At 40.3% G+C, this 72089-nt stretch overlaps 2 protein-coding genes, 2 long non-coding RNA genes and 1 pseudogene across 4 annotated transcripts; 2 read left to right on the top strand and 3 right to left on the bottom strand.

Annotated features, from left to right (window-relative positions):
• Window positions 1-21559: 21559 nt before the first annotated feature.
• LOC110916583 lies at window positions 21560-22129 on the bottom strand. Its single transcript, XR_002579857.2, has 2 exons — window positions 21987-22129; window positions 21560-21840 (listed from the first exon to the last, which is right to left on the bottom strand). It is a non-coding gene; the product is annotated as an uncharacterized LOC110916583 (long non-coding RNA).
• A 1414-nt stretch (window positions 22130-23543) lies between these two features.
• On the top strand, window positions 23544-25229 carry LOC110917751. The gene is made up of 2 exons (XR_004883951.1): window positions 23544-23657; window positions 24606-25229. It is a non-coding gene; the product is annotated as an uncharacterized LOC110917751 (long non-coding RNA).
• A 507-nt stretch (window positions 25230-25736) lies between these two features.
• LOC110919761 (ervatamin-B) lies at window positions 25737-26948 on the bottom strand. The gene is made up of 2 exons (XM_022164020.1): window positions 26516-26948; window positions 25737-26323 (listed from the first exon to the last, which is right to left on the bottom strand). Exons 1-2 carry the CDS (start codon window positions 26946-26948, stop codon window positions 25737-25739), a joined length of 1020 nt encoding a protein of 339 aa, XP_022019712.1.
• An 18122-nt stretch (window positions 26949-45070) lies between these two features.
• LOC110919760 lies at window positions 45071-45676 on the top strand. Its single transcript, XM_022164019.1, has one exon. It carries the CDS (start codon window positions 45071-45073, stop codon window positions 45674-45676), a length of 606 nt encoding a protein of 201 aa, XP_022019711.1.
• Window positions 45677-49954: 4278 nt separating this feature from the next.
• On the bottom strand, window positions 49955-63470 carry LOC110916442 (annotated as a pseudogene).
• Between the last annotated feature and the right edge of the window lie 8619 nt (window positions 63471-72089).

Here is a 72089-nt window from a genome sequence, read left to right as displayed (position 1 = left end):
CACCACAATATAGATCATGAAAGTTCCGGAAGAGTCACACTCTTAAAACACGTAACATGGGTTGGTAACATAGAAGTTCATACTGCAGTGCTAAGTGTGCATTCACGTGTGGTGTTATTCATAAGCAAACACTAGATATACTATGCAATAGTAAACGAGAAACGAACCTTGCAGTCTGGAGCTGAGTGTCATGGTCGATTTCGGTACTGTTCGGTTATAGTCTGGTTTTATAAAAAAAAAAACGCTTTAAAACCAAGTTCACTATAACCAATGGCTCTGATACCAAACTGTCACACCCCCAAAATACCACATGCGGAAACCCCCGCAAGGCGTGTGACGAACTAAGATCCAAGCCACCAATCACATTGAACTCATAAATGTATTTAAATAAAACTTTCATTCATTAACATAAATTGTTACAAATGTTACATGTCATTCATTGTATACAGCGGAAGCATAATTCATTTGTTAAGTATTTCGCAAACCATGTGTACAAAAACCATTAAGCTTGTATGGAGATTCTTTGTTTCTCGACCCATGACCACTCCAGCCTTCCAAACAGCAAGTTCCACAAGATATAACCCTATAGACCTGCAAGCATGCAGACAAGTGTGTCAGACGACGCTGGTGAGTTCAAAGTTTTGTTAACGCGTTTAGTTACCAGATTTGTGTTTAAAATAGTTCAACATTTTGTTTTGATGTTGTTATTACTCGATTACCGTATGTGGCGACTAGATGTGAATGCCCAACCCCAATGCCTCCATTTAGGCATTGGTCATGAGGTCAAGGTATCAAACAACCTTGAATAGATGTAAGGGGTCTTATATGTACACGATGAGAATGCCCAACCCCAATGCCTCTAACTAGGCATTGGTCATGAAGTCCAGGTAATTAGTTCACGCCCGTCCTTTCGGCCCGGTGTGAGGGTGCCAAACCTAATAGCGCTATCAACTAAATACCTCGTTGCTTCTTCAGCAACACGGTAGATGTATGGGGTCTTACATGATTTATACTGTGTTCAATAACCAACATCCCAAATAAACAGTTTACCCAGTATTCCCTTTAGAAATGTTTACCAGATGTCCCAAACCACCGGGACGCATGCTTAGAAAAGAGCAGTGAACTCACCTTGGTTTTGCTCGGTAAGACTAGTTACGTGTTCAAGTTGCTCAAAACGATCCTAACATGGATACCATTAACAATCAGTCGTGTATCGCTTAATCTTATATTCTATACACACATTACACAAGTAGCACCGTATAATATCATGCAAGTCATCGGATTATGCAACTTAATAATTTGCAACAAACACCATGCTTTCATGTAATAAGTGTTCTGAATCCCCATTATATTGATGATTCACCGGGTTCCACTTTAAATATCAATTTACAACACTAAACGTCTATTATGCAAACAACCACTTGTGCTAGATCAAACCCCAAACCCGAGTGCACAACTTGTAACGCGAAGCCCAACATCTACGGCCCCACTTGAATGCACAATAGAGCCCGTGTTCGTTTGATGTTTACTGTGCGGCCCATTAGCGTATCACGACCCAACCCAAGTTGTATGGCCTATTTTCAACTGTGAAACCAGTTGGGCTCGTGACCCAATTGTTTTAAGGTGCGACCCAAATATAGACAATTTCCACGGCTCCCCACATTTTCTAATTAACATTTACACCCATATTTTCTAATTAACATTCACAGCAGTTAAAGTGTTCATCACCATTGTATTACAAACAATCATTTTAATCATCCTACTATGCACGACTCATAATTGGTGTAGCCCACATATCATTTAAAGTCCACTAACCAAACATGTGATCCACTCAAAGACTTATGACATGCACATGCAACTTACTGTGTATTTAATGTAAATGATGTGTATATTACTTGTGTGTGAGGGTATTGAAGGTTCATGTGATGTGGGTAATCATGCAATCCAGTTTCGTGTGAGAGGTCCAATAATCAATAGTAATTCAACTCATCTAAGGCCCAATCAGCTCGAATTACTTATCAAAACAATTTGCCCAAACCCTATCATCATCTAATTATTTATTTCACATAATATTGAAAACATTGCTAAGATATCACATAATCGATTGGATCAAAACTACTGCACATGGCCGCCACTTTTTATTCAAGATTATCAACCTACATCAACCCATTTACCTTCAAAACCATTGGACCGTTACAGCCTATCTATATATCAGAATTGATTATAATCCCACATTAATTACATGCACACATCGAACATGCAGCACATATACTTATTCCATCATATCAGTTCCTTGTCTATACCCATTCATGTGTCACGGTTTCTACAGAATACATACGTATACACATATCTATGGCCATAAATAATATATTCAGATTTGCACATATGTCTAGCCATACGAACAAATGCTTATATGAGCTTTTATACATAACATCATCTACATAATTTTCACATCTTTTATGTCCACTGCTATATATGTGCGTGTGTATATACATCCATATTCTATTATCATAAGAAAACAATCAAACCCTATGCACTAAAACCATTAACCAAAAAAGGTTACAATATCATGCGATTCATGTTTATCAAAGAATGAGATCTAATAACATAAATCGTACACTAACCGAGAGCTTAACTGGATTAGGTTGTTGACTGAACAGGATGTTGCGTTGAAGAGGGGGGGCCTGCTGCTGAAGTCGTACGATCAGGGAAGAGGGGGTATAGGGTTTGTTTTGAGTTTGGAGTTTTTTTTTATCCAATCACATAACACATTACGTAATTATACAATATGAGGATTTGGGCGGTTATCTTTAATAGCCGAAGTGGGCTCAAGCCCACCCACTTGGGCCGTCCCACAAACAGGAAGGGAATAGGACATAGGTCATGTTTAACTAAGTGGGCTTATAATCAGTTGGGCCGAGTTCAATATGAGGTCACACCTCCTTTGGGCCGAAAATAACCAAAACACACAAAATGCAAGTCGGGCTCAGGTAGATTGATCCGCAGTGTGGGTTGTTTAGAACGTGATTAAGTAGCCCACTTCATGTGCGGCCCAAGATTTACGGAGTCGTCTTACGATACTTAACCGAGTCATTCTACGTCAGATTAACGGAGTTATCACAGAACAAAACATTAGAGCGGGATAACGAGAAGTAAATATCGTACAATAGAACGTTACTGACCTTAAAACTTCGGGTTGTCACAACCACCCTACCCAACCCTTCCGTAACCACCAACAAATAACATAAAAATGTCACCCGGATGTGGTCACACAATAGGCCATCTATTGGGAAGGCGTCTTTAGAGTGCCATTTCGTCCGTTCGTGGATTCACGGACACATGTCGGTGGTGGTCTTAACAATTTGTTTTGTTGCACCATGCATTAAGTTGTTTTAATATTCGTGGAGACAATAATTACAACCAATAATCATATTCATCAATTAACTTACATTGGGGCTACGTTTAAAGGGTCGTAGTATTTCTAATTCTACATATTATAAGAGACTCATGTTTTCCTCAAGAATTATGTTTCCCTCTTAAAATGTGATAAGACATTTAATCTTTTAACACAATGGAAAAATCCATAATATCATCTAATAAACCACATTTTTATACATCAAAATTTACAATTTTTTTAAGAAATCACATTTTCTTCTTGGTCAGCGATAATTTGGAGGGTTCAACTCATATTCTTTTCTAAAAAATACGACAACTTTACCATACAAATTCTTCAACAACTTTCAGAGGGTTAATGGGTCCTCTTGAATCCTATAATTGATTAATTACCATTTTGTATGGTAATAAAAAAGAAGTCTGTACTTCTATCCTTTCCTAAAAGAATAATTTCTACTAAAAAGCCATCGTCCATCAACATGGAATTAATCTTGTTACATAAGGATGGATTTAATGATGTCTAGTTCTATGTCAACATCTATGATGTATCGTAGTCATTGTTGTATTCCTGGTTTTTGCGCTATTGAGTTGATTGCACAAGAATACAAGTACTAAGATATACCTACGCGTCGCGTGTATAAAGAAATTTTGTTAGTTTGGTTTTAGTTAGGTTTATCCGGTCTGGACAGGACAAAACAAAAATACTCATATCTTAAAACCAACAAATCGATTTCGAATGCTTTAAAATAAACTTTTATAAGTACAAAAATAAACTTTAAAATAACAACAACAAATCGATTTCGAATGCTTTGGCAGTTTGGCTACCATTTTAAAGACAAAATGCATGATCTAAGCCATCTTACTTTTATATCCTTTTTCGTTATATAATACTAGGTTATAACCCCGTGTGTTACACTATAACCCCGTGTATTACACGAGTCGAATAAATGAATTTTATATACTAAATAATAAAACAATATATCTTTAAAAACCTCTTTTATTGCACAGGTTGAATAAATATAATTTTATATATTAAATAATAAAAAGTTATGTCTATAAGAACCACATTGTACGGGTTGAATAAATATAATTTTATATACCAAATAAAAAAGTTATATCTTTAAAACCGCTTGTTTTATACGAGTTGAATAAATGTAATATTGTTTACTAAATAATAAAATAATACATCTTTAAGAAACCTCATTTATTACACGGATTGAATAAACGTAATTTTATATACCAAATAATAAAAAAAAAGTTACATTTTAAAAATAGGTGTATTACACGGGTTGAATAAATGTAATTTCCGTTACTAAATAATAAAATATATATATCCTTAAAAAAACCCCGTGTATTGTACGAATTGAATAAATCTAATTTTATATATCAAATATAAAAAGTTATATCTTAAAAAACCTTATCTATTACACGGGTCGAATAAATGTAATTTTGTATAGTAACTAATAAAAAAGGTATATCTATAAAAAACCACGTGTATTACACGGGTTTAATAAATCTAATTTTATATACCAATAATAAAAAAAGTCATATCTTTCAATATAATATACTAATGGATAATACTAGATACGCGATGGATATGATGATTGTGAAGATGGTTCTTGAAAAGAAGATATGTTATTCAAGAAGCAAATCAACATCTATTCGAGTAATAAAATGTTGGTACCAATTCCGACAAATTGATTTATAAATTATGTAATAAAATTGATATAATAATTTTTTTAGTAATGAAAATAAATATAGAGTAAACTGCCATTTTGGTCCCTGTGGTTTGGCCAGTTTTGCCACTTTAGTCCAAATCTCAAACTTATTACATCTGGGTCCCTGTGGTTTGCATTTTGTTGCTATTTTAGTCCAAAATTCAAAAACCCCATTTTTTTACTGTTACAACATCCTATTTTGTCCTTTAGTGCAGGGGCATTTTGGTCCATGTTAATTTATTATAACATTTCAATAATTAATAAATTCATCTTCAAGAACATCATCAAACTTCATCATCAAAACCCAGAAAATCCAGAAATCAAGAACATCATCTTCAAGAAAATCAAGAACCCAGAACAAAACCAGAAACCATCACAAAAATCAAAATACAGACAACAACAAATCAAAACAAAAACCGATTTTTAAAAAGAAACGAGGCTCAGATCTGTATCTTCAAGAACATCATCATCAAAACCTAGAAAATCCAGAAAATCCAGAAAATCAAGAACATCATCTTCAAGAAAATCAAAAACCGATTTGTAAAAAGAAACGAGGCTCAGATCTGTATCTTCAAGAACATCATCAAACATCATCATCAAAACCCAGAAAATCAAGAACATCATCTTCAAGAAAATCAAAAACCGATTTATAAAAAGAAACGAGGTTCCAACAACAAATCAAAACCGCCATGGCTGCAAACAGAGGTTGCAAGCGCACTTGCCCTCCTCCGATTCTGCCATGCCAAGCTGCGGAAAATCTCAAATGTTGACCCAGTTTTGACTCGGATTAGGTGAAATCATCACAGCCTCGTGGTGAATAAAAGGAACTAACAAAATCAGAGATCATCATCCATCACAAAAACTACAAAATCACAGATCATCTCGATGTGAATAAAAGGAACTAACATATCATCATCCATCATCTCGATCCCTTAAAACTAACAAAATCACAGATCATCATCCATCACAAAATCACAGATCGTCATCCGTCTCCCCTCCACCACCGTACACCCTCCACCACCGTCTCCCCTCCACCACCGTCACCGTAAACCCTCCACCACCACCGTCTCTGACCACACTGTAAAAGCAGATTATTTACCTGGTTTTCAACAATACTTTTGCTACACCATCGTAGATCGAACATAGAAGGTTCCAGATCTGCTAAACTTCCGGCGGTTTAGGGTTTCAGTATCGGCTTTAATGGTGACAGCGGTGGTGGCGCTTTAGGGTTTCAGTGGTGGAGTTCACGGTGGTGGTGGTGGGAAGGGGGTGGAGGTGGCGGTGGTGGTGGTGCTATAGAGAGAGAGAAGAAAGAGAGAGGGAGGAGGTGGCGGTTGTGGTGCTATAGAGAGAGAGAGAGGGGGGTGGAGAAGAGAGAGAGAACTGATTATGATAATCATCATCCCCAACATCATCATCCTCAATATATATTAAAAAAACTAAAACAAATGAAATTTAAAAAATGACCAAAATGCCCCTACACTAAAGGACAAAATAGGAGGTTGTAACAGTAAAAAAAATGGGGTTTTTGAATTTTGGACTAAAATGGCAACAAAATGCAAACCACAGGGACCCAGATGTAATAAGTTTGAGATTTGGACTAAAGTGGCAAAACTGGCCAAACCACAGGGACCAAAATGACAGTTTACTCATAAATATATTTCATATATTAATACAAAGTTTGGTTTTCGTGATAAATAATTTGTTTTCTTTAAAAACATCTTAAATTAACAATTTAAATTTTAGAATCATATTTTATTAGAAAAATAGAAGAATGGTATTCAAAATTTAAAGTAAGATGAAATTTAATATTAGCTCATTATTCATTTATTTATTTAATTAATATAAGATAAGTTTGGAAGTGAGGCGAGAAAATCATAAAATAAATGCTTACAATGAATGATAGGTGTTACACATTAATGTTTTATTATATAGTATAGTATAAAAATATATTTATATTGATATAAATTGATTATTATATTGTAGTAAAATTTGTTAACCAAGTCTCAATAAATTTAACCATTTATTTAAAACTTGTAAATGTAGAAATGATAAATAATATTAGTTAATTTTATTTTAAGTTTCGTAAAATTTATTTGATACCAAACTAAACAAAACGTTCAAATATATAGTTAATATATCAAGAGTAAATTATGATTTTGGCCCCTATGGTGATATTACTTTTACTCTTTTAGCCAAAAAACGAATTTTGTAACATCTGAGCCCACAACATCTTTTTTTCTAACCCTTTTGGCCCCTACCAAAAGGTTAGAAAAAAGACGTTGGGGTCCAAAAGGCAAAAGGATTAGAAAAAAAGACGTTGGGGTCCAAAAATGTGAGAAAAAAAGACGTTGAGAACTCAAATGTTAAAAAATTCTCTTTTGGTCTAAAAGGTAAAAGTGATATAACTACATGGGCCAAAATCGTAATTTACTCTAATATCAAATTAGATAACTAAGTTTGAATTTGAAGTAAATAGATAAATATAAAAGTAATAATTAAACTAAATAATATTTAGTAGGATGATTATCTGTAATTAATTAGAAGAAATTAAATTAAAATTATAATTATCCATAACACATGGCCTAATATGACGACAAGTGTCATCAAAGTAGTTTATAGATATAGATTGCATGGTTTTCATTTATAATCAAATTAACAAGTTGTGTGTTTGCGGATTATCAAGGTTTATATTTTATTTAATAATATTAATAATTAATAATTAGTATACTTATTAATTTCATATATAATAATCAAAATGATTATTATTTCTTTCATGACATCTTTTGAAAATTTAATTTGTCGATTTACCTCATCATATTCTTATTCTTTGTTCAAATATTTTTAGTTACTTGGTGTACTTTAAAATTAAACCAATTAATTTAGAACTAGGATTTTTCTACCGCGCCTTGTGGCGGGGTATCCGCGTACGATCTAAACGATAAAACCCGATATGAAGATGCAAAATATAAATGCGTAAAAACTAAAATTGAAATAAAATGTAACAAATGGAAGAAAGAATTGTGATATGGTACCTATGACGTTGTGTTGCGACCCGAACAAACGAATGGAAAAAATGGTGGTGGCAACGTGGTGTTGAGCCGTTTCTAAAAAAAATTATATCGTGTATTTAGTTTTTGTAAAAAAAAAAAACTAACGAATGAAAGTTATAAAAGGAAAATGAACAAGGAAGAAAAAGAAGGACATGTTCAGTGAGATATTGGTGGGATACCGGTAATTTATAATATCATGCATATATATATATATACGTATATATATAAAGTGTAAAATACATTACGGCTTAACGTACATCACGTACGACAACGTGCATGATTATAGGTATAACATGCGTGATTAATGTTTGCAACATGCATGATTAATGTTTTTCAACATGTGGGTTTTTTTAGTTTATAACGAGCGTGATTTTGAAATGAACGTGCGTAATTACCTATCGTACTGGTCGTACATTAAGCCGTAATATACGTTAACTGGCCTCTCTCTCTCTCTCTCTATATATATATATATATATATAGGTAAAGAGTACTGTACAGTATTGCTTATCGTACATTACGTACGCATGAATCTCAGCCGTCAGATGATCTTCCTGCATTTTAAAATCGCATGTTGTTTTTTTATAACAATTTCGCATGTGATAATTTTTGATGAAATAGCATGTTGTTTTTTTATAACAATTTCGCATGTGATAATTTTTGATAAATTCGCATGTTGTTTTTTGTACCAATTTCGCATGTGGTAATTTTGATGAAATAGTATGTTTTTTTTTAACAATTTCGCATGTGGTAATTTTGATGAAATCGCATGTTAAAAAACCAACATGCAAATTTGTTACAAAAAAACAATCTTTGAATTCAATGCGGGAAGATGATCGGACGACTGAGATTGTAGCGTACGCAATGTACGATAAGAGCATTTGTACGATAACCGGCCTATATATATATATATATATATATATATATATATATATATAGGGGAAGGTTCAAATGAAAACCACTAGTTATTGTGAAAACTAGAAAACTAACTAAAACCCACTAAAAAGGAGGGGGAGAAGACTTTTAATGAAGGAGGGGTAAAATTGGAACAAAAAATATATAACTTTTCAAACATTTCCCATTTCTCCATACGTTATCATTTTAAAACAAAAATGGCACCATAAGATCACAAATTTTCTTATCTTTCATTCAAGTATATTCGAGCATATTTTTTATGACATAAAAAAAGATTTATAGTGTTGTCTTGTTTTCAATACTATTATTATAGTAGTACACATGTGCAATATAACATGTACTACAATGTGCATTACATGCTTAAAATTAGCTTTTTGATTCTAGTTTAGCTTTTAGGGTTAGTTTTTTTGGAGGTTTAGGATTAGGATTAAGTTTTTGGGTGTTGGGGGAGGGGGGTTTAGGTTTGTGGGGGGTGGGGGTGGGGGGGGGGTTAGGTTTTTTTCGGGTTTATGTTTAGGGTTTAGTTTTAGGTTTTTCGGGAGGGTGGGGGGTGGGGGGTTTAGGTTTTTTTTTGGGGGGGGGGGGTTAGGCTTTTGGTGGGAGGGTGAATTTAGGTTTTTTTTTTTTTGGGGGGGGGGGTGGGGGGTTTAGGTTTTTGGGGGGTATCGGTGAGGGGTGGGTTAAGTGGTTTAGGCTTTCCGTATTAGTGCACATGTGCAGTACAACCAAATTTTTTTTTTTTTTGAAATTTTTTTCCAAATATAAAAAGTAGCGATTTTTCTAAAAAAATTGTAAAAAAAAAAAAAAATTGTATGTTTTTTAGGTTTTTTTTTAAGCTTTTTTAGTTAGTTTTCAAGTTTTCACAATAAAAGTGGTTTTCATTTGAACCATCCCCATATATATATATATATATATATATATATATATATATATATATAGTAGAAGGATCCGTTAGGAACCACCCTTTATTGCGAGAACCACGAGAACCAGTGTGAACACAAACAGTAATACCTAAAAAAATCTAAAAAACACCCAAAATTTTTTTTCTTTTTACTATTTTTTTTGTAAAAATCGCTATATTTCGTTAATAAAAAAAAATTTCAATTTTTTTTTTCGAGTAACAGTTTTCCATGCACATGTACATATGTATCATTTCTTTGACAAATTTCGTAATTCATTACAAATATTAGTCAATTGCACTTTCATTTACACTACACGTGTAATACACTACTTTTTATGTTAACAATATTAGAAATACACATGTGCATTTGTATGTATCAACATGAAATAAGGTGTTTTTGTAAACTACTTTCTCTTTCATCTATCATTCCATCCATAATACACAAACATGCACATGTGCATTTTTGTCATTTCTTTGAGAAATTCCGTAATTCATTACAAATATTAAACAATTGCACTTTCATTTACACTACCATATGTAATACGCTACTTTTTACATTACCAATATTAGAAATGCACATGTGCATCTATATGTATCAACATGAAATAATGTGTTTTGGTACACTACTTTGAATACACTTTCCCTTTCATCTATCATACCATCCATAATACACTACCATTACCTTCTTCCATCCATAATACAATACCAATACCTCCTATCATCCATAATACAATACCATTACCAATATTTTCACTTTATTACATGTATATCAACATCATTTATACCATCCAATCAACATATTACATCATAAATTGACAACTATAACCAAACCATCAACCACTAGATATAACTAACAAAAAAACATGTATATGGGCCTACTTCTCCATTCAAAATCACAAACTTTTTATACCAAAACACGTTATATCATGGTTATACATAATGATTGTAATAACTGTCACTAAAATCAATAATTAGGACGATAATTAGTCAATAAGAAAACCCTAGTTGAGACACCCAAGTAATTCTGCATTAGCCCTAAAATTTTCAGAACAATCGGAATCAGGATCAGGGCCCCTAAAACTCAAGGGGGGCAAACCCTAGTTGGACGTTTATCTAAATAAAACGTTGGTACAATCTGATTTGTTAAATTAGTTGATTCAGCAAGCCTAGTCCCGAGCCTAGGCAGCCTTATAATTAGACTGCTTAGCTTACGGACCGTAAGGGATCAGGCATACGGTCCGTAAGCGAGTCCCAAAAATTAGTATAAATAGCCGACCTTGGGACTTGCACAGAGGAGTTGAAACGACGTTTATACCTTCTGTGTACGTCGAATTATCATAGTTAAAGTACAATAAACACACACACGAATCACGAGGTGCTGCCGCAATCAGGGTAATAACTCGATCGCTATTACGATTCGACGTCCGATCGATTATAACTATCCAACGATTGTCCAAGTGCTGCTCAAATTGAGCTTATACTTTGTTATTCATTGTGATTTCGACTTGAATGTTTGAGTGCTGTTCGAATTCGGACTATGCTCTGTCATTCGTTGTGAATCCATTGAATTATTAAGTATCGCACTTGATAATAGTTGTGAGGGTTTAATCTCGTGAATTGACGTAACTGCTGAATTAGTTACTAATCCCGTTTGTGTGTGCATTGTTATTTAAATTAGGTTAGAAGGCTAATCAGTAAAGCTTATACTCTGCTCGTAAATCTGCAATGTGAGTCATTCTCTTTTTATCAACTGTTTTACAAAACTCCAAGTTATTTTCAAAGTTATAATTACAGGGATTAAGTCTTTGTAATCACCATATTACAGCCGGTATGTGGGGTTTTGTATACATTACTTGATAATCTTCAACATTGGGGCAGCCAATGGGTGATATGACCATAATCACAGACACCACTGGACAGGTGGGCCAGTGGGTCGAGTGGTAAAGTACCGTGGGTAGTTGGTTTGATATCAGAAACATTGTAATCGCTCTTAATACTGTGAATTATAACTAATGTGTCGTTTTAGTAAAATGAATGATTCACTCAGTATTTCCCCGCTGACAAAACCTTTTTCAAACATGTTTCAGGTGATATGTTGTGAGCAAAGAAAGAGAAGTGCCGTGAAGCACTCCCAGCTTAGAAAAGTGGCTCAGTGTAAATAAATAAAAGAAACATGTTTTGAAAATAAAGATTTCCTGGAGAAATCACATTATTGTAAATTATGGGATTTTATCCCTCAGTTATAAAACGGGCAGTTTAAATTATTGAAAGATCCTGTTTTTCAAAAGACTTCCGCTGTCGCCTAAAATTTAAGTACCGCAGGATTTCTGTCCCGCGGCTCCTGAAACGGGTCAAACCGGGTCGGGGCCGTGATAGAAATAAGGTGGTATCAGAGCCACTGTTTTAAGCTTACTGATTAAGCTCACTGTTTTAAATGATATAAGCCTATTACAATTAGGAAAATTTTATTTGTCATTCTGTGACTATATGTGCATTAACTTATTAATTGTTGAAATTACAGTATGGGTAAACAAAAGATTTCTGCTATCTACCGCAAATTAGATAGTACACCTAAAGAACAGGGAACCTCTTCCTCCAAATCTCCCATCGAGTTAGAGGAAGGAATCTTTGTTCGTAAGGCAAATTATGAAAATCCACTTACACCGGAGAAAAGGAATTTGATTATTAGGAAGAGTCAAGAGAAAAAGAAACCCCAAACTAAGAGAGTGAGGTTTAACCCAGAGATTCAGGAAATTAGCAATAACCTAAATGAAAAATGGGCAAATCTGTATCTGCTCGCTACCGTAGCAGAAAATGCAAATCTTTAAACTTTAAATTTAGAAATAAGTACTTCCCAGTAAATAAATAAATAAATCTGAGTGTGTTCTGTTTACTGTTATGTTGTACAAATTAGTGTGCAATAAAAATGTTTATTTGTTAAACTTTGTTCCAAAGTTTTAACTTAACATTTTGTGCATTTTGCATATATGCTACACAGCATGAGTGAGCTATCCGAGACGTTTCAGAACCTCAACCTCTATCCTGTGCCAATTGAAGTCTCCCACAACTTCACTGGTTACATTGCTGACATAGAGGAACCTCTGGAATTCCAAGCTCCACCGCTGGAAAAAGCAAAACCTAAAAAGAGGAGAAGATATGTAGGGTGGCGAAAAGTGCGCAGAAGGAAACCTAGGAGACTCCCTAAAATAGAAAATCCTGTAAGTGTGAGCAAGGGAAAGGAAATAGAAACCGGAGAAAGTTCCAAACCAGTAGGGACAGAAATAGGGATAGACCTAAAGCAAAAGGGAATAGAGATCGGAGAAAGCTCTAAACAGCCAGAGGAGATCACATTCCAGGACGAAATAGACCGTCTACTGGCCAATTGTGATGTCATAGAGCCTGCCAACAATAATCTCTTCTCTTATCCTGCTACAGCCCAATTCCCAATAAACCTAGAACCAATGATTCCAGACCCACTAGTACACACACGACCATTAGGCCAAATGGAAGAATGGTGGACCAACGACTGGCAATTCCAGAATATAGTTAATAGTCCCTATAGTTTTCTCCCACAGTTTAATCCAGAACCTATCCCTAATCCGCCAATGAGCTATGAAAATTTAGTTGAACTGCATCAGTTTGGTGAAGAACTGATAGGCACTGGGAATAGGATCAGGGAAATTGGGGAGCAGATTTCCTGGAAGTATGACGAAAGGGAACGTCACTACTGAACTGCCAGTTAATCCAAGAATAGTGGGGAGGGTTTGGAAAAGTTTGTTTGTATTATAACTAATACAGTAAAACTAACTCTGTAAAATGGGCAATAAAACAATTTAAGATAAAAGGTGTGTATTGAAACAGATATAATATATAAAACAAAACAAAAGTCGAGGTATCGACAATTTTGGTTATATTTGTATGTTGTAATAATCTATGTGTTTATCTGTGCTGACTACCAATAATTAGATACTAATAATTCCTATCAATATAAATTAGCAGATGGAAAACGCTAGTAATGAACCAGTTAATGAAGAGAATCAATCTGAGCAAAATCAGGAAAACCAATACATGACTAGACAAGATATTGAAAATATCATCCCACAAGGGATAGCCAATGCTATTCCAGAAATCATGGCTGCTGCTAGGAAACCTGTTGAATCCCAACGAATCATTCCTAGTAAACGTACTCAGGAAGATAATTTTAGCCATAGTGTAAATGGAGGCGGCAATCATGATAATCATGATAACAATCCGCAAGAGGCCCCACTCCCTAAGAAAATGAAAGCTGCAACGCCTGGTTGCACTTACAAGGAATTTCTTGCCTGTAAACCAGCAGAATTTGCAGGTAATGAAGGGGCAACTGCAACACTGCGTTGTTTAGAGAAAACCGAAGCAGTAATTGCAATAAGTAAATGTGCTGAAGAAGATCAAGTTATGTATGCGTCAAACTTGTTCAAAGAAGGGGCGTTAGAATGGTGGAACACAGTGCTACAAGCAAAAGGAAGAAGAGTGGCATATGCGATGAATTGGGACGAAATTAAGAGTCTTGTCAAAAGAAAATTCGGTCCCGAATACGAAAAGGAACAAATGGCAAACAAGTTCCTGAGTCATCGTATGGTAGGCGTAGATTGTCGAGGATATACTTCGACATTCTTCGAATATGCGAGAGTGGTACCTACCCTGGCTTCGCCAGAACCGGTACTCATTTCCCGTTATATTTGGGGATTAATCGGAGAAATCCGTAACATCGTTAAAGCTGCAAGACCACGCACTATTGACGATGCTGTAGAGTTAGCCAACACCTTGACCGATGAACTGGTGCGCACAAGAGAAGAAGATTGAAAGAAGGAATTGGCTCAGAAGATTACCCAGGGATTTCGTATGGGTAAGAATAACCGTTTTAAAAGAAGAGGAACAGGGCAATCCTCAACCCCACCATTCTGCAGAAATTGCAAGAGAAAGCATTTTGGAAGATGCTATATAACCTGCAATTTTTGCAAATCAGTAGGACATAGTGAAGATAACTGCAAAAAGAAAGCCATAGTTTGCTATAACTGTGGAGAAACCGGACATTACAAAACAGAATGCCCTAAATTTGTTAAAGCCGTAGATAATAAAGGCAAACAAGCTGAAGGGGCAACTAAGAAGAATGCTCGCGCATTCCAGCTGACCACTCAAGAAGCCAAACTCATTCCAGACGTGATAGCGGGTACGTTCTTAGTGCATAACGTCTATGCAAAAGTATTATTTGACTCTGGTGCAAACCAAAGTTTCATTAATACTTCATTCTGCCAAGCTCTTAACTTACCTTTAACTATCCTTAGGCAGATTTTTACAGTCGAAACGCAGATGGAAATTCTGTCAACATAGATAAGATATTGCAAGAAGGAAAAATAGAACTATTAGGCCATAAGTTTTCTGTAAACCTATTACCTATGAATTTAGCCGGATTCGATGTAGTATTAGGAATGGATTGGTTAGTTTCCAACCATGCTCGAATCCTGTGTGATAAGAATTCCGTAGAAATCCGTACGCCCACAAGAGAAGTAATCTTAATTACAGGAGATAGACCTCGGAAGCCATTAAAATTCATTTCAGTAATGAAATTGGCTAGTTATTCAAGGAAATAAGAAATGGTGTATATGATTTCTGTAATCATTAACACTAAAAGTAAGGAACTCCAGGACATCCCTATAGTTTCAGAATACCCAGATATCTTTCCAGAAGAATTACCTGGGTTACCACCGGATAGGGAAGTAGAGTTTAGAATTCATCTAATTCCAGGTACTACACCAATAGCTAAGGCACCTTATCGATTAGCACCTACTGAAATGCTAGAATTGAAAAAGCAGTTAGATGAATTACTAAGCAAAGGATTTATACAACCTAGTTCATCCCCTTGGGGTGCACCAGTGTTGTTTGTGAAAAAGAAAGATGGGTCGATGAGAATGTGTATCGATTATAGGGAATTGAACAAGGTTACAATTAAAAATCGATACCCACTACCTAGGATTGATGATCTTTTTGATCAATTACAAGGAGCTAGGTATTTCTCTAAGATAGACTTAAGATCTGGATATCACCAGCTGAAAGTGCAAGAGGAGGACATACCTAAAACTGCTTTCAGAACTAGGTATGGTCATTATGAGTTTACAGTCATGCCCTTCGGATTAACAAATGCTCCAGCCGCATTCATGGACATGATGAATCGAATCTGTAAACCATACTTGGATAAATTTGTAATCGTGTTCATTGACGATATACTAATTTATTCCAAAAGTCAGGAAGAACATTGTGGGCACCTGCATGCACTCTTAACCTTGTTAAGAAAGGAAAAACTTTATGCCAAATTCTCGAAGTGTGAATTCTGGCTGCAGGAAGTACAATTTTTAGGTCATATGGTGAATCACGAAGGAATTCACGTAGATCCTGCTAAAATAGAAGCAATCACCAATTGGAAGGTTCCACGAACGGCTATGGAAGTTAGAAGTTTTCTAGGATTAGCTGGATATTATAGATTTATTAAAGATTTCTCTAAAATAGCTGTACCTTTGACTAAGCTAACCTGTAAGGCAGTTAAGTTTGAATGGGGACCTCGACAAGAGGAAGCTTTTAGGATTCTAAAGCACAAATTGACGAATGCTCCAATCTTAGCTTTACCCGAAGGAACCGAAGATTTTGAAGTATACTGTGATGCTTCAAAATTAGGATATGGGTGTGTATTGATGCAACGCAAGAAGGTAATTGCGTATGCCTCTAGGCAATTGAAAAAGCACGAGGAAAATTATACAACTCATGACCTAGAGTTAGGAGCCATAATTTTTGCCCTTAAGATTTGGAGACATTATCTGTACGGAAGTAAGTTTACTATCTATACAGATCATAAAAGTTTAAGGTATATATTTGGGCAAAAAGAGTTAAACATGAGACAAAGAAGGTGGATGGAAATCCTAAGTGATTACGACTGTGATATTCAATATCACGAAGGAAAGGCAAACGTAGTAGCAGATGCCTTAAGTCGTAAGTATCATGAAAAGCAAAAACGAGTCCGTACTCTTAGGTTAAATCTACAATTAGATTTAATGGAACAATTAAAGAAAGTTCAGGGAACGGCAATCAAGGACGATGCCGAAGGAATGAAAGGTTACCTAAAGAAACTAGAACAAGGAAAGGATGGAATATGGAGATTCCACGAGAAACGAATTTGGGTACGTCTAGGTATACTGTACATCCAGGAAACAATAAGATGTACCAAGATTTAAGAAATAATTTCTGGTGGATAGGAATGAAAAAGGACATAGCTGAATACGTAACCAAGTGTCTTACTTGTTCGCAAGTTAAGGCCGAACACCAGAAACCTTCAGGACTACTACAACAGTTAGAAATGCCTGTATGGAAATGGGAACTCATAACAATGGACTTTGTTACTAAGTTACCCAAAACCAGAAAAGGTAAAGCTCATTTTCTACCAATGAAGGAAACTTTTAGCATGGAAAAGTTAGCCAAGTTGTATGTAGATGAAGTAGTATCCTTACATGGAGTCCCACTCTCCATTGTATCGGATAGAGATAGTTGTTTCACTTCCCGTTTCTGGACAAGTTTCCAGGAGGCAATGGGAACTCGACTTAATTTAAGTACTGCATATCATCCTCAAACGGACGGACAAAGTGAAAGGACAATACAAACAATAGAAGACATGCTCCGAGCATGTGTAATTGATTTTGGTGGTAATTGGGATAGCCATTTACCATTAATTGAATTCTCCTATAACAATAGTTATCATTCAAGCATCGAAGCTGCTCCATTCGAAGCACTATATGGATGCAAGTGCAGAACTCCAGTATGTTGGGCAGAAATAGGAGAAAGTCAATTATCAGGTCCAGAAATCGTACAAGAAACTACTGACAAGATATCACAAATCAAGGAACGACTGAAAACGGCTAGAGATCGTCAGAAGAGCTATGCAGACAATCGCCGCAAGCCACTAGAATTTCAGGTGGGAGACAAAGTACTCTTGAAAGTTTCTCCTTGGAAAGGAGTTGTACGATTGGGTAAGAAAGGAAAACTGAGTCCAAGATATGTTGGACCATTCCCAGTGATCCAACGAATAGGACCAGTAGCTTATCATTTACAACTACCAGAAGAATTAGCTGGAGTACATGATGTGTTTCATGTATCCAATCTCAAGAAATGTCTATCAGACGAATCCCTGGTAGTACCTCTTCAAGATATAGAGGTAAATGAAAAGCTGAAATTTATAGAAAAACCCCTACAAATAGAAGACCGGAAGATCAAGTTTCTCAAACACAAGCGACTCGTACTAGTGAAAGTCAAATGGGAATCCAGGAGAGGACCAGAGTCACTTGGGAACTGCAATCAGAAATGAAGCGAAAGTACCCTCATCTATTTCAGTAAATCTCGAGGACGAGATTTTTCTTAAGGTGGGGAGGATGTAACAACTGTCACTAAAATCAATAATTAGGACGATAATTAGTCAATAAGAAAACCCTAGTTGAGACACCCAAGTAATTCTGCATTAGCCCTAAAATTTTCAGAACAATCGGAATCAGGATCAGGGCCTCTAAAACTCAAGGGGGGCAAACCCTAGTTGGACGTTTATCTAAATAAAACGTTGGTACAATCTGATTTGTTAAATTAGTTGATTCAGCAAGCCTAGTCCCGAGCCTAGGCAGCCTATAATTAGACTGCTTAGCTTACGGACCGTAAGGGATCAGGCATACGGTCCGTAAGCGAGTCCCAAAAATTAGTATAAATAGCCGACCTTGGGACTTGCAAAGAGGAGTTGAAACGACGTTTATACCTTCTGTGTACGTCGAATTATCATAGTTACAATACAATAAACACACAATAAACTGAAGCTTCTAAAAGCCTGCTTGTAAGAGTATAACAATGAAATTGAAGAAATAACGAAGATTATATTTATACCTTTCCACACGCTGATACTGAGAGGCTTTTTAGTGAGTCCATGAACATAGTTTCCGAGATACCTCTGCAACAGAGTTATTTTCAAATCATTAGCCAAGTTCAACATCAAAAAGAGGCAAGTATAGCATGATGGTGTCTCATGCAAATCCGGCGTCCGACAAGAACAACAATAATTATTGAAACAAACTGCTGCAATTTGGTACAAGTTATGCTAATTTACCATCTGCCCCTTACTAAATAAGAACCAACATGCAGCAGCCCTTAACTCGTTACCTTCAATATTGGATCCCAAGAACACTTAAAATCCTGGCAAAGCTTAAGCATAAGTGCATAACCTAACCAAACCTAACCACTTACCATTGATTACGAGTCAATTCCTCCACCAAAACAACCCAAATCAAGGGCTTGCAAACTTGATATCATAGCAGCCCCAAACTGGTTCAAACACGCTCACAAATTGCAAAAAAGGCGCTCAGGCGCAGCGAGGCGAGGCTATAGCGCCTGGTGGTAGCTTAGACGCAAACTTGGCTTTTTTTTTTTTTTTGTAAAAACGGTGCTCGAGCGAGCGCCCGGAACCACGCGCAGCAAGAGAAAAACGTGAGCTTAATTCTGTCAGGAGCTCCTTTCTTTTTTTATGCTTTTTTTAACGCTTTTTACAGTTTTTTCACAGCTGTAAACCATTATTTCAACTGACTTGAAAAGTCAACCTTTTAACCATTGGATAAAGATGTGTCTTCTTGTCCTTTTTATTCTAATCAGCCACCACCAGACCATACTCATCTTTTTTTAAAATTAAAACCCCAAAACTAATGGCTTTTATAATAGTTTCTTTATTTTATATGTGGAATTGTGTTAATTTTCAAAGCATAAAATATCTTTTAATTTTTTTCCTCTATAGGCGCCTTTCTTGAAAAAGCCCTCGCTTTTTTTGCGCCATGCGCCTAGACTCCAGGCGAGGCCTATGCGCCTCGCCTGCGCCTTGCGTCTTTGACAACATAGGTCTAAGGCTTAACATGTTGTCATTTTTTTCTTTAAAGGCTGTAATACAACTATTAGCATCAGATCCGTTTTGCTCTAAATAAAATAAAGATTAAAAAAATAGAAAAATTATAAAAGACATTACCGAGCCTACCCATTTCCACCCATAACTATATGTATACACAAGTTGAAATTAAAACCTGCATACAATGGAGACTCACGAGACTTTTAGTACCTAAAACCCCACCACCTGAACGTGTAGAAAACAACTTAAAAACAACCCTAGCAACAAATGACCCAGTGCTGCAACACATCTGACCCGTTTGACCCATTCATCCGTATATGAAGCTCCAGCTTAACCTCATGGCATAACAGTTTAGTATGTCATTATCAGTCAAGTCCTCACAAGGATCGACTTCCTGCAAGGGTAACTCAATCAATATCAGAATGAAACATGAGAAATAGTCGAAAGCTGCAAATTTACCATGTGCGGGCTGAACTTCAGTCTAAGATGCATACGGTTACTCTGCACTAAATGCCCCCGGCTCTTCTCTGCAATTTTTCATCCTGCAAAAAATGGCATTCATTGATTTCTTTAGCTTTAATAATAACTATAGGATTCTACTAAATTTTCTAAAAAAAAAAACAAAAACTTCATTAAGCTTATGGTCCTCCCCAAGTGACCCATGATATCAAATATTACTTGTGGTGGCCCATGATATCTACATATATAATGTGGGTTTTATCAATTAAAAGTATATTCAAATAAAAAAGTACCCAACATGTTTGATGGTTTGATCAGACCGTGACTGGCCTGGTTAACCAACTTGACCCGCTCACCAAACAGCCCCCCAATCGCATCCAGGCTTTGGTGACTTAATTTAGTAAACCACCAAATTTTCAGTAGACTAAAATTGGTGTTTCAATCTGGTTGAATGCATACAAGTATGATATTGGTTATTGGTGTACCAACATATATATGCAATTTATACTATTAAATATAAAGTCGAATGCAGTTAACGGCTAATATGACATTACATGTTCATATAGCAGTATAAGCATACATGTGGATTCAAACTATCTCCATCAACAGTAGAGGATTCTGCATCTCTTAGCATGCAGACATCAATAACACAAGCTGCATTTGCGGTCACATCATGAACATAAAAAATCAGTGACTCTTGTTCAGCAGGATCCTTGTTCTCAAAGTAAGTCCGACTTGGTAAAATATCATCAAACTCCGGAGCGCCTAACACTTTTTATAACAAAATCCAAGAATAAACATGCATGAAAGACCAGGAATATATCAAAAGAAAAATAATTATAATCACATTTAAGTTGTTCCTGGCAATAAGAACCCCTAATGGCTCCATGGCTATTATAAATAAGAACCCCTAATGCCTCCATGGCGATAAGGACGGGAAAGTGGATCTCCTTGTGGGACTCTTTTCTTAATAACAAAAGGTGTACCGTTTTGACAGGACCCAAATATTTACCTTTGAGCTATCTCTTCAAAACCCCATTAAACCCAAAACCCCCCATTTCAAAAACTAAAACCCCATTAAACCCAAAACCCCCCATTTCAAAAACTAAAACCCCATCATCTCTAATGAATTTTTTATGAACCTTAGCTAAAATTAAAACCTCATCTTTTGCTATAACTTAAAAATTTTTAAAAATGGTGAAATGAGAGATACAGTACCACACAACACGAAATTCGTTTTCATTCCCTTACTGACCAGATCTACAACTTTCACCGGATTAGGGTTATGGTCAGAACCCAAGATAGGGCTACCAGAAGAATCTGGTCGAAACTCTAAACCCTAGGTTGGGTCACCAGTTGACGCTAACCATTACCACCACAAGCCGCAGACCACCACCATCTCTATCGTTGCTAACCACCACCAATTAAAACAACAGCTTGCATCATCTTCAACTCCTGTAACAAAACAAATGGTACGGATTTCATATTACAGATCCAAACAATAATTACCTCAACGAAATCGGTTCATATCAAAAGTTTGAAACCTAGATCTACAATATAAAATTCTAATGAATTTGGACAAAATCTAGAAAAGCACTTACTCCGTGAATTTCAAAACCTAGACTTGAGTTTGATTCCAATGATTTCCATGAGCAATTGGAGTAGTAGAAACATGATGGAGAAAAACCCTAGATCCAGATCCAGATATGGAATCGCCGGGGGGAGAGAGAGAGAGAGAGGAGCAGGGAAGCGGGCATTTTGAAATGTTTTGAAATGAGGGTGCCCTGATGTATCCGTGTTTTTTTAGTTGAAGGGTATAAGTGGAAATGGATGTTTTCTAATGCTTAAAACACTTGTACATCATGCTTTAAGGGTGTTTTAAGGAAATTTTAATAACTTTAAGAAGTCCTTTGGATATGTATATTATATATAGTATAGATATAGATATAGATAGTATAGATATATATATATATATATATATATATATACAAACACATTTTTATATGTAGTTTTTAATAGTAGTCATGTCTTAACCCCTCGTTGACCCATTTTTAAAAGTAATTTGCAAGAATTTATATGGTTTGGTTGAAATTTGATCAGGATTTGCCCAAAATTTGGCGAAAATAAGACCATCATTGACCGCTTAGCGATTAATCGGCCATTAATCGATGAACCTCCGATTACCGATTAATCGGCGACTAATCGGAGACTAGTCGAGATTTTTACAACCATGCATATAGGTCAAAGTTGATCAAAACTAAGATCTGTCAGTGACTGATAAATAAAACAAGCAAAGGGATAACTTATTAGGAATGCGTTGCTTTCATGAAGCGCGCGCCTTGCTCTTTTTAAAACCAAGATTACCACATAGTGTGTATGATATTGAAGAACCAGAAATCAGGTACTTACTTTGACTTGGGGTGACCAATGATCAAGTGCAGTGAGTGCACAGGGAATAATCAAGGAACACAGTTTTCCCAGCATCTAGCATCTGAAGATCAATTTGTGTGACATAATATAAATTTAATATAATCTTAAACCCTACCCTAGTTTTTTATTTAAATTAGGGCAAGAGACAAGACCTGTGTAACAAACCATTTAAACTGATAAGCAGCAACAACAACATAAGCAACCGGAACCCGAGCCGAAGCCTCATCACCGTCATTATCAATTGAACTCTCCTTAATACTCGATTTCAGCAAAGGCAAAACTATGGGCATCAACTCCACCAACAAATCCTTATTTTGATAATCATAAATAAGCTTTTTGTAAGTCTTGAAAAGCAGACTCTGCAGAAGTTGAAAGAGAAACTAGAATCCAAGAGAGTTGATCGTATGTGGAGGTTTGGTAAGCAGCCAGAGCGGCACAGAGTAAGCTGAAGTTGGTCAACAGGGGTTGAAAATGAAGTAGTGGTGGGTGGGTCCCACAAATAAATAAAAAGATTATTGTTTTTCTTGAGTAAGGGCATTTTAGTAATTTTATATAGACTTAACGGTGAAAACTAACGGCCATCCACTCTAGGAATATCCGAGTAACAACTTGACAAACCATAGAGAATACGGGTGTAATTTTCAAAAGTTGAGGGGCAAAGGTGAAATTTTACAAAACAACTAGCACTATGCGGGCATTAATGTATCAAGTAAAATAATTCCATTCCATGGGTAGGGAACAACGAGAAAGGTGATTATGTGTGGCTTTACCGTCTTCTTCTCCCTGGCTCCGGCGTAACCGAAACCCTAGCTGTTTCTGTCTATCCCCTTTCATCGTATCATGTACGTTTAATCATTTCCCCCTAATTTCATATATCAACTGATCTTCCTTATGGTGTCTACTTGTATCTAATCGGGTTCAAGTTTTGTTTCCATTTATCTCTACTTTTTACTTTCAAATTGCCCTTTTATTTCTACTCTCCAATCCAATTTGTTATGGTATTATTATTATTATTATGAGTTTACTTATGTTGATGTAGCAGATTCATATGCTCTTTTGAGTAATAAAGTTGCTAACTTTGTTAAACTTAATCACAATTAACCTCAAAAATAGATAATGTTGCTCTGTTTTGAAAAGGGTTAGGGTTGATATTAAAGTTGTGGTGTCCCTTTTTGAGACCATTACATGATTGCACTAGTTAGTTAGTACGGCTGCAAATGAGCCGAACGAACACTGTTCGTGTTCGTTTGTTAAGACAATATATGTGTTCATCAAGTGTTCATGAACACTTACAGAATGAGAATTTATGTTCGTTTGTTAATTTTAGGTAACGGACGCAAACAAATGTTCATGAACACAAATGAAAACAAACCAACACAAACAAACAAATGTTCATGAACAAAATATATAATACACTAAAACTTATTAAATGTTTTATTTGTGGGAATATTGAAGTATTTAAAATTTTAACTAAAATATTAATAACGCTAATGAACTATCGAACACAAATGAACACGTTACCGAATGTTCACAAAACACTAATGAACCATCGAACACAAATGAACATGTTCGTTCATTTAACTAAACGAACGAAATTTCTTGTTCGTGTTCGTTCATTTATTAAACGAATGAACACAAACGAACTTCCCGTCGGTTCACGAATTGTTCGTTTTACGTTCGGTTCGTTTGCATCCCTACTAGTTAGTCAATTCTTGAATTTGTTTTTTAGAGTTACATTACGGACATAATAATAAATCATAATCCAGGCCTGTAATTTTAACGTAGTGCAGGATTTTGTGCGCCATGGAGAGCTCCGATGACGAAAAGGATCATGTTAACGAGAAATCCACAGGCAACGAATCGACTCCTACCTCTGCTAACGGTACAAAGTTTGTAGATGAAGTTCTCAACGGTTCTAACGAGCGTTTTCTAGAGAATTTCCGGATGGAAAAACATGTGTTCTATAAACTGTGTGACAAGTTAAAAGCTAAAGGTCTCTTACGCCACACTAGCCGAATAAAAGTCGAGGAACAATTAGCCATATTTTTGTTCATTATCGGCCATAACCTACGTACTCGTGCAGTACAAGAGCTGTTTAGATACTCGGGTGAAACCATTAGTCGTCATTTCAACAATGTACTAAACGCAATTATTGACTTTTTCAACCTCCAGGCTCCGAGATTCCTCCAGAAATCCAAGACGATCCGAGATTTTACCCTTATTTCATGGTAATTTTAGTATTTTACTGAATTAGCGTCTATAAGTTACTTATTGGTTGAAAATTAGTAACGCACTTCTGATCATATTTGTTGTCTGTAATGTAATAGGATTGTGTGCGAGCTGTTAACGGCACACATTTTCCAGTAATAGTGGGTTTAATATGAACAAAGCGTTCTTGCTGCTTGTTCGTTTAATATGAAGTTTCATTATGTTTTAGCCGGTTGGGAGGGGTCAGCACCGGATATAAAAGTTCTAAATTCGGCTCTTACAAGAAAAACAACCTTAAAAGTCCCTGAAGGTCGTTACAATTTTTATTCTACATGTATATAAAATACTAATACAAAACATATCTTAAATGTATTAGTGAAGTACACTAATATTTTATGCACACATCGAAAACATTTGCGATGTTACTTCTAACTGGGCTCATTTCTTACACGCGAAGATGTTAGTTAGATAACACGTTTTTATGTGTAATTTTAAAGTGTTTTGTAACTTGTGTGTGTTAAAAGAAACTTAAAAGTTATAAAAGTTTTTTTTGTACAAATGACCATATAAAAGGATTAATAATTGCTTCAATTCATCAAAGATTCGCATAACTATGAAATTAATTTCAAGTACTTAGGTAAACATTCAAAAGTTAAACAAATACAACTCTACCAAATTAATATTCAACACTAATCAGCATAATTAACGAACGATTAAGCTGTTGGAAACGACGCTTGCTTTGTGATTCCACACAGTCCTTCAACGGCTTTCACATCGCGTTGCATCATCATATATCCATCAATACCCCAATCTTTGCTCCATGAATTCTTCACTAACCAATACTTGATACCATCATATGTTCCATACCCAACCAATGTAACATCATGGGTTAAATTTGTACCACAAGGACCTGTAAAAACACCACTCGAGTAGTACTTGAATTCATCAGCATTTGCATCTATGGAAACTGATACAGGCTGTTGGGACACAGCATTCAACAATAATGTTTCATTGTTAGCTGGTACAATTTCATAACCAGTAATGTTGGCTACCCGGGATGCCTCATTGGCCGAGATGCAAGTTTCATCTGCCGCATGATAAGGGTAACCAGTTTCATTGTTTATGCCATTTTTCACAATATATGCAAAGCTATTTTCCTTATTTCCTCCTTTACATCCGCCAGTTGCATCATTTCGGTTACAATCTATAAGCTGCTGCTCAGAAAGTGACATCAATTTGCCGGTTGTAAGTTGAGTAATTCCTTCCACCGCAGCGATTGTTGAAAATGCCCAACAACTTCCTATTAAAAATTGAAAACCGAATACAAAATTATAATAAAAAAGTATCACCATATGGCCAATAAATAGTTGGTTTTGAGAAAATAATCACTTTCCTAATTAAATTAAACGGTCAGCTTGACCAAATTTTAATTCTCATAACATTAACATGTGTTTCAAAAAAATGTAGAATTAGGTTTTGAATATTGATTTACCACATGTGCCTTGATTCTTGACTTCAGTAACAGCTCCTTTCTCCCTCCAGTCCATGCTATCTGGTACTTCACTCACACTTTCATACTTAAACGATGTTTCTACATGTGATTTCAAATCAACTGGATCCTTGTGCCCAGTAGCATAGGCTTTTAACTCATCCTTCGTTCGGTCAGCAAAATGGTTGATAGCCAGCTTGTATGACCGATCTCCGAATGAGTTAAACGATTCGACAAACTCCACATTATTCTTAAAAATGTTGCTGCGCATTTCCTTCTCAGCATTATTTTTGTACACACGACCGTATCGAGCCATCCATAGATCATGTTTTTGTGATATGTGTGTATCACTTGGAGTTCTTGATGTGATTTGACACAAACACATGCCAAGAACTACAAGAGAAAGAATTAGTGTTCTTTCACGTGGCAAACCCATGGATTACTCTTGCTTTGAGTGATGGTAAAATGTTTATTTATACAAATGATGGGTGTGCATATATTAACCTATGTGAGGTATTTATACAAGTGAGGGGTGTGCATATATTAATCTATGTGAGGTAAGCTTCATATTAGAGGAAATGCGTAAATTTTGCCCCCATAATCTTGGTGATGATTGATAAAATGAGTTGGCAGTAATCAGCCTAGTCATTTTAAGGAAAGATTATGTGATATTACAGCTTTGTTTTAGGCCTAGAATGTATACTTTTTGAATCTTAGTTAATATTTGATGGACACTATATATGATTGAGAATATGTTGATATTTAACTGAATTAGTTTCATCATATACGCTTACTACACTATTGTAGACTAGAGAATATGTTGATAGTATTTAAATGAAATTGTTTCATTTTTATATACCCTTAATTATTGGAAAGATTTAGTAACGTGAAATTTAATTAACCTTGTACACAAATTGATTGTATGTAATATGTTAATATTATAGTGGAGAATTCGTGTGTTATATCGGGGAGTTGACAATTTACCTCGAATGTTTAAAATCTCAACTAACTATAGAACTTAAACATAAACTCAGACAAAATTAACTCAATTTAACTTATTATGTTGATATGTTCATATAACACATTCACAATTCACAATTATTTAATACTTGTTTTCATGAGTATCAAAGCATTTGACGGTTATTTAATATATACTTGTTTTCATGAGAAACATGATAAGTATATATGGTTAAAACTATCCAACACATATACAGTAATATTCATTCTATAGAAATATAAAAAATAAATAAATAAAATCGTTGTTGTATATGCTTTTTCAGTTATTAGCAATCCTATTTGAGATATTAACCTATATCGAACCTGTTGCTAAGCAAAAAAAAAAAAAAAAAAAAAAAAAGATGCAATTTAAGATGTTGGAATTGAAATTTGCTACCACCGACCACGATCCCCTCCTCTTCTTTTGCATGTCAAAGCTTCCTTTGCCGCCAGCGTTTTGTGTGAATCAGCAAACGGTAACCACACTTTTTGTTTGGGGACATTTTATTTGCGAAGTTTCATGGTGGTGGTGGTGGTGATGCCAAGAAAAGATTAAGCCTAGAGAAGAATGATCAAGGAAAAGGTACGATGGTCGATTCCAATGTCGTTGCTGGTGTGAAGAAGTTTCTTAACCAGAACTACAACACATGATCCACCTATATGAGTTCGTATCTACAAGGTCAGTATATGTGGGAGGTTGGTCACTTGGTTGTTCAAGGCAGAGACGACATGGTACTACCAAGAAACCAACTACATGAGTGTGGCTATTAAGAAGTGGAGAATAAAGGCTGGTAGGTCCAAGTTTGTGTTAAAGACGACAATTGATATAGAATTGCTCGAACATATTCGAGCACAAGGCAAAACTAAAACAAGCTTGAGACACTTTGGCAGCCCCCTTCCCAAGAAGAACGATGCGGAACTTCAGTTGTTGCAGAACAAATTACTCTCCATAAGTCAGAAAGATCTCACGATTGTGCAATACTTCCATAAGGTGAAAATCCTTTGTCGTGAGATTTAAGAGTAGATCTGGAAACCTGATGCAAGAATAAAGAGGATAATAATCCCTAGGTTGAAAAACGAATTCAAAATCGTTGTGGGTTATTGGACGAATTCATCAATCCGTTGTCAATCTTCGGTGGAAAGATATTCATCAATAAGGTGTGTGCAAAGTGAGATGGAGGAACTGCGGAGTGAACTAAAGATTAATGGCATATTTGTTGGGCTGATGTTTAAGGTAGCTACACTAATGACGAATAAGCCGATGTTCAGAATGAGTGTTTGAACTCAACATTGGAATTGAAGAAGCAAGTTGTAACTCAAAGAGAATTGAGTTGTGGCTGGGATTCAGCCAGAGACACAAGCCGCAACTGGGAGGTTGCTAGTCCGTGGCTGGGGAGGGACGAGCAGAGGAAACTTAAGCCACATCTCAGGCTGGGCGTTTTGAGTCGTAGTTTTTCTTTGTAATTTGTGTGTCGAAGTTTAATAAACATAATGAGTCGGTCGTGCGTTTTGAGCAATTGATCGTCTTCGTGGGTGTTGCTTTTGTTCATGATTTCACTTGTTAAAGCGTTATAGTTATATGCAAGTAATCTAAACATATAATATGAAAAGTGTAATTTATTCTCAAGTAAATTACCAATCCCATGACCAACAGTATAACGATTAATAATTAACCAAGAGCCATAATTTAAGGCTTGCACATCAGAGATACTCAAATACCAAAAATATCGTGTCATATTAATCATTTAGATAAGCTAAAAGTTATATAAAAACCCAAACCATTTAAACCAATTACTTCTATATAAAAATTATTTACTGCTTTATTTATGAAATTTATTAATTCAACATTCAAATACTTGTTCAAGTTTGTTAAAGTATATATCTTGACCCAATTATAAGGCACTGGGTTACAAAAAACAATATATCATATATTTGGACAATCAAAAGAAAACTAAAGTAAGAACATGTATAGTATGTAAGTGTCACACCCTCAAATTTCATATGTGGAGTACTATCGTGATGTGGGACTGGCCAGGATCCAGCCACCAATCATATTGAACAATTAAAATAATAGTAATATAGTTTCACCAAACCAATACGATTAGTGACAATTAAAGTTTAAGTCCAAAGTTTTTAAGTTCAAAATAGCAATTTAAGAAAATAGCGGAAGCAAAGTAAAATGGTTCAAACATAAGTTCATAGTTCATGATTATTAAAGAACTCAACACAGGATTAGGGCGACCACTACACTTCCCCAAGCTGCAAGCTCCTAAGTCAATGTGTACCTGCAAAGCATGCAGTAGGGTGTCAACATAAAGTTGGCGAGTTCACAAGTTTATTCAGTTTTAAATCCAAAAACTTGTTTACGTAGTTAAGTTACTCATTTATATCATGCCATAGGGAGCTACCCCATATGTAAGCTACTAAACTGCGTTATACCGAATACTCTGCGACCTCATGTTTGTTTGCCCCATTTTGTCAATTTCTATCATCATTGACGGTTTTGCCCGAGTCTATTAGTTCACGCCCGTCCTCAAAAAGGCACGGTGTGAGGTTGGTGAAACCTAAATAGCGCTATCAACTAATAACCCATTCACCAGGCCCCGACGACTAATCGGTATCGTAAGTAGGGACTTTCGCGATAGAGTTTCGTTTAGTACGCTTGTTGCATCTAATAATAAATAGTAATTAACTGAGCGTCCCACACAAGGGGAGAAAAGTTTGTTTGTATCCTGCACAAGGAGATAGCGTTGTTTGTATCTCACACAAGGAGATAGCGTTGTTTGTTCCGTTTCCCAACCACCGGGAATGCATGCGTTTAGTAAAAGTTGTGAACTCACCTTGGTTTGCTCGGCAGATAGTTTACTTGGTTTAGTTTGTTGGTCAAACACGTCCTATTATGGTTACTAGTATTGGTCAGGTTTTGTATGGAAGTAGTATCACGTATACACGTATTAACATGTAGCACATAAATCCACGTTTCATAAAAACACACATATGGGTCGCATGATTGAATAGTAGCAGTAACAATAACACATTAGCCAAAAAACATAACACTTAAGTGTGCGACCCACTAATTAAATCAGTCCACATAGATTGAGTGGCCCAATAAACTAAGTGGCCTGGTGTGTGGGTGTGAGGGGGGGGGGTCCAAGTCAGCAGACATTAGTCGAAACCATGAGGTCTCGACTCAAAATCAGGAGATCCCGATTCGCAACCAAAAGAATCTCGATTCGGAATCAGAAGGTCTCAAGTTGTATATCATTAGTCAAAACCTCGTGGTTTCGAGTCAGGCCTTGAGTCAGAACCGGGTAGCTCTCGACTCACAACCATGCTGGTCTCGAGTCTCTTATCTGTGGTGTCTTGTTTCGAGTTGTCATCTAAATGATCTCGAGTCGAAACCATGAGGTCTCGACTCGCAACCACTGTCCGAACTTCTAGAATCCTATCCAATTCAGCATAAGCCAATCACAATCCATTAACATGTATTATTATCCGTACAAATCCTAAGTCAGATCAAATGCATCATATTTCAAATATTTTTAGAACATTCAAACAATTCATTAGATTTTATCATCCTAATATCCATCAAAACATATTCATGTTATACACACAACAGAGCAGACATCAAACTCAATCATCGAAACAATTTTAGCACAGTATTACCTTACATGGTTTCATCCTTTTTATTAAACAATCAGAGAATAGCATTCATTTACTTTAACTCTTTTCATAATATCTAAGCAATATCAAATCTAGATTTCTTGCATTAGCATTCATCATTTTGTTCTAATCATCAATACCCTACTCTTATCTTGTCAAGATATTAACATAGATACATCATCAACCCACATTGACCGATTCTAGCATACATCATTATTCTATCATACGGACAATCATCATGAAGAACATCTTTTGACATCAACATCACCAAGCAAGTAAACATCTTTATCATGTCTAATCATCCTACTTTAGTTTATATACTAACCGGTTAGAACCAAGAGTGAAATGTTCGTGGAACGAGAGGATAAAGCTCCTGCGAGGTGTCTTCGCTGATTGTCTTTGAAGTGTGCTAGCCGCTGTTCAAATCAGTGAGAAAAGAAGAAGGAGATTGTGTCTTTTAGGGAGAGAAACTGGATAAGGAGAGAAAGAGAGAGAGAATGGGAGAATGTTTTGGGATTAATGGATGATGATTGCTACCAAACATTTAGGTTGTCGGCTGATGAGGGGTTTTCATACCATTCCCAAAATAGGGTTTCTGAAATGGGTTCTAATTAGTTGGGCCTGGTCAGTGAACACAACCTAATAGCCCAGCAAGTCTCGAGTCGCAACCATGCTGTAACAACCCGCACTCTCGTGCGTTGTTACTACTCGATACACTCGTTACGCCTAGCACTAGAGATTCGGATGATAATGTAACTATATCAGATATATCGCTAAATCAAAGTATAATCAAATATCTACGTGTCACACCCCAACCGATGGCGGAAACATCGGGATGAGACGAAAACTAGATTGCAAGAGACATCATAACACTATGTGACAATATAATTTAAATCCAATTTCATTAATGACTAAAATTTGAATACATTGTTTCAAATAAGACAAATTGCAACAACATTGTTTATTATTGAATGAGTATCTAAGTCCATCCTAACTTGATTTCTTCATCGCCTTGTCTAACAACCTGCAACATGTATTAAAATAGAGTTTCAATGCAAAAGCAAAGAGCGAGTATACAAGTTTGTTTACATAGTATAATAGAATAAAAACTCATATCCAACACGAACATATTAAAATAGTTTCAACCATGCTAGTTTACGCAGTCCAAGTGATAGCCCAAGTTTCCAATGCGTTAAAGTGCCTTTCCCAAAGTTTAACGGGAGGTTGTATGTCTCATCCTAACAATACCCCAAAGACTAACGGGGAGGTGCATTACCCCTATAGCGCTACTATTGTTAAGGCGGAACTACACACAGGGATTAAACGTTCACATAGCATAAAAGTCTCAAGTATCACAAGTTTCATGTTTCATGTTTAAATAGATAGAGTATGTTTCAAATAAGTTTCAAGTGTCATGTGCGTTTAATATAGAATACATGTTGCACCCAAAGTGTTTAAAAGTAAAAATGGGTTCGAGTATACTCACAAAATTGCTAAGTCTTCCGATTATCCAAGTACGATGAGTTGACGAGTTTAGGAGGATGGAACACCGAGGTCACCCTATATGGGAAAACGAGGGTGCATGAGTAAACGGGATTATGACGGAGGATTTTAAATGGGAATTTAGAGTATAACTAGTCGATATATATGCATATATATATTTTACATAGTTTATGTAAAAATTCTAGATTAAATCCATCATTAGTAGTATAGAAGTGTCGTCAAAATAAATATACATTTACATTAATTGTTATAAAAATTATTTGGATCCGCTACGTTTTCATCAGTGGTTCGACTATAGAGTATATATATATACGAGTGGCGTACAAATAATATATGTTTTACAATTTCAATAGTCGGTTCGGCTTGAGAGTTTGGTTCCGCGATGAAAACAATAACTAAATATAAATTAAAACAATATAATTAACATTCGCGACATTATTATACCAAGGCTCGTGTTTAACCCGCTGATCCGGACTCAAAATAAGACTGAACCGAGTTAATCGGTTTGACTGAATTGACCGACAATATATCATTGCGAATGTTCATGAATAATTTAAAGTGGGAACTCTATAAAATATATTAGATGAATTATCATAGATCATTGTTTGCAAAATTTATAACAATCCAAGTTGTATAACTCATTTTTTTTTCTAATATAAACTAACGACAACAAAAATAAAAATCTTACAAATGTTATATAAGAAATATTATAATTTACTAGGAAGTCTTAGATTCACACTGATAGAGTTTTATACCTTATGAAGTTTATGTTTTCTTTAAATTTAATTAAGGTGATTATAAAAAGAATCAAGTTGAAAAAAATAAAAATAAAAATAACATTAAAATGCTCAACCCGTGAAGCACCCAGTTCGAACCCAGGTCCTCCGTATTGTTTGGTGACTTCCCCAATCACTAAGTTACAAAGATCATTTCTTTTGTTTAAAAAAAAAAAGAACAGCTAACATAATAGGGAACATTAGTTAGTTTGCTTGCTTATTTTTAATTCACAAAATCAACAACAATAGCTTACTTCACAAAGCCTAGTATTTCTAAAATTGAGTTACGTGTATAAGACCCCATGAAAAGGATTGAACAACAGGAAATTATACCGAACAAAGGATGTCATGAGTTCCGTCGAACCTCGGTCGTCTTCTCCGGCGGCGTCAGACTTCTCCGGCGAACCTTCGAGTTCCGGTGGGTCTGCGGCTTACTCCGGAGTGTTGCGAGTATTCCGACAGCAGGTGTACGATGTAGGGATTGTGTCTTTATAGAGTATACAGTGGTGATGATTCGGATTTCTCGGCAACGTGCGGGTTACGCGAAAGGTATTGTGAGGGTGTTAGGAAGTGTGCGAGATGTGTGGGTGTCGTATAGGAACAGAAGGTGGTGAGGTCCTTCTTATTTGGTGTAGATAATGATTCAAAAAAAAAAAGAAACATACATAACTTAGGTTTATGTGTGTTTGTAGGTATAATGAGAGAAGGAGATGAGGGAACACAGAGAAAAAGAAGAGAGGTGAAGGTGGGTTTTAGGGTTTAATGTTCTTTTGTGTGTGAGACCTTTTTTTTTTTTGAAGAGGTGAAATGAAGGTGGACGGCTGCAACCAGAATACAAGAGATAGAATTTTTGTTTTTAGGGTTTTGACCCTAATCACCAGTTATACATACTAGTTTAGTTTAATGGGCTTGGGCCAAAGGCCCACAAGCCTAATCCCTGTGTTTTTAGGTGGTTCGTTTTCCGATTTGGTTTTTAACTACGAATATATATATATATATATATATATATATATATATATATATATATATATATATATATATATATATATATATATATAAATACGGAAATACGAGACGTTACACTACGCATATTCTATCGCTATTACAAAGCTATTTCCATAAATTATAACACTCACGATGATGTTGAGTAAGGACTTAATCTACCCTCCTTGATAACCGTGAGGTGTCAAAACGTGAACAAGCAACGCTAACAAAGACTATCGGGTGAGTACCATGTCTCCAGCCATCGTGACGATGACGGCAACACGAGCAAGTAGTGTCCCGATAATCTTTGTGGCTCGTCACATCGAAGAACGCACTCGAAGGCACGCGTAACTCGATCATCACACCGAGAATTGGATATATAGATGCGTATATGCGACCCTTTTGTGATTAATTATAGTAAATAATTAAATAATTATATAAATATATGAAATTATGGCCCAAACTGTCGAAATCGCACCAAAAACGAGGATCAAGGGCTTCCGTACGGACGGGCCAGCGATCGGCTGGGCCGCCCGATCGAACGGGCCAGCCGATCGGCTGGGCCGGCCGATCGGACAGAACAGCCATCCGGCTGGACCATCCAATCGACCGGGCCAGCCGATCGGCTGGGCCGTCCGATCGGACAGGCTAGCCAATCGGTTGGGCCAACCGATCCGGCCCACCTTTTCCTCCTTTTTCCTCATTCCTTGCCTATAAATACCCCTCTTCACCCTCCAAGCACTTGTTGTTGCTGCTGCCACTCGACCAAGACATTCCAGCACATTCCAGCCCCTTAATCTTCCGATTTCTCGCGATTCTTGTAAGTTTTTAACCCAAATCTTGTACTTCCTTGATCTATATGCATTCTTTCATCTTCCTACCTTTCAAATATCGACTTTTAACCGTGAAATCAACGGATTTGGAGTGTTCTAGGGTGATGTCACCATGGAGTTCTTCAAGGGTGATGTCATCCCAGGAAGAACAACTCAGATCCGAATGGTTTCCATGCGATTATACATAAAATCCCGTCTAAATCAATGTTTCTAGTCAAGAAGCCATGGATTTGAGATGTTCAGAGTGATGTCATCACAAAGTTTTTATGAACTTCAAGTGTTGGCCTCATTCTACCAAGAACAACTCAGAACCCAGGGATTTTCCAAGAATAATCAAGGTTTTCACACCAGATCTATACATAAGAACGGTAGAAACAGAGCTTAGACCAACCTCCTACTCATTCCTAGTGTCATGTTGGTCAAGGATCTGATTCCTGCCGAAGAGACGACTGGTTTCGGGTTCAACACGGAAAAACCGCCAAGAACGGCCAGTTCTGATGAGACGGGGTGACTCCCGGCCGTTAGAACAGGTCGGAATTAATGGGATTTCAGTGGTTCAACACGTCGCAACAACGTCCCGACCAGAACCACCGAAAAACACACGAAATCGTCGAAAAACAGCTGGACAGGCTGGCTGATCGAGCGGCACAGTCGATCGAGCGGCCCAGCCGATCGGCTGGACCAGCCGATCGAACGGCCCAGTCGATCGAACGGCCCACTCGATCGAGCAGCCCGACCGATCGAGCGGTCCATCCGAATAGGCCAGTTCCAATCCAATTTTCGTCCAATTTCATGTAATTCGATACCGTTTAACGCGTAACCCAATACTCATGTAATTAGTCTGAAATCGGGACATTCTCAGGCACCATCCCGTCAATCCAACCGAATACGCACTGTGAGTATACTTAACCCCTTTTGTCGAATTTTGGGTGTAACATACGTTCGTTATAAAACGAACTTATCAAACGAATGATTCAAATTGTTAATCTATCACTTACGAACAACTGTTTGCATAGATATACGTGATGCTAGTTGCATGTATGCTAGGACTTATACTCATGACGTCCCACCCAAACTAGTATAGTACTATTGCGCCCGACGGGGTCTAGTTATGCCATCGAAGAGTCGAGCATCGAGGACTTAGCTGGTAATATCAGTTTTGTGAGTATACATGTCGTGTATTACGTTTATGCATATGGAAATTCGCAGCACTTTTAATCTATTATTCTATTACATATCAAACCTGTATACTCGCCAATACCTTTGTATTGACATTATTTTAACGTATGTTGCAGGACTAGTTGAAGCCTACATCAAATCAAGCTAGGAAGTCTAGAAACTCACCTTAAATCTAGGTTGTCGGATTTGAATTGTTCGAGATGACAAGAAATCTGTGATGACTAATGTGATTGTATTATTTGTTAGTATGGGATAACGAATGTAATAAATATTATCGCAATATAGTTGTTATGGATTCTCTTGAGCAATCTGATTCGTCTAGTGCCGCGCCCCGATGATTCCGCCATCGGTTGGGGTGTGACAGATTGGTATCAGAGCCATAACTATAGGGAATTAGGCAAGACTCGACCTAGTCTGGGTCGGCGTCTTAGAGAATGACCTAGTCTATAGTCTAAGCACCCACAGGCTGCCTCGTACGAACCCAGTAGGGTTTGTATTGCGTCTACCTGATGCTTTTGCTCGAAATTGCAAAAAAACTATGACTTTGTGTGAACCCCGCATACTACAACTTCACACGAAGAAGCCTTTCCTAAGGCCGGAATACTACTCAGCCTTTCCTAAGGCGGACATAATACACATGTTTTCAAAAATACTCGCATCTCACAACCGAGCGATCCAGTCGAGACCAGGTGTGAAAACCAGTAACTCTCGATAGGATTGCTCACTCAGCGCATTTTTCTAGCACGAGAATCTTTCGTTGAGTCAGGAGTGACATCCATACCTCGACGAAAGCCTCCCTTTCGAAATTCTAGTGAAGCTCTCGGATTCATTCGACGAGCGTAACCACAAATTGGGAACAAAACTGTTAAGTCAGGGGTGAAACCCGTACCTTAATGAACCGTTCCACTCCCTAAAATATTTTTCAAAAAGCTCTCACCAGGGACTCGACCATCACAATGACTCGAGCCTCGCAATAACTTGGAGGATGAATGCCATGAGCTGCATCCCAGTGGAAGCATAAACCCCCAGAGTCAACGCGTGTGCACGAACTTGTTGGGTGTGATTGAGTTACCTTGGGTAGTCGATGCCTAAACACCCGAGGCACTCCGAGTACTTTACTAAGCCTATGACTCACCAGATTTTACAATTTGATGAACTCAGTTACGTTTTATGTGTTTAACTGCGATTTTCAATTTTCACTTCCTATTTTACAAAACGCACAACTCGCACAGCCATCGCAATCCAAAACAAAGACCGAATGATCTCAACAAAACTAATGTCCAAATTGTCCGATTTCTCTCGCAATCCCTCTCTTAACGCGTCCTCGCGCATTCTGAACCGTAATATATGTGTGTGTAAGTATGAACTACAACTATCTATATCTAAGTACAATCAAGACATTGTGTGAAAATCTAGGAAGATCGTGTCTCCTATGTGGCTCCTATGTGAAGTCTATTTATATTGCACGTTACAAGTTTCGACCGCGCTCAATCGCATCGTAAACTCGAAATCATTATGATCGAATCTCATTCCAAATCTCTCTCTCTCTGTCTAGATGCCTTCCAACAACTCTATCTCGAAACGAATAGCTAGGAGAAGAGCCAAACGAAGCGCCGATAAGAGGATTGCCTCGCTCGTGACCAAGGAAGTGGTCAAGCTCATTCCTCAAATTGTCGCTCAAGTGTACTCTCTCAGCAACGCTCGAGCCGCGAAGGACTCTAAGACGGAATCGCCGCAATCTACTTTCCTCTACAAACACTTCAAGGCCTGTGACCCGATGGAATTCACAGGTGAAGGAGTTGTAACCCAACTGCTCCAGTGGTTCGATTCTATTGAAGTCACTCTTCGACAAAGTGGGTGTTCTGATAGTTTCCGTACTACTTGTGCTACCGGGGTATTTCAATCACGAGCACTCTTCTGGTGGACCGCCGAAGCAACAAACGTGGGATCTCCGCAGCTTACGCCCTCTCTTGGGATGAGCTGAAGGAACTCATGAAGGAAGAATATTGTCCCCCTCATGAAGTCCAGAAGCTAGAAAACGAATTTTGGGAAATCAAGCAAACCGAAGGTGACAATGCTGGTTATACAGCAAGGTTCAAGCAGCTTAGTGCAATCTGCCCAAGTCAAGTTGACACTCCAAGGAAAGCCATCGCGAAGTACCTCCGCGGCTTACCTGAGAGTGTGGGTGATTTTGTAGAAGCTGCAAGACCTGCTACCACCGAAGAAGCCTACCGTTTAGCCGCAGGGATCAACAGCAAACGAGTCTTGGACCGGTTCTTCTCCAAGAAGCCTGTCAAACAAGCTCATCAAGCAATCATCATCAACTCATCCGACGATTCCTCTGGCGAATCGGACGAGGAATCATCCGACTACTCCCCTGAAGGTTCCTCTAAGGATCGCTCCGGCAATGTCTCTGTCAAATCATCAGGCGAATCCGACAACGACACTGCATCATCTCAGGAAGCGCAACCTAGCCGCAAACGAAAGACCGTGAGCCCCGACTCTTCAACAACCGGACTGCCGCAACCCGAACCTCTCCAATCAGTCCCAGTTCAACCGAAACGTGCTTACAATGGGCCCCATCCCCTGTGTTTCACGTGCACGTATCATCACCCGCCAGAAGCAAATTGTCGCTATTGCGCAAATTGCAACTGGTATGGTCATCATACACAGCACTGCCGCGCAGGACCGTAACTCTGAAGGAAGTCAGCAACAGCCGCAGTCTCCGCAAGTGTCCTTCACAGCAACGTTATTGTGCTTCTAATGTTGTTGTAAAATAATACGACTTATCGCTATCGTTTTCTTCTATGTGTGGAGCTTATTCCATCTATTGTCGCATGTGGACTCTATTTCTCTTTTACTCTAGCACCATCTAAACGCTAGCACTATGTACTATATAATGTATTTTACCCTTACAACACTCTTAGAATGAGGTACGATGTACGTGCAAGGAACAACTAATCGCGGGTGCACAAGGGATTATTTTGGTCAGTGCACGGAGATCGTAGTGAAGTTCTAATGGTGCCATAACGTTTAAAAGCATGATCAAGGGTCTTGGCCATGTCAATGAAGCGTGACACCAAAGCACGGGGCATAAGTAGTAGGGGTAACGCAAGGTGTGCTTTACCATACTACCGAAGCTTCGTGAAGAAAGTGCCATGTGGAGTTAGACGTTATTAGACCTATTATATTATAATGGTTATTTTCGACACAATACAAATCAATCACAAGGCGTAACAAAACTAAAATCGCATCACTGCGAGACTTCTCGTAAGTCTGCGTACGCAACACAATTGCCACATCGATGGACTTAGGTAAGTTCACCCCGGAGAGCAATTGGAGCAACGCAAGACTGGTCGTAAGTCTAGAATGCAACTCAATCGCAGTTTTGCTGGATCCATCTCGCAATCTAAATCACTCAATATACGGCTCGAAATCACAATCGTTTCTGGTGTTTATCCCACAATCTCTAACGCTGTTTATTGACTACTGTGTGAACTTCTACCGCCCGGTGTGGATCGCTTATTGCGGATCGCTAGACGAGTACCGAAAATCACTCGTCGCTTTTCGCTTTAACGCATTTCGCGCCTATTTCATCAACTCGATACTCTCACCGCGTGTCGCTATCACTCATCGATACTCGTATTATCTGGTGGTGTTTTGACCATATTAGCAGACTTTCGTGGAAAAAGGCCATGCGGGCTAGCAATGGTTACTGTTTGTGGTGTATTCAACTCAATCGAATCGCATATCGTTCGCAACGCAACTATCGTCACTTATCATCTATCAGGGTCTATTGCCTATCGATATTCGGTTATCGCTTGAAGTCATCACAGTTGTGTAGAATTAGGGTACATGACATCGCTTCACGGGACAAAAACTAACACGGGAAACGCGGTGTTTTCTATATTAGCAACTCTCGTGGGAACATGCCATGTAGGTTTTATGTGGAACAAATCGAAATCGCATCTAGTCTAATCAAAATCGCGTCATTCGCTATCGCTTATCAATCGTCATCTAACCCTGTGTGCCATATCAATGTTTTGGTACGATCGAACTACTCGCACTCGCTATCAACGCCTTGTCTGCATCAAATTCGCTTCAATTCATGACTCGGTCTAGCGTCCTATCGCTTGGACCGAGGGATCGGAATTCTATCTGTGTCTTATCGGCGCGCGTGACACCGCCTCACGAAACAGAGGTAATATTGGGTAAAACATGGTGGATACGCCGCTGGTACTTCCTATATATAAGTGTTTTAATCATATTAACAAACTTTCGTGGGAAAGTGCCACGTGGGGCTCGAAGTAAATTATTTTTCCGTACTGTTAAAGAAAACCAATTTTTATAAAATTTTGTTAAAACCATTGGACAAGTGAAATTTCCTTACAACATGGAGAAAACATCGAATCAGTTCAGCTCCATGCCCAATGGAAGTTTCATAAGTCCAGTTTTTCCTTAAAACTTTTGCAATGACAAAAAGAAATCTTCCCGAAAGCGATGGTTCGACAATCGAGTTTCAGCTCAAACTCATGTGGTAGGAAAGATTTTCTTAAAACTTATTTTGCCACCAAATTGTTTTAAAATGTACAACTCAAAAATCTGTTACCAAACTAACAAAAACCCTCCCCATAGCGCCGGTGTGGACATCGATGCAGTTAGTGCCACGCCATGGGGGAATTTTTCCTAAATATCTTCGAAGATTAATTGATTATCGGTAAGTTTAAAACGTTATGGAATCGCTTTTGTGTGTGTCATCGCTTTTGGTTATTCGAATCGTAACTTCTCGCCGCTCTCGCTCGTCGAATCTTAATCGATCGCTCGCTAATCTAAGCAATATCAAATCTAGATTTCTAGCATTAGCATTCATCATTTTGTTCTAATCATCAATACCCTACTCTTATCTTGTCAAGATATTAACATAGATACATCATCAACCCACATTGACCGATTCTAGCATACATCATTATTCTATCATACGGACAATCATCATGAAGAACATCTTTTGACATCGACATCACCAAGCAAGTAAACATCTTTATCATGTCTAATCATCCTACTTTAGTTTATATACTAACCGGTTAGAACCAAGAGTGAAATGTTCGTGGAACGAGAGGATAAAGCTCCTGCGAGGTGTCTTCGCTGATTGTCTTTGAAGTGTGCTAGCCGCTGTTCAAATCAGTGAGAAAAGAAGAAGGGGATTGTGTCTTTTAGGGTGTTCTAGAGAGAGAAACTAGATAAGGAGAGAAAGAGAGAGAGAATGGGAGAATGTTTTGGGATTGATGGATGATGATTGCTACCAAACATTTTGGTTGTCGGCTGATGAGGGGTTTTCATACCATTCCCAAAATAGGGTTTCTGAAATGGGTTCTAATTAGTTGGGCCTGGTCAGTGAACACAACCTAATAGCCCAGCAAGTCTCGAGTCGCAACCATGCTGTAACAACCCGCACTCTCGTGCGTTGTTACTACTCGATACACTCGTTACGCCTAGCACCAGAGATTCGGATCATAATGTAACTATATCAGATATATCGCTAAATCAAAGTATGATCAAATATCTACGCATATTCTATCGCTATTACAAAGCTATTTTCATAAATTATAGCACTCACGATGATGTTGAGTAAGCACTTAATCTACCCTCCTTGATAACCGTGAGGTGTCAAAACGTGAACAAGCAATGCTAACAAAGACTATCGGGTGAGTACCATGTCTCCAGCCATCGTGACGATGACGGCAACACGAGCAAGTAGTGCCCCAATAATCTTTGTGGCTCGTCACATCGAAGAACGCACTCGAAGGCACGCGTAACTCGATCATCACACCGAGAATTGGATATATAGATGCGTATATGCGACCCTTTTGTGATTAATTATAGTAAATAATTAAATAATTATATAAATATATGAAATTATGGCCCAAATTGTCGAAATCGCACCAAAAACGAGGATCAAGGGCTTCCGTACGGACGGGCCAGCCAAACGGCTGGGCCAGTCGATCGGACGGGCCAGCCGATCGGCTGGGCCGCCCGATCGAACGGGCCAGCCGATCGGCTGGGCCGCCCGATCGGACAGAACAGCCATCCGGCTGGACCATCCAATCGAACGGGCCAGCCGATCGGCTGGGCCGTCCGATCGGACAGGCCAGCCGAGCGGTTGGGCCAACCGATCCGGCCCACCTTTTCTTCCTTTTTCCTCCTTCCTTGCCTATAAATACCCCTCTTCACCCTCCAAGCACTTGTTGTTGCTGCTGCCACTCGACCAAGACATTCCAGCCCCTTAATCTTCCGATTTCTCGCGATTCTTGTAAGTTTTTAACCCAAATCTTGTACTTCCTTGATCTATATGCATTCTTTCATCTTCCTACCTTTCAAATATCGACTTTTAACTGTGAAATCAACGGATTTGGAGTGTTCTAGGGTGATGTCACCATGGAGTTCTTCAAGGGTGATGTCATCCCAGGAAGAACAACTCAGATCCGAATGGTTTCCATGCGATTATACATAAAATCCCGTCTAAATCAATGTTTCTAGTCAAGAAGCCATGGATTTGAGATGTTCAGAGTGATGTCATCACAAAGTTTTTATCAACTTCAAGTGTTGGCCTCATTCCACCAAGAACAACTCAGAACCCAGGGATTTTCCAAGAATAATCAAGGTATTCACACCAGATCTATACATAATAACGGTAGAAACAGAGCTTAGACCAACCTCCTACTCATTCCTAGTGTCGTGTTGGTCAAGGATCTGATTCCTGCCGAAGAGACGACCGGTTTCGGGTTAAACACGGAAAAACCGCCAAGAACGGCCAGTTCTGATGAGACGGGGTGATTCCCGGCCGTTAGAACAGGTCGGAATTGATGGGATTTCAGTTGTTTAGCACGTCGCAACAATGTCCCGACCAGAACCACCGAAAAACACGCGAAATCGTCGAAAAACAGCTGGAGAGGCTGGCCGAACGAACGGCCCACTCGATCGAACGGCCCACTCGATCGAGCAGCCCGACCGATCGAGCGGTCCATCCGAATGGGCCAGTTCAAATCCAATTTTCGTCCAATTTCATGTAATTCGATACCGTTTAACGCGTAACCCAATACTCATGTAATTAGTCTGAAATCAGGACATTCTCAGGCACCATCCCGTCAATCCAACCGAATACGCACTGTGAGTATACTTGACCCCTTTTGTCGAATTTTGGGTGTAACATACGTTCCTTATAAAACGAACTTATCAAACGAATGATTCAAATTGTTAATCTATCACTTGCGAATAACTGTTTGCATAGATATACGTGATGCTAGTTGCATGTATGCTAGGACTTATACTCGTGACGTCCCACCCAAACTAGTATAGTACTATTGCGCCCGACGGGGTCTAGTTATGCCATCGAAGAGTCGAGCATCGAGGACTTAGCTGGTAGTATCAGTTTTGTGAGTATACATGTCGTGTATTACGTTTATGCATATGGAAATTCGCAGCACTTTTAATCTATTATTCTATTACATATCAAACCTGTATACTCGCCAATACCTTTGTATTGACATTATTTTAACGTATGTTGAAGGACTAGTTGAAGCCTACATCAAATCAAGCTAGGAAGTCTAGAAACTCACCTAAAATCTAGGTTGTCGGATTTGAATTGTTCGAGAGGACAAGAAATCTGTGATGACTAATGTGATTGTATTATTTGTTAGTATGGGATAACGAATGTAATAAATATTATCGCAATATAGTTGTTATGGATTCTCTTGAGCAATCTGATTCGCCTAGTGCCGCGCCCCGATGATTCCGCCATTGGTTGGGGTGTGACACATGCAGTCTCGAGTCGGAACCGAGAGGTTTAGACCCAGAACCGTGAGGTTTCGACCAACATACACTTTTGCACATAATTAATTTAGATAATTATATTACACATTATCACATAATTCACAGACTACACATTTATAACATAGGTTTTTCATTAAATAACTTCACATAGTTGTATCATACAATAAAGTTGTGCGGGAAAGCCCGAAGTGTTACAGCAAGTATGTTACTATGTTACTATGTTTGTATGAAATTTGATTAGAAATAATTAAAAGATCATAATCGATCCATATATTAGCAGAAATATATTATTGTATTTAATGTAACTATAGTGCCACCTATCTCTCCTTGATTTAGGGAGATGAAGTTTCCTTATTGTTCTCTTGTATTCGTGTATATGTACCCGATTTAATTAATGACAATGGCATCCAATTTCTCCAAATCACATGGTATCAGAGCTTGCGCTCTATACCTAATCTCCGCAGCCTTTTTCGGATCTCCGTCCAATCTCTAGGGTTTCGACCCTAAGCCGCCGCCGGCCACCCCTTTCCTTTTTTCGATCCTGTTCCTACTCCCTGTTGGCTCTGCACTATGGGTGACAAAGCTGACACTCCCAACCCCACCACAAAACAACCGGTTCCCCTACATCTAGTCTATTCTGTTACTAACATCACCAAGAAGGTTCGTGTCCTGGATGGTACTACGGTCACGTACTCCGCGTGGGTTAAACTTTTCCATCTTCATGCTCGCAGATGCGAGGTCCTAGATGCTGTCACCACTGAACCGTCCCTGAAGACGACCCTGCATATACTCAATGGATGAATATAGATGTTGTCGTGCTCCAATGGATCTACAATACTCTATCCGCTGACTATCTCCTTCGGGTCCTTGAAGAGCCATCCACGGCTCTCCAAGCCTGGAATCAGGTCAAGGATATCTTCCATAACAACAAAGGTCCTCGTTGTGTAGCCCTTCAATCTCGGTTTGTGAATCTGAAAGTTAGTTCTGTGTCTTCTTTGGAAGCCTACTGTCAAGTCCTTCAGGATTTGGCAGCCCAGTTAGATGATGTGGGCAGTCCTGTTAACGAACAAAACCTCGTTTTGCAACTTGTTCGGGGTCTGCCTTGGGAGTACGACACCATCAGCTCTATGATCAATCATGAACTTCCTTCTTGGAATGAGGTATGTGAGATGCTTTGTCGTGACATGAAAAGACAAGCTGCTCGCGATGGTACTGCTACTAATTCTGAAGCGCATGCTGTTGTAACCCCCACGCCTCGCCGTGATTGTCCCACCCATGATAACCAGCCCACTTGTAATAGCTCCGGTCGCACCCGTTTTGGTCAGATCTATGGCCCAAATCGTCGTGGTGGCCCACGCCGTGACAACCCAACCCACAACCAAAACCAATCTACCCAAAACTAAACCAACGTCTCCGGTATTTCTGGCCCGGCCCACTACAGATCATGCTCTGGGTCTGGGTCCAGCAGCCGTGTCCCATTTACTTGCAACCCACCAAGAAACTCTCGGAACCAACCCTTTTACCCACCCATGCCACCATCATATTGGGCCAATTCCTTCTAGGCCAACCCACCACCCTCGTGCCCCTACCCAACCCAACCGGGTTGGGTCTCAACCTGGACCGCACCATAGTAGCAGCAGCAGCCTTCAACCCCTAATCAGTCCGCCCCTGAAGTTCATATAACTGATGTCAACCCCTTGGAACCTACTGAACTTGAAGAAGCCTTCAATACTATGGCTTTGGAACCCGAAGCCCCTACTTGGTTCATGGATACTGGAGCATCAGATCACCTGACTCGAGACTCAGGTATGATTTCTCACCCTTGTAATCATTCTATTAAAACCGTGTTGGCTGGAAATGGTCATCGGTTACCAGTTGTTGGATCAGGCCACACCAGTCTTCCCACCACCTCTAAACCACTCCAACTTAAACACATACTTCACATACCCAATATCATAAAGAACTTATTTTTTGTTAGAAAATTTACTCGTGACAATTGTGTGTTTTTCGATTTTGATCCTTTTGGTTTTTCTGTGAAGGATTATCCGAGTGGGACAATCCCGAGTCGCCACGACAGTACCAGTAATCTCTACCCGCTTATGGATCTCAAAGTACCTGATGCTTCTGCTTTTGTTTCCACCAGTTCTCAAGGCTCCTGGCACAACCGTCTTGGACATCCTGGTTTACATGTCCTAGATTTTTTGAATTCTAATAAGTTTATTTCGTGTGATAAACAAAGTCGTTCAGTTTTTTGTGACTCTTTCTAATTTGCTAAACATAAATGTTTGCCTTTCAATTTATCTACTTCTTGCATTGTTTGTCCATTTGATATTGTCCATTGTGATTTATGGACCTCTCCTATACTTAGCAAGCAGGGATACAAATATTATTTGGTTGTGATTGATGATTATACTCATTTTACTTGGGTATTTCCTTTAAAATTTAAATCCGAAACATACACCAAATACTCAATTTCACAAATACATATCCACCCAATTTCATCACCAAATTAAAAGTTTTCAATGTGACATGGGCGGAGAATTTGATAACACTCAATTCAAACAATTCACCTCTACCCATGGTTTAAAATTTCATTTTTCGTGCCCTCACACCTCCAAACAAAATGGGACAACCGAGCGCATGATTTGTCGTCTTAATGAAATCATGCTTTCTCTCCTCACCCATACCTCACTACATCCTTCCTTGCAAACCCATTGGTTTTCGAACCCCCAATGCTGCCTTATATCTCAAAAACCCTGATTATCAACACCTTCGGGTGTTTGGTTGTGCCTGTTACCCTAACCAGTCTGACACCCGTCCTCACAAACTTGCTCCCCGATCCTCCCCATGTGTCTTCCTCAACTACCCTGCGGATCACCGCGGATACCGATGCATGGATTTATCTATTTTCAAAGTTAGCATTTCCCGTCACGTCACCTTTAACGAACATGAGTTCCCACTCTCCAAAACCTTTAAACCCCAACCTATGTCATACACCTTTTTGGAGTCGATGCACTCACCCATACTTTTCCAACAACCCATGGCCACCACTCCCTCACCAGCTTCCGCACCATCTACCACCACTCTTCCCCCACATCCGACACCATCTACTTCTACACCACAACCCTCGGCTGCTGCACCGACCCACCAGCCTTCACCACAGATGCTTACACCACGACCCTAACCAACTTTTACTTATTCCCTAAGATCACCACCACTGCGGCCCAACAACCATACTCATACCTCGGCCCAACTCATCCCATCCCCATCCACACAACCGGCTCAACTCAATCCAGAACCTATGCCTCCTCATCCGAACCCACCACCGACTTCTGTATCTACCGGCTCTACCACTTCGACACACCCAATGATCACTAGGTCTCGTGACGGGATGTCTAAACCTAAGGAACCCTTTAACTTAAACGTTGAAACCATCTCACCTTTACCCAAGTCACATATTGATGCCCAGTCTGATCCACATTGGTCCGATGCTATGAAAACGGAATAATTGCTTTAATAGATAATAACACGTGGGATCTTGTCCCTCGGCCTCCCAATGCACACATTATCAAGTGTATGTGGTTGTTTCTCCACAAGATTCATGCAAATGGACGTTTGGAAAGATATAAGGCCCGTCTTGTGGTAAATGATATGTCCCAGCAGGTTGGCATTGATTGTGATGAGACTTTCAGTCCGGTAGTTAAACCAACTACCATTCGTACTGTACTCAGCCTGGAAGTGTCCAGGTCTTGGCTTATAGGGCAACTGGATGTTAAAAACGCATTCTTGCATGGGGATCTCAACGAAACTGTGTACATGTTTCAACCACCAGGATTTCTTGATGCGTGTAATCCTAAATATGTGTGCAGGTTGAATAAAATCTTTATACGGGCTTAAACAGGCACCTCGGGCGTGGTATCACAGGTTCGCCACATATATCATTCGCTGTGGATTTCAGACATCCACATCAGATAGCTCCTTGTTTATCTATAAACAGGGCAGTGACATGGCTTACCTTCTTTAATATGTGGACGATATCGTCCTCACTGCATCTAACAATCGTCTGCTACATCATTTTATATAAGCTATGTCTCATGAATTCTCTATGACTGATCTTGGCAGGTTACATCATTTCTTGGGCATTGAAGTTACCCATCAATCTGGAGGCCTTTTTCTCTCCTAGCACGCCCACGTTCACGACATTCTGAGTAGGGCGAAGATGGAAAATTGCAAACCATGCAGCACACCTGCCGATACACATTCTAAACTAAGTGCTTCGGCTGGTGCACCACTAGCTGACGGGACTTTATGCCGCAGTCTTGCGGGTGCGTTACAATACCTTCCTTTTACAAGACTGGACATTTCATATGCAATGCAGCAAATTTGCCTCTTCATGCATGCCCCATGAGAACCACATCTTGCGTATCTAAAACGCATACTTCGCTACCTAAAGGGCACTGCAGATCACGGTTTATACTTGTCCCCCTCCAAATCAACAAATCTCACCGCCTACTCGAATGCTGACTGGGGGGTTGTCCCGATACATGCCGTTCAACATCCGGATATTGCGTTTTTCTTGGAGACAATTTGGTATCTTGGTCCTCCAAACGACAACCTACCATCTCACGCTAAAGCGCTGAAGCCGAATATAGGGGAGTTGCAAACACTACAGCAAAGTTTTCTTGGATTCGCAACATGCTGCTTGAGCTGCATCTTCCAGTTACACAGGCGTCCATCATTTACTGTGACAATATTTCTACCATGTATCTATCACAAAATCCGGTTCAGCATCAACGCACCAAACATGTCGAAATTTATATTCATTTTGTACGAGAGAAAGTTCGTCTTGGTGCTGTATGCGTCCTACATGTTCCTACTGAATACCAATATACCAACATCTTCACGAAAGGCCTTCCACGCATCTTGGTTGATCGCTTCAAGTCCAATCTTTGCATTCGGCCGGCTACTGCTTCGACGGTGGGGGGCTATTAGCGAAAATATATTATTGTACTTAGTGTAATTATTGTGCACATATATCTCCTTGATTTACGGAAATGTAGTTTCCTTATTATGCTCTTGTATTCGTGTATATGTACCCGATTTGATTAATGAGAATGGCATCCAATTTCTCCAAATCACACCATATACCAAATATAGAATATGTATAGTTATTGGTGATCTTTGTGACTATACACACATCACGTTTATAGGAATGTAGTATTCCATGAAAGAAGCACTTCTGCTAATTTAAAAAAATCATATGCCAGAAGGGATAAAATGCTTCATGGAAATGTTAGCGAACAAGCTTCAACTATACATGAGATCAAGAAAACCGCCATGACATAGTGTAATCAACAAACATATAATGCATCTAAAGAAATAGCAGGAGATCATTATACAAAAGGATAATTAGTAATGCCACAATTATCTTGTTGAAGGACATAATAGATTGTATTTTGAGTGTTCTGATATGTAAGATGTTTGCAAGCAAACTTCTAGTTTAACTTTACAATGAGATCAAGTAAACCACCATGATGTAGTGTAATTAAGAAGTATACAATAACTAGCACTTCGAATAGTGGAATCATATACATGAGAAGAAACTACGGGAGATCATATAAAAAAGTAGAAATAACTTTATAAAGTATAAAGTATTTAGATAATGAGTATCTGCTCATACATTATGCAGTTGGGTATGAGGCCATCATGGCAATGCCACAAATTCCATTATCAGAGGCAACATCTCTTTGCATTCGAATATAACCTTCCTCTCCCCAAGTTGTACCCCATGAATTCTTTACAAGCCAATACTTGGTGCCATCATCATCTGTACCATATCCAACTGCTGTAACACCATGGTCTAGTTGGGTTCCACATTCTCCTGTGAAAACACCGCTTTTGTAAGACATAAAATCTTGTCCACTAGCATCAATGGCTACAGAAACTGGTTGCATTGCCACCGCCTTCAGCAATGCTTCTTCGCTGTTGGCAGGCACGTCTTCGTATCCAGTGATTGTGGCAGCATGGGACGACTCTTTTGTTGTGCTACAAGTGCCGTCAATTCCTTTATACGGGTAATTAGTCTCGGAAGTTATGCCCTTGTTTTGTATGATAAATTTGAAGGCTTCATCCATAAGACCACCGTTGCAACCTTGATCTTCGACACTTGTGTCGCAATCAACTAGTTCTTGTTCAGATAACGATACCAATTTTCCAGTAGACAACTGGTTGATTCCTTCAGTAGCTGCTACTGCTGAAAACGCCCAGCAACATCCTATACAACGTTGTATAAGTTAGAATCGAATTTTGATAAGCGTGAAAAACGACAAACTATCTCAAACTATCTTGAAGAGTTTCCTGGATTTTCATTTAATAAGAAAATCACAAGTTGTCACAAATTTTTGTAATTTGTTAGTTACAAATATTAATTTCTTAATTATCACATATAATTTCTAAGTTGGCTATTTGATGACACATGCTAAAATTTTCCCTATATAATATGGTTTCATGTAATATTGGTTTAGTCATTCAATAACATACCAGATTTCTCTCAGTTCAAAGAGTAATTCTGTCCTGCGGGTTCCCACTGTGGGTTTTTTTTTTTTGAGAAAAAAATATTTCATGGAAATTCGTCAAAAATATATGTTTCCTACGCATTTTTTAGTAGGAACGTCCCAGTTTTCTAGTAGTGAATTGAGAACATAACAGTTTGATCACTTACCGCACTGGCCTTGATCCTTCACCGGTGTCACAGCCCCCTTTTGCCTCCAGTCCATTGAAGATGGAACCGCGGTTAAATTTTCATACCTAAAACTTGTAGTTCTAGGATGAGAAGAAACCTTAAAGCCGTTGCGTGACGCCCGAAATTCCTCATTAGTCAGGTCCGTAAATGCATTGACGTCAAGCTTGTAAGACTTGCCCTTCTCACTGTTGAATGCCTCTATGTGCTCAACATTAGCCTTAAATATCTTAAAACGCATTTCCTTTTCGGCTGTGAAGGGGTATGGTCCCAAAAAGTCGCGCAAACCTCATAACAGGTTGCACGTGAGACCATACTCCTTAACATAACAACTTGATAATACAGCCTCGCGCAACTCACGTCACATTATAACTTACTCCGCGCGAGGAAGAGCACATAACAAACCCAGATACCAACACTTAGCATAAAAACAATGGTATAGATGATCACACTAGCCCCGCGCGGGTTAGTTGCCATCAAACAAAATCCACTCGGTAAGGAAGCGCGCGACTACCTACAGTGGTACACAAGGTACAAGTGGCAGTAAAAGGAGCCAATGAGCGTCTAGCAGGCTCTGGTCAATCGTGCGCCACGATCGCCTGACGAGAAGTACACAAGGACGCCTACATGGCACCAATCAGAGGACGGAGACAACTGTCTCACGATCTCCACTCGTCTGCTGATGACAGAAGGACAACAAGGCCGACAACAATGACACGTGGCTCCAATCAAGGGGCGCCAGCACCGACGAGCATCTAGAAGCCACTAAGCAGTCGAGGCCAGCGAGGCAAAGAGCATATTCGTTGTTGTCCGTTTATGGCCCAAGGCCCATCAGCCCACAACCTCTTATACCTCTCCGACTATAAATAGAGACCTTCATTCCTCAGGTTAAACATTCTATTCTCTTGGCTCTCACTCTTTACATTTAATTACTCTCAAAGCAGACGCTTATTCTCACGCCGGAGCCTGGTTAAGAGGGAAACCCCCACATTCCCCTCTTAACGAGTAACGGTGTTCTGTTTTGCAGGTTGATTAAGCAGTCGGAGCTCAAATACCTAAAAGAAGATTAACCTTTATGATAGAAACATAAACCCACCTAATTAATACTCTAATTAGATCACTGTTTCTTCATTGGCGCCCACCGATTTTTTCTATAACCACCCTCATCTTCTTTCATTTGAGCTTTTGACATCTTTTCCTTACTTCGACTATGACTGGTCAAGGAATCATCCCAGAGTTCGGTTTCGGAACCAACTCTAACACGGCGTTGGGTGAAGGAGTCCAAACCTTCCAAGCCCAACAAATCGAAGAAATCGGCGAAGTTGAAATCAACAATACTGGGGGTCCGCGCGGGAGCTTCACCCGCATCACACAAGTGGTCACCCCAGGAAACGGAGAAGGACCTTCGAACTCAGCGCCACCTCAAAATGTATCTGCATTACTTGGCTTACCAGAAGGCGAAACCCCAGCCTCATGGTATGCCAAGAACATCGCCACTATCAATGCAGCATACCAATCGCTCATCGCGCAGCAAGCAGTTTTGACGGCAGAACCGTCCTTGGTCACCCCTCCGAGTCAGGGGGTGCGCCAAATGCCACCACCAGCCAATCTACAAGGCAGAACTAACAGGCCTCCCCCTACAAGACGTTTAAGCATACAAGACACGCGCGATACAAGAGGGGACACGGATAGTTACTATGAATATCCGTCGGACCTTCAACGAGGCCCTGTTCACAGCCGGCTCACGCCGCGCAACATGAACAATGAATGGGAAGAAACCGACCCATATGATCCTACATGGGAAGGTGATGAAGAATCATCAGTCTTTAATCGTTTACCAAAAAACCATGAGTACTATAAGCCAAGACAACACATTGGCTATACAGAAGAGGCTGAACGAGATTTCCGCCTGGCATACAGACCAGCGGAAGCTGCGGAGCACTCCAAGTTTATCCCGAAAATCGCACTCGCACCGCTCTCACGAGAGAAATTACCCCCAACCGTTGGGAAATTCAATGGGTTGACTGACCCAGACGACCACGTCAGAACATTCACGAGTGTGGGCTGCATGGGAGGTTGGAACATGCCCATGTGGTGCCACCTGTTCATTCAAACTCTTACCGGAGCGGCTCGCGCCTGGTTTGACAGTCTTCCGCCCGGAAAGATTAAGTCATGGACAGATTTCAAGACGCAGTTCTTAAGCTACTTTAGCCAACAACGTCGCTACCAACGTGACACAGCCGAAGTAGAGGATATTTGGAGAAGAGATGGTGAAGGTCTGGAGGACTTCATCACGCGTTTTAACAAAGAGTGCCTGGAAATAGGCGGCGTCAGCGAGCAACTCATGCGCTGTCACTTTAAAAAGGCTATACGCTGCGATAGTCTCATTAGAACCATCACAGGCAAGGATGGAATGCCGAAGGAGTGGGATAAACTGATGGAAGCCGCAAAAATCGTCGCGCAAACTGAGGAATCCCTTGCTGGTGGAAAGGGCTACTACCCAGAAGATCGATTTTCAAGAGGAAGTACGCGCGACAACAACAACAAGCGCAACAAGTACAAGAGTCATGATTGGAAGTCTGAGAGACCCAGAGGCCGTGACGACAGGCCACGTTACAGAGAAGATGCGCGAGAAACGATTGACCGAATCGGTTACAAGAAAGCAGTCAGAGACGACAATCGTGATAAACACTGGACTCCGCTCACAAAAACTCCAAAGGAGGTGTTGATGACGGAGAATGTCGATTTCAAGGCGCCAAGGCCAATGACAAACAAGAAAGGGCAAGACCCTAACTTGTACTGCGATTTTCACAAAGATTCAGGGCACCTAACCGACGACTGTTACAGCTTGCGCCAGGAAATCGAGAGAGCGCTCAAAAGCGGCAAACTAGGCCATTTAGTGAAGAATGTACGCAAGGAAACCCGTCAACTCCAGCGCCATGATGAGGGTAACCACAAAAAGGTCCGACGACTAGAGACTCACATGGTCAACGGACCCAGGTACAGCGCGAAAGAGAAAGGCAAACGCCCTTATGAACCTTCATGGCAAGAACAGCAAGTTGTATTTCCAGTAGTGCGCGGCGGACCTCGCGCCACACGTCCTGTGGTCATCACCGGCATACTCGGGCATTATGAAACTGACTACATATTCATAGACCCGGGAAGTACTGCCGACATCATTTATGAACAATGTTTCAATCAGCTGGATGAAGAGGATAAAGCGCGACTCGAACCTGTCGATTATCCTTTGTCTGGATTTTGCAACGAGATTGTTTTTCCTCTCGGACAGATCAGTTTTCCCGTCACGCTTTCTGATGGGAAACACTCAAGAACAACAAATGTGAACTTTATGGTAATGCCAGTGAAATCAAGGCATGATGTACTTCTTGGGAGGGAAACACAAGGCGAGCTAAACATGGTGACGTCAACGCCTCATTCTGCAATAGGATTCCCAACCAAAACAGGAGTAGCAATCATATACGCCAAGAAAGAAGTAATGTCAACTGAAGAGCTGCGCCCAACAAAGGCGGCGAAGGTCTCCACGACTGAGCCGGAGAAATGGGTTTTAAACCGAAAATACCCCGAGCAGACCGTGACAATTGGCCACGCCATTTCGTCAGACATCAGAACACGTCTAAAGCAATTGCTGTTTCGAAACATGGATATATTTGCCTGGACGCCGGCAGACATGACCGGTGTCCCGCGCAACATCACCGAGCATTGCTTAAACACGTACCCATCTGTCGAGCCAAAGGTCCAAAGAAGGCGCAGCCTAGGGGCAGACAAGACAAAAGCAATGAACGAGCAGGTATGTGAGCTGCTCAAAGCCGGGATCCTGCGAGAGGTCAGATATCAGAGTTGGGTGGCGAACCCCGTGATGGTCGAAAAATCAAATGGCGGATGGCGCATGTGCGTAGACTACACTGATCTCAACAAGGCGTGCCCAAAGGATTGCTATTCCTTGCCTGAGATCGATAAAAAAATAGATTCTCTCGCGCCATACCGATGGAAGTGCTTTTTGGATTGCTATAAAGGATACCATCAAGTGCAGATGAAACTAGAAGATGAAGACAAGACAGCATTCAGAACAGATCTTGGAATCTTCTGCTACACAAAAATGCCTTTTGGTCTGAAGAACGCAGGCGCGACGTATCAACGCTTGATGGACAAAACCTTCGCAGGTGACATCGGAAAGCATATTGAGGTTTATATCGATGATCTAGTGGTGAAAAGTCCCGAGGAGGACCAAATGTTGAAAGACATCGAAAAGACGTTCAACTCATTGCGCAGCGTAAATATGAAGTTAAATCCAGCCAAGTGTTCCTTTGGCATGGAAGAAGGGAAGTTTCTGGGCTTCATTGTCACAAACGGCGGTTTCAAGGTGAATCCAGAGAAGGTACAGGCTATAGAACGAATGCCCTCACCGAGAAACATCAAGGAAATGCAACGACTAGCCGGCCGGCTGGCCGCGCTAAATCGTTTTCTCTCCAATCACGCCGCAAAGTCGTATCCCTTCATCAGTACACTGCGCAATTGTGTAAAGAAGCAAGAGTTCAAATGGACCCCAGAAGCCGAAACAGCTTTTCAACAAATGAAAGCATGTCTGATCGAACTCCCCACGCTGACGGCACCATTTGAAAAAGAGCCCCTTGTGCTGTACTTGTCCTCCTCGGATAAGGCAGTAGGGTCAGTATTGTTGGTAGACAGGAACGGTGTGCAAACCCCGATCTATTACGTCAGCAGGGTACTCACAGACCCAGAAACAAGATATTCCACAATGGAGAAGCTGGTTCTTGCGCTATTACACGCCTCCCGAAGGCTGCGTCGATACTTCACGGGCCATGTGATAACTGTGCTTAAAACTTCCACATTGGCACTATACTGCAGAAGCCTGAGACATCTGGCAGGTTAGCAAAATGGGCCATTGAACTGGGCGGCCATAACATCTTGTATCGACCGCGCCCAGCCATTAAGGGGCAGGTCCTCGCCGACTTCATCACAGAAGTGCCGGCTGATAAAATCAAGGAATGTGAAATGATAGAGGCTCCCGAAGAAAATACAACAGAGGAGACTTGGATGCTTTACACGGACGGGGCATCAAATGAAGATGGCGCGGGAGCAGGTTTACGTCTAGTGAGCCCAGAAAAGCACGAGTTTACTTACGCCATTAAGCTCGACTTCAAAAACACCAACAATGAAGCCGAGTATGAGGCTTTTCTGGCAGGCTTACGCCTCGCCATCAAGATGGGAGCAAAAAACTTGCGCGCACATGTTGATTCACTCCTGATAGCCAGTCAAGTAAATGGCATATACGACGCGAAGGGAGAAGTCATGGCTTTATATCTGGAACAAGCGAAAGAATTGTTACAGCAATTCAAATCCCACAAAGTTATACACATTAATCGCTCAGACAACAAGCCTGCCGATGCTTTGAGCAAGCTTGCCTCGACTTCCTTTCAACATCTCGCCAAGGATGTAAGGATAGAGGTACTCAAGAACCCATCGGTTTTACTGCGCCAAGTTAACGTAATCGAAACAGGGCAGACATCATGGATGACCCCCATCATCCAATACTTGCAAGAGGGGGTGCTTCCCGAGAACAAAGCGGAAGCAAGAAAGATCCAAAACAAAGCCTTACAGTACGAAATGAATGGCGGTATCCTGTACCGAAAATCCTTCCTGGGACCACTACTACGTTGCGTGGACCCCCAGGATGCAAATTATCTGATAAGGGAAATTCATGAAGGGATTTGTGGCATTCACTCCGGACCACGGATGGTTGTCGCGAAGATCATGAGCGCCGGTTACTACTGGCCGGGTATGCATGTCGACGCAATGAAGGAGATCCGCAAATGTGACTCTTGCCAGAGACACTCTCCAAAAACGCTGCGCCCTAAAAACGATCTCATTCCCGTGTCCACCGCATGGCCCTTCCAACAATGGGGAATTGACATGGTGGGACCCTTCCCGGATGCACCCGGCGCCGTAAAGTTCATCATAGTAGCTGTTGACTACTTCACAAAGTGGGTAGAAGCCAAAGCCCTTGCATCCACCACAGCTATGATTGTGCGCAAGTTCATATGGGAACACATCATATGCAGATTTGGCCTCCCGCTCAAGATCGTGACAGACAATGGCACCAACTTTGCTTCAGACGATCTTAAGAACTGGATGAAGGAGATGAACATCGAACACACTTTCACCTCCGTTGCACACCCACAAGGCAACGGACAAGTGGAAAGTGTGAACAAATGTATCGTCGAAGGGATAAAGGCCAGATTAGGGACAAGGCGGCGCGGATGGGTTGATGAGCTCCCAAGCATTTTATGGGCTCATCGGACCATGCCAAAGACGAGTACCGGCGAGACCCCTTTCAGCCTGGTCTATGGCTCAGAGGCGGTAATCCCGGCGGAGATTGGCCTGCCCTCGCCACGCATGACAACGGTCAACACAATTGACAATGAAGCAGAAAGGCGCCTAGACTTGGACCTGTTAGAAGAAAGACGCGAAATCGCAAGAATCCGAGAGGCCAAGTACAAAACTCAGCTGGAAAGGTACTACAACACAAGGGTCCGCATTTGTACCTTCAACCTAGGGGAGTACGTCTTTCGCGACAACGAAGCATCGAATGCGGAACGCCCAGGGAAATTGGCACCTAAGTGGGAAGGCCCATATCTGATCCATGAGGTCCTGGGCAAGGGGGCCTACAAATTACGCACCTTAGATGGCCACATCTTACCAAGAACTTGGAATGCGCAACAATTGCGCAAATGCTATATGTAATCTTTTCGGCCTTACGCCATCTTTCAATTAACTACGCCGGCTACGAGCCACTGGCAAATATGTATGAAGGCCTAAGAGCCAACTTCTGACTTGAATGAAAACATACGACATGTTTTTTCTATTATATTTTTTCGTTACAAATGCATGTTAAACTTTTGATTAGCGCGAAAACACTACAGCATTTCAAGACGGTTCAAACCACCTCCAAGGTCCTCCGCAAACAAAGCGCGAGACCGGACGATCACCTAAATACTTACAAAACGCTTCCATTTATTCGAACTAATTTAGCATAAAGTTTTATAACAATGCAATAATTGCAACGGAAAAAACAAAATGTTTCATTAACAACTTGCGCAACCGCGCAGCATCATACATAAGAATATCAAAGATATTACAAAGGCACAAATGCCTATCAACTACCTACTCAACAAACTCTCCTACTCTTCGCGACGATCATCACCATCATCTCCGTCATCTTCACCATCATCATCATTGCCATCATCATCACCATCACCGCCATCATCACCGACTGGCTCTTCGTCGGACAACTCGACGGTAACCGGTGGATCGAGGATTGCCTTAAGACGCTGGCACCAGTCGTCTTTCTTTAACGATTCGACAACCAACTCCATGATAGGCAAAGAGAGGTTGTCATAGGAATTTTCAGCACTTGCCAGCGCAGCATCGGCATGTTCTGTCACTGAGCAATGACTTGTATCAAATTCTTGCCCAAGCATTTGCTCAACATGATCAGCACACTCCAGATAGCCTCCCCGATGACCCACCGCACGCGCCGCATCTGTCAGAGCCGCTACGGCGCGATCTAGCTCGTTCGCATTTAGGATGGAGTTGGCAACCTTCAACAAAAGATAAGCATTAAAGAAAAACTCTTCAAATCAACTTAAGAAAAAAGCATAAGGCACTTACCAACACTACTCCACGAGTGCGCATCCACTCCGCTTCTGAGACAAGTGTATCGACGATACCTTGAGCCTCAGAGTAATTGGTTTGGGCCACATTCAGCGCGGCAGTGCTCACAGCACGCGCCTCCTCAGCATCAGCAGCCTTGACCTTCTCAGCCTCAAGGTCAATCTCCAAAGACTCGCATCTGTCGATTTGCTCATTCAAGCGACGTTTGAGTTCCGCTATCTCAACGTCCTTGGCATGGAGATCCTTGTCCTTGTTGGACAATTGCACCTTGGCTGCAGTCAGCTCAACCTAAAAATTGGCAAACGCCTTGAGAATTGACTTAAAGAAATCTCATAAACAAAAAAGGAAGAGCGAGAATCAGTAGAACTAACCTCCATCTGCTGCTTGGCAGCTTTTTCACCCTGCGCTTCCTCCACCTTTGACGTCAAGTGCGCAACTTTAGCCTCAAGATCAACGATCTTCTGTCGTAGAGCATAAGCACGATAGTTGTCTTGGGCGCATATACGCTTGAACTCGGCCTTCTCCTTGGCCAGTTGCTCCTCAACATTGTGAAGTTTTTTCTGCAGCCCCTCGCGGCCCCATTCTTCAGCCTTCTTGTCAGCCTCAAACTTGGCTCTCTCCTCACCAAACGCGGTTTTCGACTTTTCGAATTCAGCAATACGTTTCAGCATACGCTCGCGATAAGCCTCCCAGTCGGCGCGCTCCCTAACCATCGTTCGCCATTCGCGAACTATTTGATGGTTGGCAGCACGAGCGTTGGCCTCCGCAAGAATATAAGTACGATACAACATTTCGTGAGGTTTCGCCCTTTGCCGATGGACTTCAGCAGGTGTAAAAGAGTTCAGGAACCACTCGCGCGCAGGGCTGAACTCGACGAAAGTATCTTTCTGTTTTAAACTCCAGGGGGCTTGATGAGGAGCGTCCCCACGCTCTTCTTCGGTGTAAGTCTTGTAGTAAATATCCCCAACGGTGTCCTTCGCACCTATCACATTGGGGTTATAACCCCCAGCTCCACCAGAGCTCGCGCTGCTTGAGGAGAAGCGGCTGGAACCCTTAGAAGTAGTAACAGGGCCGGTGTTGGTTGGTTTGGTGACCTCTGGACCTGGAGGTATAAGAGGCTGATCCATAGCCTTTTTCGCCGATAGCTCCTTCTCCAAGGCCTGCTTCCTCGCCACTTCAGCCAACCTCTCCTGCTCCGCCCTACGCTTCTTTTCTTCTTCCTCCTTCCTTTTCCTCTCCTCCTCCTTCCTCTTCTCTTCTTCCTTTTTCTTCTTCTCCTCCGCAATCTTCTTCTCCTCTTCTTTCTTACGCGCCTCCTCCACCTTTCGCTGCGCCTCAGCCGCCTTCGCGGCGTCCTGGGCTGTAGTGTCAGTGGGCTTGACGGTTATCTTGGGCCTCTTTACCCCAGCTTCACTGAATGTAACCGCCTTTTCAGGGGTCTTCTTCTTGACCTCTGCAAAATAAGGCAAGTGTATGTAAGCAAAGAGGTTTTTTAGAAAAGAGAAGAAAAGAGCATACCAGGAGAAAATTGGTACAACGAGCGCAGCCTGCTTGTCTTCCCTATCACAGGTATCACCACAGATGTAGGCGCGGAAGCGACAGCAGTCGTAGCCTCGCTCCTACCCCTCTTCCGCCCAATAAGTTGGGCAGCAGCATCTTCCTCTTCCACTTCTTCATCCTCTGGGAAAGACGGAGTCGCGCCAGCTTCAGGGTTGCGAGAACCTGCGCTTCCAGAACTCTTTGACCCACCAGCACTAGCTTTTCCCTTAGCTGCATATGATAAACCTTCATGTGAGTCACTGATGATCACATAATCATCCAAGTCACGTTGACGAAGGCGAAGAGTACCTTTGCCAGCAGCAGTTGTTGCGCGACTAGGGCCAGTGCCCTTGCTGGTCACCTCCGGCTCCGCCTTCTTCTTCTTCTTCACAGGCTTCTTCTTTTTCTCCTCTGGGTCAATCCCCAGGTCGCGCAACACACCTGCAAAGATTTTAGACCAAGAGCTTAGCTCGCCGCTGGAAGAACCTACAGACTCATCGCTGGAAAGATAGAAAGTCTCTTTCCCAGCGAGAGTCACAGAGCGCAATGGACGAGGTTTAGGGTACTGCGCACCTTCAGTAGCGGTTGGCGGTGAAGCGAAAGCATCAGCAGCAGGAAACATGAAGTTTCCTCTAATCTGGTCATACCAGCTTTCCTCGTCATCGCGCAATGGGCGAACGCCCATGGAGCCTCCAAAAGTAGAAAAAGCAGCTTGGTAGAGTTGCGCCTCTATAAACGGAGATACGTAAGTAATAATTACAGAAATCCTACTTAAAAAGAAGACAGAGAAACGACTAACCTTGATCGCCAAGCTTCAACACGGGAACATCCCTGCTGCTAGGTGACCACTGGTCACTCATCTTTGCTGCAACTAGAACACTTTCCCCAAACACCCGGTTCGGGGTTGGGGTCAGCTGCTGATACCACAAAGCCGTTTTTGGGATCGTCAGGTCTTCCTTGGGTATGGCCTCAGTCCATTCCCTAAAGGTCATAGCAACCGGCACAACTTCTTCCCTGATGAAGAAGAACTTGGGTTTCCAATCATGGAAACTCTTGGGTGGATTCAACAAGATCTTCTTCGCCGCACCCCGGCTCGCAAACGAAAAAAACCCCATCGTCCTTTGCAGTTGGTAAAAGGATCGAAACTTGTCTACGGATGGCTCGATGCCATGAGACTGACATAAGAACTCGAAGTGTCTCACCCTCACCATCCCAGGTGGACTCATCTGAGATATGTGGAACCTGTAGTAAGAAAGGATACTACCCAGAAAATTGGTCGCCGGCAGCCGGAAATTACCCTGAAGAAAGAAATCTTCATAAAGGGTAATATAGCCGGGTGGGGCATCAGCCGCGGTTTGGCCCTGAGCCGGATACCGGGCGTCCCACTCCGGTGGGAATCTGAAGCTCCGAACAATCTGTTCGAACAGACCTAAGTCCCATCTAAGGACTGGAACCGGTCCTTCCTCACTAGCAGGAACCTCTTGGTGCTCCTCACTCATATTTTAGAAGGATCTGGAAAAAAGAACGAAGAAAAGTTTGAAGATTTGAAGAAATCTTGAAGAAGATGAAGAACACCTTGAAGATTCAAAGACCTTTTGAGAGGAAATTGGAGAAGAAACGAAGAGAAAGTGAATCTCTCACCTTTCTATTCGGATATATATACCCATCGCATTTAATGCGATGGGTAACCGTGCCGCACTCGCCGCAAGGGCAACCAACGAGAAGTTGCCACGTAGAGCGGAAAAGCAGGGACGACGGTTACCACGCGCGCGTGGCACCCACTCTCCTAACATGAAGTGCAACCGCCGCAGGCGGCATGATGACATCCGTGCCAGGGGTCAACTCAAGCGTCGCTCTCAGCGACTTATCTCACCAACTTGTCAGAAGTTCAAATTTCGAAGTTTCCCGCCATAAAACACACAAGAAACTTCATATAGAAGTTACATGAGCCGCGCCAGATATATATAACCTACTATAATCTCGCGCGCCTAAAGGGCACAATAACAAATCACCCAACACCTGCCTTGGGCCTGCGCATGAAGAACATCAGTATTATACATGCGCCATACAAGTCAGGACCAAAAGGACTATTTCCCCTTCTCTTATTTTTATTAAGTCCAGAACTCCAACCACTTGCGTTGCGCATGGTGCAGCACTGGACTGGGGGGACTTGAAGGGGTATGGTCCCAAAAAGTCGCGCAAACCTCATAACAGGTTGCACGTGAGACCATACTCCTTAACATAACAACTTGATAATACAGCCTCGCGCAACTCACGTCACATTATAACTTACCCCGCGCGAGGAAGAGCACATAACAAACCCAGATACCAACACTTAGCATAAAAACAATGGTATAGATGAGCACACTAGCCCCGCGCGGGTTAGTTGCCATCAAACAAAATCCACTCGGTAAGGAAGCGCGCGGCTACCTACAGTGGTACACAAGGTACAAGTGGCAGTAAAAGGAGCCAATGAGCGTCTAGCAGGCTCTGGTCAATCGTGCGCCACGATCGCCTGACGAGAAGTACACAAGGACGCCTACATGGCACCAATCAGAGGACGGAGACAACTGTCTCACGATCTCCACTCGTCTGCTGATGACAGAAGGACAACAAGGCCGACAACAATGACACGTGGCTCCAATCAAGGGGCGCCAGCACCGACGAGCATCTAGAAGCCACTAAGCAGTCGAGGCCAGCGAGGCAAAGAGCATATTCGTTGTTGTCCGTTTCTGGCCCAAGGCCCATCAGCCCACAACCTCTTATACCTCTCCGACTATAAATAGAGACCTTCATTCCTCAGGTTAAACATTCTATTCTCTTGGCTCTCACTCTTTACATTTAATTACTCTCAAAGCAGACGCTTATTCTCACGCCGGAGCCTGGTTAAGAGGGAAACCCCCACATTCCCCTCTTAACGAGTAACGGTGTTCTGTTTTGCAGGTTGATTAAGCAGTCGGAGCTCAAATACCTAAAAGAAGATTAACCTCTATGATAGAAACATAAACCCACCTAATTAATACTCTAATTAGATCACTGTTTCTTCAGGCTGCATCTTTGTAAACACGTCCATGGACCACCATCCACTGCTCATGTTTCTCCACCATGGACGCTTCATGTAGCGATCGGGACATGACTTCCATACTTGATATTCCCACAAGAAGAAGCACTGCAAAGGCCAAACTCCTGTTGACTTTAAGAGCCATGTCTGACTTGCAAAGAGAATGTGTGAAGCTGAACAACTCAAATAGATTAATAAATTGTTAGATGATTGCTGAGTTTAGAGAAAGACATATATAGAACTGAATATGATTACTATAATAAACAAAACATATAATCTAAGTGAAATTGCATTCTATGTGTAACCAGGTATCCTATTAGAATATTACTATATTAGTTACATTTTCTTGAATTCTAACAAAGTTATTTGTGACAATATGGACAACAAAACTAGGCTCTCGATCCGTGGAAGATGATTAGTTCTACTTAATTGAAATCAATTTAATATATATATAGATGATTGTCTCTAATTTTGTTTCTTCACGTTGAGCTACTAGGCAAAGGGACAAATTGCCTTATGCAATCCTATAAATGTGAAACAGATCTCGTGATCATCACGTAGCCAAACAAAGTTTAAGAAGCCATGACAGACAATTTAAACAATTATCATAAACCAAATTATTTACTCTTGTGTACCGAAGACACTCAAATACAAAAGCCTCTTCGCTTTTTTAATTATTTACGCTTTTACATGCAACGACGTTTGTAATCGAGCATTAACATATACTAGTAGGGTGCCCGCGCGATGCGGCGGGAGCCACACTTTGCATTGCAAAACTCGTTTCTGTTAGTTTTCTTATTCGTATAATATTTATGGTAACATTATTGTGGTGGATATATGTCATAAGTTTACACATATGTAAAAGTTTTGTTCTTGTAGGTCCCTTGTCGGAGGATGACGAACCTCAAACCTTGTTATACTAACCCACTAGCGAGTGCGGAATCCAAGCTAGCAAGCAAACCGGGATGAAGCAAGTATCAACACAAACACACAAGGGTTCACCGATTAACACCAATGTATTAATACGTATGAAGGTTTCGGTTACAAGCACAATGTTTACAAATCTAACTTGCAAACTCTCAAAGTGTGTGTGTGTGTTTTCTGGACAGAATGCTTTCAAGCTCTCTCGAAAGTCTCTGTGTGAATCTGTCTAAGTGTCTGTCTAACACATACACTGCATGGGTATTTATACCCAGCCCATGATGTCCAGTCCGAAGGATCCGATAGATGGTCCGAAGGATCATCTATCGATGACAAGTCACTCGAACGATCAGCAGGGACCTCGAAAGATCACCTTTCGAGGTCTAATCATTCGAAGCATATCTTTCGATGAGATCGAAGGATCCATATCATCCTTCGATCTCTTATCCTTCGAGACAGAACATCTTTCAACATTTACCAACTGTTGTCCAAGTCAAACTGGAGGATGGTTGACTTGGTCAACTTACAACACTAATCAGGACATCGTTTACATCGTGACCGAATACAGACAAAGTACAGACACAAGTGCATCAACAAACTCCCCCTTGGCTATAGCTTTGTCTTTATCTTCTATAGTTGTAGACTCGTCTCGAACTTCGATGGTCTTTGGTCTTCGAGTTCTCAAAACTCTGATGTCCTTTCAAGTCTTCAAAGTCGGAGGATCTTCAAAGTCTTCACATCTTGAAAGCCGAGAGTGTATCAACAAACTACCCGTATCATGTAGGAAGTGTGTTGACAAACTCCCCCTTAACATAAGCTCCCCCTTGAGTTATGCTCGCGAAACACTTTATCTTTATGAAGTGAGATCCTTGTGGTGTTGATGATGGCCAGCGGCAACTCGATCATCTTCATCTTTTGAGCGCCTTCTCGTCGTGTCTTCATTCCAAAGCTTGTCATCGACCATGTTCTCCTAGCCTTTAGAATCTGCACATGCAAGAAATCTAAACACGTAATGAGAACAACTGCTTGGAATAGTTAGTATAACCAAATGACACACGAATGACCATGTCGTAATCAAACACCGTCCGACAGTTTGAAAGTTTAATAAATTTATCATTTTAAATTCTAACTTTCAAAATCTGCAAATTTCGACCGTTATGAAGACTTAGTCAATTCGGTTTTCGTTCAGGTTTCAGGCAACGAAGACTCGAGCTCCAACATCGTACGATCGAAAATAAAGTAGAAAGAGAATCTTTTTGGCTTTTATAAAGTTTATATTAAAACACGCCTAAAATCTTTTTGGTATTTTTGAAATTAAGAAACAACAATTTAAAATCCTTTGAGTGTTATCAAACGACATCACCGCTAATGTCGTGCTGATATGCACCAAACGACGAAACTGTTTAATAAAGAACAATAAAAGTTAAGCAGTAAATAAATAAATATATACAGACATTCTTTTTGCGAGTTTCGAGGGTAAGAGAATCATATCAGTGTACGGTCATGCCAAAACACTCCTGTTGTTCAATTAGTTAACATTAAGATAAGCATCCTATAACAATTTTCGGTATTGTTGTCCACTTAAACTCAACTTATCAGATGTAATCATGGCGAGGGGATACGTTAAGGTATGATTTATACTTACCGACCGGTGTTCATCCACATCACGACACATTCCCGTATCAAGGTATGCACGACAGTTCATCTTACCGGTGAGTATACCGATTATCATCTGTTTGACCGTATAAGCTGTGAGATACTCACTTATTTTGATTTGAAAACAAGTCCTTATGTGATAGAATCACTTATTGATGAGGAACTTGATTTTCATATGCATGAGGGCACAGGTGCAAGTCCGTGAACAGGTCAGTACTTCCGTACAGCAGAGAGACGAACTTGACACCCGGATAAATGTGATATATTATCACTTATTTGATTTGGACATGTGATTGTTTATCACTTATTGAGGTCGAATGCAGTATGCAGTATATAATATGTACACGTATGTATAGTATCATGGAAGATCTAGACTTGCGTCCCCGTTATTTTTCGGTAAAAGATACAACCATGATACCCAGATGATAAGCAGCATAAAGACCAAATATCTCAGAACCTCGGTCATCTATCAAACGAAATTTCGGTACTAAGACCATATGCCAATGAATGGTTCCCACCTGGTCTTCAGCGATTTAAGATTTATATCACCCTGCACACTTTAAAATGATTGTGAGCCTACCGATACATCTTATATAGAGCTGCTTATCGTTTTTCATTTAAGGTTTAAAGAGGTTTGGATAGACCACTGATGTACTATCATTTTCTCTTTTGCTCGCCAGGAAACTCATTTTTGATTTTCTATTGTTTTTGTGTTTTTGAAATTTTTCGATGTTTTTGGATTTTCAGATTTTTGGATTTACTCCCCCTAAAATCAATAAACTAAGACAAATTTAAAACACACAAAGATATTTACAAAAATGATTTTCCGATGTTGGTTTTACTCTTGCTTGACCTTAATGCCATTTACCAATAATAAAAAGTCAAATCTTGATTTGTCAAATGCTTTGGTAAATAAGTCGGCACGTTGGTCATCGGTGTGGACCTTAACAACATCGATTAGTCTTTTCTCAAAGCAATCACGTATGAAGTGATATTTGATTTCGATGTGTTTGGTCTTTGAATGCTGCACAGGATTTCTAGTGATATCTAAAGCAGCAGAATTATCAACGTAAATAGGAGTAGTTAGGAATTCAAAACCGTAGTCCCGCATTTGTTGTTGGATCCAAAGAACTTGGGAACAACAACTTGAGGCAGCAATGTATTCAGCTTCGCATGTTGATGTAGCGACACACGTCTGCTTCTTGCACTGCCATGTGACTAGGCGATTTCCTAAGAACTGACATCCAGCCGTTGTGGATTTACCGTCGATTTTGCATCCGCCAAAATCAGAATCACTGAAAGCTACCAATTCAAAGTTATTATCCCTAGGGTACCACAGATCGGTGTCAGGGTACGCCTTCAAATAACGAAAAATCCTTTTGACAGCTGCAAGATGTGAGGCCTTCGGGTTAACTTGATATCTGGCAAGCAGGCATGTTGGGTACATTATGTCTGGCCTTGATGCTGTGAGGTACATAAGAGATCCGATCATTGCGCGATAGTTTGAGGGGCTAACAGCTTCTCCCTTCAAGTCAGGAGTAATTCCGTGATTTGTTGGCAATGGGGTACCAATGGGCGTTGCATCAGACATTTGAAACCGGCTCAGGATGTCACCAACATATTTAGTCTGATGGATGAATATCCCAGACTCTGTTTGTTGTACTTGTAGGCCCAAGAAGAAGGTCATTTCCCCCATAGCACTCATCTCGAATTTATCCTGCATAATGCGCTCGAATTCCCTACACAAGACATCATTAGTAGAACCAAAAATAATATCATCAACATATACCTGTACCAGAAGAATATCTCCATCTTGTTCTTTGATGAAAAGAGTACAGTCGATAAGACCTCTACGAAAACCGTTCTCCAGCAGATAGTGTGATAAGGTTGCATACCAAGCTCGTGGTGCTTGATGAAGACCATAGAGAGCTTTGTTGAGCAACCAAACCCGATCGGGATGGATAGGATCTTCAAAACCTGGAGGCTGTTCGACATATACCTCTTCTTCAACCACACCATGTAAAAATGCACTTTTCACGTCCATCTGATAAACCTTGAATCCTTTGAAGGACGCATAGGCTAGAAAGATTCGAATTGCTTCGAGACGTGCCACTGGTGCATAGACTTCGTTGTAGTCGATCCCTTCAATCTGACGAAAACCTTGAACGACTAAACGAGCTTTGTTTCGGATAACAACTCCGCGGTCATCCTTTTTGCATTTGAAAACCCAACGGGTACCAATCTTCTTGTATCCAGCAGGTTTCTCTACGAGTTTCCAGACACCCAGCTTCTAGAATTGTTGCAGTTCTTCCTGCATTGCTTCAACCCAAGCATTATCCTTCAAGGCTTCTTTCCACGTTCTTGGTTCTTCCTGTGAGACATAACACGCGAAAGACCAATCGTTTTGTTGCCCGGATTCTCGAATAGCTGCATACAAGCCTGCATTGTTGTTGTTTCGCAACATGTTTCTTGTTTGAACGCCACTTTGCACATTTCCAATGATGTTTTGTTGAGGATGGGTATTATGAATCCTTGTTTCTGGATTATCTGGAACTGGAACATTTATACCCAGGTTGTTGAGATTAAGATCAACAACCAAATCAAGGCCCGAAATTGACGAAGAGGATGATGCAGTAGCCTCAGCTGTTCTATGGGCATCCACTGGAGGAGTACCCTCTGAAGTACCATGAATTGCTGTTGTAGGGGCTTCTTGATCTGCATCTAGAAATTCATCATCCTCTGAAGATTCGTTCAATTCGTTTGCATCATGAAAATCCTCATTGTTGAGAGTATTATTGTTCACCGAAGAAGATGGTTCTTGATTAACAAGAATTGGACGAACCACCGGTGAAACTGTTGCATTATCACTCTCGAAAAACATCCTAGCCGCAGCATTTTCTTCAACGGCTTCAACATTGATCGAATTGAAGAAATCATCGTACTCAAACATCCAAGGTTGACCCGGATTTTTGACTGGCAAAGTGTGCCGTTGTACTCTGACCTCAGACCATTCCTCGACCCTTTTAGTCTCTAGATTCCAGACTCGTAAGTTAGGGGTGGCATACCCAAGAAAGTATCCATCAATTGCTTTTGCCCCAAACTTTCCATTAGGATCGATGATCGTGCATGGAGCTCCAAACGGTTCAAGATAAGACAAATCTGGTTTCCGTTTTTGAAGAAGCTCAAAGCAGGTCTTGTTGTGCCTTTTGACTGTAAGGACTCTGTTCAATGTGTAACATGCAGAGGCCACAGCTTCAGTCCAGAATGGAATGGGCAACTGCGACTCTACCAACATTGTCCTAGCAGTCTCGATCAATGTGCGGTTCTTACGTTCAGCGACACCATTCTGTTGAGGAGTATAAGCTGCACTAAACTCATGAAGAATACCCTTTGAAGTGCAGAACTCCGCCATGGAATGATTCTTAAATTCAGTACCATTGTCGCTACGTATCCGCCTAACCTTCAACTTATACAAATTCTCAATCTGAATGATCAAGTTTTTGATAATGCCAAAGGTTTCACTCTTGTGTGCCATGAAAGCTACCCAAGAAAATCTTGAATAATCATCAGTAATCACGAGACAGTATTGATCACCCCGAATACTCTTGTGCTTGACAGGACCGAACAAATCCATGTGCAAACGTTCAAGAGGAACTGCCACCGTGTTGATTTTCTTTGTAGGGTGCTTCTTCTTTGTTTGCTTTCCTTTCTGGCACGAAACACAGACGTCTTGAAGATGGAAATTTTTGAGGGGAACACCATTCACCAATTCATTTGAAACCAAATGATTCATTTTGCGTAAGTGAATGTGACCCATTCGTCTGTGCCAAGAGATAGTGTCTTTTTCTGTGGCTTTGGAAACGAAACAAGTTGCTTGTGCAGACGTAGTAATAGCCTGGCTCATGTCAAGGACGTACAAATCATTTATCCTTGGAGCCGACAAGAGAATCCATTCTTTTGGAATTTTGAAGCCGGGTTTCAGCACATAACATCCATTAGCATCAAAGTGTACTGAGAACTGCTTGTCACAGATTTGAGAAACACTAAGAAGATTGTGATCAAGTTGTTGCACAAAGTTGATCTTGTCAAAGCTGACAATCCCGTTAGATATCATTCCTTCTCCCGTTATATATCCACCTTTATCTCCAGCAAAAGCAACATAACCTCCTCTAATAGATTTAACGTCGTAGAGAAGCTTCATGTCGCATGTCATGTGCCTGGATGCCCCACTATCAACAATCCAATGACTACTGATAGTTCCTCCTGAAGCACCCTGCACATGAACTCAAATGAATTAGTTGGAGATGGGGACCCAAGCCATTGTGGTCTTGGGTCTTCCATTTTCATCAATGACAATAACTTCTTGTCTTTGATGGTTGGTGAATTGTGATGGTCCCCCTGATTTAACAACCGTTTTTGGTTTCCAAGTCTGTTTGATTTCACCAGTGTTTTTCTTTAAAATTTTAACTTCTTGATTATTTGAAGTTTTAGAATTGTCTGGTTTTACAACAACAGATTGTTTTTGAACCACATCGGTCTTAATTGCCTTTTCAATTTTCTTGACCTGTTGGCGTTTCTGTTTCTTTTCCCTTTCTTTTGCAAGGCGGGGATCTTGTTTTGTGGAAACAGATGGCTTACGGTCAGTCTTGCCACGGGGATCATCAACCTTTTCTTTTTGCTTATGAAGATATGGGCAATTTCGAATTATATGCCCAATGGTTCCACACTCAAAACATGATCTTCGTTCAACAAACCCCGAAGAATCATGTGATCGTCTAGCCAATGATGTTGAACTTTGTGAGTCCGAGGTACTAGGCTCTGAACTGCTTGGTTCATTTCTTTTCTCGACAATAGTTTTCTTGACAAAATCTAAGTTAGATTGATTTTCAAACTTTTCAATTTTGTCTGTTCCCGTCGATTTCACAAAGTTAACATTTTTCTTCTTCTTTTGGTTCGGCTTCTTTTGGACTTGAGCCGGTGATTTTCCTTTGGGCTTGGTGTGATTTTGCTGTTTTGGCAATGTTGGTAATTTCTTGTTGCCAAATTGTTTTCGAATTTCAGCCTTTGGAATAGGAGGACACTGTGTAACTGTAACACGTGGTCCTGTCTTTCCCAAAAACTTACTTGTCGAATTTTCAAAGACTTTGCAGATTAAGGATTGATTAACATTCTTAATGGGAAAATCTTTGTCTGAGTAAATTTTATCATCACCAACTAGAGTGTACAGCAAATTCACACTCTCCGGCTCTTCTGCAGATGAGGACTCAGTTGCAACAGTCTTAGCGGGTTGTACAGGGGGATCACATAGAATGTGATTCTCAAGAGGTATGTCCTCATTCTTGGCTACCGCATCAGACTTTGCTGGCACAGTATCATCAGATTCATCATCAGAAGAATCAGCATCCTCAATCACAACTGGAGGATCTTGATTCTGTTCAGCACTTACAAATGTATCTGCTGACACATCTGAATCTGAGGATACTTCCTTTTGGTATCCGAGTCCTGCAGCAAACTCTTTCACATCTAGAGGCACAGATGGTTCAAAGAACACCCTGTCCTCTTCATCAGGCATGGCATCATAATTGTGTCTAACTGGCGGTGGACATTTCTTGTAGCCAATGCATGTGACATCCCTCTTTTCCTTCTGAACATCAATGATGTGATCCAACACATAGCTAGAGCTCAAATAACTGTCTAGCTTAAGCTGGATTGCATCGCTTTCTGTTTTCACACAAGCCATCTCTTTTTGCATAATCTCCAGGCGAGATATATACAAATTAATATCAGTTTGTTTTCTTGAAACCATTTTAGTCAGTTCAGTTTTATCTTTCTTTAAAGTCTCAATTACTGACTTGAATTCTTTTTCATGGTTTTCATAAAACATGTTGGCTTCTGTGCATTTTGAAAGATCCACAGTCAACTTCTGATTGTGGATGAATGTCACATCATATTTCTCTTGCAAAGCCTCATGCTTGCTTTGCAAGTCACACCACTCAGCACTCAAGGAACTATGTTTGTCTTGCAAGTCAAACAAACTAGCTTGTAAAGCATCATGTTTGGCTTGCAACTCAGACATGTTTCCTACTAAGTCAGCACACCTAGCATGCAACCTAGCACATTCATCACAATTAACAGCAGTGGGTTCATCGACACATACCTGACTTGATGAACCGTCGACATTAGCCAT

The sequence above is a fragment of the Helianthus annuus genome, chromosome 16 (assembly GCF_002127325.2).
Source record: "Helianthus annuus cultivar XRQ/B chromosome 16, HanXRQr2.0-SUNRISE, whole genome shotgun sequence".
NCBI classification, from domain to species: domain Eukaryota; kingdom Viridiplantae; phylum Streptophyta; class Magnoliopsida; order Asterales; family Asteraceae; genus Helianthus; species Helianthus annuus.
Note: the sequence above shows the minus strand (reverse complement) of the source record. Positions and strands in the feature narration are given on the sequence as shown.

Bases quoted from the DNA above. Each gene is read 5' to 3' on its own strand.
- LOC110919761 (XM_022164020.1), bottom strand. From the start codon at position 26,948: ATGGGTTTGCCACGTGAAAGAACACTAATTCTTTCTCTTGTAGTTCTT. The intron at 26,324-26,515 runs GTAAATCAATAT...AATTTTTAATAG, and splicing joins CAAGAATCAAGGCACATGTG to GAAGTTGTTGGGCATTTTCA.
- LOC110919760 (XM_022164019.1), top strand. From the start codon at position 45,071: ATGAATATAGATGTTGTCGTGCTCCAATGGATCTACAATACTCTATCC.